The sequence below is a fragment of the Triticum urartu genome, chromosome 7A (assembly GCF_056163025.1).
Source record: "Triticum urartu cultivar PI428250 chromosome 7A, HENAU_Tu73, whole genome shotgun sequence".
Taxonomy (NCBI): domain Eukaryota; kingdom Viridiplantae; phylum Streptophyta; class Magnoliopsida; order Poales; family Poaceae; genus Triticum; species Triticum urartu.
This window is the reverse complement of record NC_141879.1, coordinates 65,238,189-65,310,277: the sequence shown is the minus strand read 5'-3', so window position 1 is coordinate 65,310,277 and position 72,089 is coordinate 65,238,189. Positions and strand designations below refer to the sequence as shown.

General features: G+C 45.2%; 2 protein-coding genes and 2 pseudogenes across 2 annotated transcripts; 3 read left to right on the top strand and 1 right to left on the bottom strand.

Moving 5' to 3' along the window:
- Nucleotides 1-4,854: 4,854 nt before the first annotated feature.
- On the bottom strand, nucleotides 4,855-5,762 carry LOC147957832 (uncharacterized). Its single transcript, XM_087535805.1, has 3 exons — nucleotides 5,509-5,762; nucleotides 5,234-5,450; nucleotides 4,855-5,133 (listed from the first exon to the last, which is right to left on the bottom strand). Exons 1-3 carry the CDS (start codon nucleotides 5,760-5,762, stop codon nucleotides 4,855-4,857), a joined length of 750 nt encoding a protein of 249 aa, XP_087391931.1.
- A 34,661-nt stretch (nucleotides 5,763-40,423) lies between these two features.
- On the top strand, nucleotides 40,424-42,027 carry LOC147957831 (uncharacterized; annotated as a pseudogene).
- Nucleotides 42,028-42,522: 495 nt separating this feature from the next.
- On the top strand, nucleotides 42,523-43,260 carry LOC147957830 (uncharacterized). Its single transcript, XM_087531865.1, has one exon. It carries the CDS (start codon nucleotides 42,523-42,525, stop codon nucleotides 43,258-43,260), a length of 738 nt encoding a protein of 245 aa, XP_087387991.1.
- Nucleotides 43,261-46,731: 3,471 nt separating this feature from the next.
- LOC125526725 (aspartyl protease family protein At5g10770-like) lies at nucleotides 46,732-48,249 on the top strand (annotated as a pseudogene).
- Nucleotides 48,250-72,089: the final 23,840 nt, after the last annotated feature.

Sequence of the window (72,089 nt, the reverse complement as noted above, 5' to 3'; positions counted from 1 at the left end):
CATCTGCACCCGTTTTGCTACGGCAAATAAATTGAACAAATATGTTATGGCTGCATGCACTAGCTAGGTGGCTACATATTTGTGGCTTGTGTAAAAAAGAAGGGTTACTAACAAAGCGAGCTCTATAAGAAAACAATCAACAAACATGTAGTTAGGGCCAACAAGCCCATAGCACGATCACATAGTTGAAACTAGGATGAACTTCATAATAGAATAGATAGAAAGCTTAATAATAGAACTTGATAAAAGGGCCAACAAGCCCATAGCATCTCCAACATAGTTCAATTACAATTTAACATAACATAGACTCAAAAAAAATAGATAGAGGGTTTAGAACCCTAGACGCCGCCTTCACCACCTCGCTCCTCCTCCGGGCGCCCTTCACAGCTCCTCTGGGGTGTTGTCGATGGGGTATGGAAGAGTGTGCATGCGCGATGCGGTGGGGAAGTTGTTGGTGTACTCCGTGAAAATGTTGTGGGTGGTGAAAGCGATGAACTCGAAGCCACACCAAAACACCTGGCCGAGGAGGTAGAAGGCGCCAAATCTGTTGGTGAAGTGGGCAAGGAGAGCAACTGCCAGCCCGTTTTGCATGACGTCCTCGACATGGAACATCCTTGGAGATCCCCGCGGGAGGTGGTGATAGCCGGACGTGAGGAAGAACTAGGTGAAGTTCCTTGCGGTCCTCCACCTTGATATCGCCCACACACATAGTGTGCGCTCAACGTACACGCCAGGAGGGTAGAGCCTCTCCGGCACGGTGGGTGGAAAGTGGTAGGTTGGTCCGGTGTACTGCATAGCTGAGGATGTGCTAGAAGAAGGAGAAGTGGTGGAAGAGCAAGAAGGGCAGATGGCAGAGAGTATGGGAGATGGATGAGGGATGGCAGAGGCAGAAGGTGGCTTAAATAGTCATAGTGCTACGTGTTATTTGGCCGAGGCAATAACGGGGTTAAATATGAAGTAGCCCATTTTCAAACCCACCGCAGCATCGGGAGTGCACACGCATGGGAAACGGTGGTTTGAAAAAGAAGAAGAAAAAAAAGCTAATTGCATGCATGGGAATCCGTGGTCATATATATTATATGAAAAAAGGAGACAATTTTTGAATAGTTTGTGGCCATTTTGCATGATAAAATTAAATTTGGCCCTTAAAATGTGGTCATTTTGCATTTGTATAGAACAAAAAGAACTAAATTTTGCTACGCAATGTCAATTGATTTCAAACGATGCAAAAAAAATACAGAGCCAACACGTTCACAAAAAACAGAGCAAACGATGCAAAAAAACGACGCAATTCGACGGCCCAGCCAGAGCTTGGTTTCCTTTTGGGCCCAATAACAATGTTTTTTTTTCATGGAGTCGGTGGTGGGCGAGCAGCCGAGCACAACCAAGAGGATCGCCTCTCGGGCATCACCCCACGATCCAACGATGCGGAGCCGTCCTTGTGATCCAACGGTGCGGAGCCTGCACGCAGCCAGCCCACCTAATTCCTTCTAGAAGACCAAATCTAAGGGATGTCGCTTGGCGTGAGGGTATGATCAGACGGCTGACATTGGGAGCTAGGGTTAGGTCAAACCCCGCGGGGTTTTGAGCTGGTCAACGGGGTTTCGAAGGCTTTGACTGAGCATAACTAATTTAAAAAAATCTAACAAAAAATATGAAACCTTCGTCGTTCGTCGTTTTATAAGACAAACTAACGAGGAAAAATACTAAACTTGGTCTATGGCAATTTCATGAAAAAACCCTAGCTGGCACGATCGAGGTCAAATGAGCACCATTAATTTAAAAAAAATCAAAAAATATAAAACCTGCGCACAATGTTGTCTTATGTGACATGTTACCAACAAAAAATCATATACTTGGCTATGGTCATTTTCCTGAGAAAACCTTCACACATATGAGCTATCATGTACATGATTTCATAGAGTTCAAGGAGAGGAGGTAGGGTTACCTTCTGTTTTTGTAAAAATTTAAAAAATCAAAAGAATCACCAAAGCTTTATTTCAAAGTGAATAAGAAGGATCTGAAGTTAGTTTTCCATTTTCATATTTCAAACGTGTTTTAATAGTTTTTATATTGAAGCATATGTTTTCAAAAGAAAATGTAAAAATATGAAGATTAATTCAAAAAATAGCGAGACTTCAAATCTACACTATGAAAAGTGAATATGTGTTAATAAAAAACATTTGGCTCATTTAGAGTATGTCGAAAAAACTTGATTACAAATGGGCTATTTACCCTAGTCTGGGAGCTCATTTTGAGCACATTTCTCAAATGCAAATTTATTTGACCTCCTCTAAATCACTTCAAATTTTGTACACATGATTTCCTACACAAACATAGATAGTTTGCCAAGGTTTTACTTGTTTTTGCATTTTCTTAAATTTATACTGTCGAGGTTTGCCAAGGTTTACATGATCTCATTTGGAGCATGCATTTGATTTCCTACACAACATGTGTGATCATTGCAGCACCTAAAATCATAGTTCACAACATCTAAACATAACTAACCATAGATTCAGGACAGACAAATATACCACATGCAAATTTAAAGACAGACAAATATAGATAGCAACCAGATTACTAGCATCAACATAGCCAACCATAACCAAATTCATGAAAACTAAATTGAGTTCAACAAACCATAACCAACGAGAATCAGTTCAACAAAGCAAAAGTAACCCAACAGATAAGCTTAAAGATTCGGTTCACAGCACCACATCATTGATGACATCATGCCGGAGTCAGGGCCTTCGCGAGGGCGGCATGCTGCCCCCTGATCATGTAGTCCTCCCCGCGAATCGCTACATCCTTCGCATGAGACAGAAGGTGATCGAAGCAGCCATCCCTTGGCTTGGGCTTGGTGGTGAAGTAGGGACTAGACTTGCTTGCTCCCCCGCGTGTGCCCATCCGTGCTCCCGCATACGTGGCATGATTTGATTGAAAAAAAATAAGACCTGGCCCCACCCCCCTTAAAATCAGGGGGGAGATGATTAGATTAGAAAGAAAAAAGATAAAAAGACAGCCATAGGATGGAGTGGGTGCACGGATGGGAGCATGGGGAGGGAGCAGGCAAGCCGGATCCGAGAAGTAGGGGCTGTGACACTTCTTGGTCTTGCGTTTGGAGAAGGAAGCAACTCCCTTGGCCTTGATCTTCACCACCTCCTTGGCTGTGAAGGATGCCACGTCGCCCTTGGACACTTCATCTTCAGAATCATACTGCACACATGAATTAGTTACATTAATACATTATAGATTCATGGATACACTATGTTAAAGGAACTAAATGAACAATCTAAATTTCAGGTAGGCTTACCTCATATTCTTCATCATCACTTTCCTCTGGATCATACGGGTCGTACTGGGCCAGCTTCCTCTTTCTACCCCCCCAACCATCATCCTCCTGAACATACAATTACATCCATCACTAGTAAATACGGAAGCCAATTGAAAATTTAGATATGCACACATGACACATTGATCATAGGGCTAATATACTCCCAATATACTATGATCATTGTTTTGCATTTTCCATTGTCATGCACACAAATTGAACAACAGAGCTAATATAACTACATATTGTGGACAAATTTATATAGAAATGAATCAAGGGTTACTTTTGATTATGACATTCAAATTTATATTGTGATTCATACGGTAGGATTATGATTCTAAACATAACTAACTTCTTAATCAATGGAATCCATTTGGGCATATGACATTCAAAACCCCAATTTGAGTAGCATTCAAAAACAAATCTAATAGGGACCCAATCTAAGGCAACGAATCTGAGTAACATTAAAAAACCCAATGTGTGAGCACTAAAAACAAATCTAATAAGCATGCATCTATTCACAACATCTAGCATTTTTGCAATGAATTTATCCAAATCTAAAAACCCCAATCATTGCAGCACCTAACATCATAGTTCACAACATCTATCATTTTTGCAACTAATTTATCCAACAAACCCTAGTCCAGAAACCCCCATCCCCCAACCCATACAAAAAACCTAGGCCCATCCGTCAAAGCAATTACTCTAACCATCTGAACTACCGTATGAATCACAATCTAACCAATGCAACTAGGGAGAAACTAACTCTACAAGCTAAGCAACTGCAAATACCTGCTGCTCCACGGCAGGTGGCGCATCGGGGCACTAGTAGAAAAAGGGCCATTTGTCCCGGTTCATAAGGCCCATCTGTCCCGGTTGGGGAACCGAGACTGAAGGGTCGTTACTAATGCCCTAGGCCTTTAGTCCCGGTTCTTATACTAACCGGGACAGATGGGCCTCCACGTGGCCGCTCCGACGAGCCCAGGCACGAGGACCTTTGGTCCCAGTTGGTAGCACCAACCGGGACCAATAAGCTTCCACGCGTTAGCATTTCACGGGCTATTTTTTGAAAGGAGGTGGTTTAGGGGTTTTGGGGGTTAATTTAGGTTGGTATAGGTAGCTAACAGGGAGATATGTCCTCTCTTATCTCCGTGCTACTGCTACTGCTATGCCTAAACATGACTTAGATTGAAGTGAGGCAACATGTGGTGCATGTCGAAAGTAATTCTAATCCTAACTTGATCAAGTTTGGATTGTACTACTTTCTACATGCACCACATGTATGTTGCCTTCACTTCAATCCAATCCATATTCATTTCACCCGCTGATATATAATAACTCTTCATGCTCGCATCATGCATCATCATATATATAATAACAAGTCTACTAATCATCATCATACAACTTCTATTCGTTATTAATAACAAGTCATACGATCAGCATCCTCGTAGTCATTGAACCAACCCTACTTAATTGTTCTTAGCACATGATCATCAATATTAGGTAGGACCTAAATACCCTCTTTAAGGTAAAATAGCATAAAACAATATAGACCCTGACTCTCCATTATGGAGAATGGAGATCATCATGTCTGCAATTCTTGCGCTTCGCTTCCTTTTGCTTCGAAGAACCTCCTTATGACTGTCCATATATTTTTTCCATCCTTTGATTCGCATGTCTCCATTCCTTTTAGAAATCTGGCATGGACAGTTGAGATTCGTAGGATGACCTGGCTGTATGTTCAAAACATTAATGCTACCTTTCTGATACATCAAATGAGGCACACAATTCTCTAGGATTATCTGTTGAAAAACATAGTAACAACTTCATAGTTAGCAATGTTGTACTAGTTTTAGAAGTATACAAAAGATGCACGGATGTCGTAATAGTAAAAAATCTTACCAGGGTATCTCCATGATAGTTATCGTAGTTCAACACATGCACTAGTGGCACGTATTGACCATAATGTTGAGGAGTGTGATTGTAGATATTGTAATTCTCAATGTCAGTACAAAATCCGACCAGATGATTTTTCTCCTTGTAAGTTAATTCGGAGCCATCGGTGTAGTGTGTTTTGTCTACCATCTCCTGCACATTCTTTGAAGAATGAAAATAAGCTGTCAATGGAAATAAGCTGTCAACTATTTTGAAATAAACTATGTTTGAGAAACTCAGATAGCAGTAGAATTGGAGGCGTATCAACAAGGACCCAAATGTCCATATTGTCTTGCTTGATTTCAGGATCACCAAGATCCATGGTGACAAGCATACCCTCATCAAAACCATACATCTTGCAAAGTGCTTTCCATTTTTTGCAACCAAAATGGGTTATGCCCTCAGAATTGTACAGCTTTACTTCAAAATCCACATCATGATGAGTCCTTAGGTGAATTTTCTTTGTTTCGAAACTTTCATGGTCTTCAAAACCCATCCTCTCCAAGACATAGTGCCTTGCATGGCATGGGATAAGCTACTATAATTGCAAAAGATGAAAATTACACGTTGAAATAGTTGTACTCATGCTTAATTATGAAAAAACACTTGTCGTTGTTGCGTACCGTTTCAACATTGAAGGTCTCCTCGAGCTTAATGCTGAAGCGCCGATCATCGTCCAGGTGAAGCCTGTCGCACAGACCTCGATCGTCGTGGCACCAGCTGCACTCCCCCAGGAGAGTTTCGTCGTCTAATGACGACATCTCCTACGTTCATAATTCAAAGATTAAACTTGTACAATTAAATATATGTACTACAAAAACTAAATTAGATCATTATTATTCATCACGGGTTGACTATCGGTTTGTCGAGTCTTTTCTTGAAGACTCTCAGCTCACGTGGTGTATATATCCGACTCTCGGCGATGGTCGCTCCTCACTTCGTCCCCGAGTGCATTACACCAAAATGTCTAGCACACGGGAGCGAAGGAGAAGCGACCCCCACAACAACAGTCGGGATTCTTCGTCCTCGCATATATATATGGTGGAACTCTCCCTCACTGATTCCTCTCTGGCATTTGCGACCGTCGGTGATGGTCATTACTCCTTCTTCCCCTAGTGCATAACAAAGGTCCAGCACCCGGAGAAGAAGGAGTAACGACCCCCATGACAACAGTCGGGCTTCTTCGTCCTCTCATATATGGTGGAGACTCGACAGACTTAAAGTCAACCCAAAATATCGTTTAATTATCTTTCTAAAAAAGGATTTGGCTAGTCTCACCTCGAGGTCGGAGGGGGTCGGTGACGGGGACGACGGCGGGGATGATGGAGGGGGGCTCCTAGATTTCTGCGAAAACAAAAACCCTATAAGCCATCAACTAACCATATGCATACTCCTTGCATAGTGCTCTCCAATTTTAGCATTCAAAGTAGGAGTAGTTTTCCAATTTGAGGACTCAATAAGCAAAATCAAATCGCAAAATAAAGTAGTATTCAAATTAGGATGCATTCAATTATAAGCAAAACTACATCATCTCTTGCGTCCGTACATCGTTGAATATTATCACTAATACACCTCGAATACTATCATACATATAACATCGCTAGTACAGCTAGAACCGTAGCCCCCGACAGGTATCAGCACGGGCGGTGGACACCCAAAGAGAAGGGACCATCACAGGATCGCTCCAGTGAGATCCCTGAAGAACCTGCCAGGTATTGTCGAACCTGTCCTCCAACGCAACCATGTAGCGACGGACGTGCTCGTCCTCCTCGCTGACACGGTGACGTACCACCTCCGCGGTGTCCGGAAGCCTCGGCACCATCATTGGCCCACGCGACCGCCAGCAAACAAGGATCGGGTCAACGACAGGCTGGCTCCTCACTAACCTACGCCCCCAGGAAGGTAGCACATCCCAAAACCATCCCGGCGGAGCCCAGTCCCGGACATGGCCCCTCTGATCAAGCCGGGCTCCTCCGCCGAGTCAACGACGAGGATGCGGGATAGGCATCATCGACGTCGACACGGGAATAATTGCTTTAACTAAAAAAATAAACTAGTTCTATTAATTTTTTTGCTAAAAATAAACTACTTCCGTAGTAAAATAAACTAATTTTATTAAATCAAGTAGTTCAACTACTAAGCACTTACTATAAATAGAATAAAGTAGTACTTACTAAAAATAAACTACTTCTATATATAGTAAAATAAAGTAGTTTCATTAAATAACTAGTTCAACTACTAATTAATTAAGCACTTACTATAAATAAAGTAGTTTTATTAAATCAAACTAGTTCAACTACTAATTAAGCATTTACTATAAATAAACTAGTTTAACTAGTTCAACTACTAATTAACCACCTCTGCGGTGTCCGGAAGAAGACAAAACAGAGGAGAAGAAGAAAGGATTAATAGACGAGAAGATCAAAGAAAAAAGAACAAAAAAAGAGGAGAAGAAGAAAGGAATAGAGGAGAAGAAGAAAAAATAGAATATAGGAGTATATTCTATTTTTTCTTCTTCTCCTATATTCTATTTTTTTTTTCTTCTCCTCTATTTATTCCTTCTTCTCCTCTTTTTTCCTCTTCTTCCTCTCCTCTTCTTGTCCTTCTTCTTCTCCTTCTTCCTCTCCTGCTTCTTTTTCTTCTTCTTCTTCTTCTTCTTCTTCTTCTTCTTCCTTCTTTCCTTCTTCATCTTTTCTTCCTTTTCCTTATTTTACTTTTTCCTCTACACTAACCTAAAATGCACTAAACTAAAATCAATATCTACTAACATTAATCTAAATAAAAAATTAATACATATATATATATATATGAAAAAAGGGGGGCTCACATCGGGGGCGGTCGGCGAGGGCGACGGCGGCGGCGGGGGGGGGGGGGGGGGGGGAGGGCGACGACGACGGCGACGTGGGGCGGAGGGCGACCACCGGGGCGAAGGGCGATGGCGGGGCGCGGAGGGAGACGGCCGTGGCTGTTGGGCGACGGCGGGGGCGGCGGAGGGTGACGGCGATGGCGATGGGGGCGGAGGGCGACGATGACGGCGATGGGGGGCGGCTCGGGGGCGGAGGGCGGGGGGCAACTGGTTGTGAAATTTTCACAAGCCAAGCTTATATACCGAGAGCATTAGTTCCGGTTCGTGGCATTCGTACCGGTTGGTGCCACGAACCGGTTCCAATGCCCCGGTTGGTGGCACCAACCGGGACCAAAGGCCTCGTTCTGCCTGTCCCCAAATGTTTAGTCCCACCTCGCTAGCTGAGATGGGCGCGCAGTGGTTTATAAGCCCCACTGCCGCACCCCTCTCGAGCTCCTCTCCATTGCAGGCTTTCGGGCCTAATTGTCACTGGTATGCTCGATGGGCCTACTGGGCCTTCTGCGGGCCAGAATCCTGGCCCATGGATGGGTTTCTAGTCGTATTCAAGCCCTGGAGGCCTAGTAGGTGGCATATTTTTTATTTTTCCCCTGTTTTTTTTCTTTTTTTTTGCTTTATTTATTTTATTTTGTTTCTACGTACAACAAAAAACTTATTTATTTTATTTTATTTTGTTTCTAATTACTTACTTATTATGTTATTTTGCTATTAAAGTTTCTAACAAAATTCTTTTTGCTTTTAATGATTTTGAACAGAAAATACTTTGATAATTTTAGTTGCATCAATTTTATATGTAATTTTAGTTTCAATAATACTAGAGGTTGCTTATAATGTTTTGAACACAAAATACTTTGATAATTTTAGTTTCTTAATTTTTATTTATGTTATTAAAGTTTATTTTATTTTATTTTGTTTCTACTTATATATTTTATTAAAGTTTATAATATTTTGTTTCTAATTACTTAATTAATTTATTTTATGATAATTCTTCTTGCTATTAAAGTTTGTAACAAAAAAGCTCTTTATGAAAATTCTGTGAACTCCTGACTTTTTGTATGTTCAAAATGCACCATTCAAAGCCACATCATCAATTTTTAACCCTTTCTGGCTTCATTTGTTATTTTTCATGCATTTACTGATTATTTTGAGCTATAAGACCCTGGAATTGAAAAGCATTTACTGATTATTATTGAGCTATAAGCCACATCATCAATAAAATTCTTTTTGCTTTTAATGTTTTGTACAGAAAATATTGTGATAATTTTAGTTGCATAAATTGTATATAATTTTAGTTTCAATAATACTAGAGGTTTAAAAATGCAACATTCAAAGCATTTCAACAAAACATTCAAAGCATTTCAACAAAACGGACAATCAATTTCGAGATATCAGAGTTTCATACGGAAACTCATCTGTTACAACATGCATTTCAACTGAATTAGGAAAAGGTTGAAAGTTGGCATGGTATCATCATAATAGTTGTGGAGAGAAAGTCTTCACTTTTTCTTCGCTTGTGTGCTTTGCTTATTGAGCCGTAACCATGGATAATCTTCATCGTTTATCAGGATGCTTGGGTCAGCCTTGACTTTGAACGGAGGAATGTCATGAAACTTTTCATAATCTTCGGACATGTCTGTCTTGCCCTCCACTCCCACGATGTCCCTTTTTCCTGAAAGAACTATGTGGAGCTTTGGCTCATCGTACGATGTATTCGCTTCCTTATCTTTTCTTTTTCTCGGTTTGGTAGACATGTCCTTGACATAGATAACCTGTGCCACATCATTGGCTAGGACGAACGGTTCGTCGGTGTACCAAAGATTGTTCAGATCCACTATTGTCATTCCGTACTGTGGGTCTACCTGTACCCCGCCTCCTGACAGATTGACCCATTTGCACTTAAACAAAGGGACCTTAAAATCATGTTCGTAGTCAAGTTCCCATATGTCCACTATGTAACCATAATATGTGTCCTTTCCCCTCTGAGTTGCTGCATCAAAGCGGACACCGCTGTTTTGGTTGGTGCTCTTTTGATCTTGGGTGATCGTGTAAAATGTATTCCCATTTATCTCGTATCCTTTGTAAGTCAATACAGTCGAAGATGGTCCCCTGGACAACGAGTACAACTCATCACAAACTGTGTTGTCACCTCTGAGACGTGTTTCCAACCAACTGCTGAAAGTCATGATGTGTTCACAAGTAATCTAGTCGTCACACTGCTCCGGGTGTTTGGAGCGCAGACTGTTCTTGTGTTCATCGACATACGGGGTCACCAAGGTAGAGTTCTGTAGAACTGTGTAGTGTGCTTGAGACCAATAATTCCCGTCCCTGCATATTATTGAGTTCGCTCCTAGCATGCCTTTTCCAGTCAGTCTCCCATCATACCGCGATTTAGGGAGACCTACCTTCTTAAAGCCATGAATGAAGTCAACACAAAACCCAATGACATCCTCTGTTTGATGGCCCATGGAGATGCTTCCTTCTGGCCTAGCACGGTTACGAACATATTTCTTTAGGACTCCCATGAACCTCTCAAAGGGAAACGTATTGTGTAGAAATACGGGGCCCAGAATGACAATCTCATCAACTAGATGAACTAGGACGTGCGTCATGATATTGAAGAAGGATGGTGGGAACACCAGCTCGAAACTGACAAGACATTGCGCCACATCACTCCTTAGCCTTGGTATGATTTCTGGATCGGTCACCTTCTGAGAGATTGCATTGAGGAATGCACATAGCTTCACAATGGCTAATCGGACGTTTTCCGGTAGAAGCCCCCTCAATGCAACCGGAAGCAGTTGCATCATAATCACGTGGCATTCATTAGACTTTAGGTTCTGGAAATTTTTATCTGGAATATTTATTATTCCCTTTATATTCGACGAGAAGCCAGTCGGGACCTTCATAATGAGCATGCATTCAAAAAAGATTTCCTTCTCTTCTTTGGTAAGAGCGTAGCTGGCAGGACCTTCATACTGCTTTGGAGGCATGCCGTCTTTTTCGTGCAAACGTTGCAGGTCCTCCCGTGCCTCAGGTGTATCTTTTGCCTTCCCATACACGCCCAAGAAGCCTAACAAGTTCACGCAAAGGTTCTTCGTCACGTGCATCATGTCGATTGAAGAGCGTACCTCTAGCTCTTTCCAGTAGGGTAGGTCCCAAAATATAGATTTCTTCTTCCAGATGGGTGCGCGCCCCTCAGCGTCATTCGGAACAGCTAGTCCGCCGGGACCCTTTCCAAATATTACGTGTAAATCAGAGACCATATCAAGTACGTGATCACCGGTACGCATGGCGGGTTTCTTCCGGTGATCTGCCTCGCCTTTGAAATGCTTGCCTTTCTTTCGACATTGATGGTTGGTCGGGAGAAATCGACGATGGCCCAGGTACACATTCTTCCTGCATCTGTCCAGGTATATACTTTCGGTGTCAGCTAAACAGTGCGTGCATGCGTGATATCCCTTATTTGTCTGTTCTGAAAGGTTACTGAGAGCGGGGCAATCGTTGATGGTTACAAACAGCAACGCATGCAGGTTAAATTACACCTTTTTGTGTGCTCATCCCACGCACGTACACCATTTCATTCCACAGCTGTAAAAGTTCTTCAACTAATAGCCTTAGGTACACATCAATGTCGTTGCCGGGTTGCTTAGGGCCTTGGATGAGAATTGGCATCATAATGAACTTCCGCTTCATGCACATCCAAGGAGGAAGGTTATACATACATAGAGTCACATGCCAGGTGCTGTGATTGCTACTCTGCTCCCCGAAAAGATTAATGCCATCCGCGCTTAAACCAAACCATACATTCCTTGGGTCACCTGCAAACTGAGCCCAGTACTTTCTCTCAATTTTTCTCCACTGTGACCCGTCAGCGGGTGCTCTCAACTTCCCGTCTTTCTTATGGTCCTCACTGTGCCATCGCATCAACTTGGCATGCTCTTCGTTTCTGAACAGTCGTTTCAACCGTGGTATTATAGGACCATACCACATCACCTTCGCAGGAACCCTCTTCCTGCGGGGCTCGCCCTCAACATCACCAGGGTCATCTCGTCTGATCTTATACCGCAATGCACCGCATACCGGGCATGTGTTTAAATCCTTGTACGCACCGCGGTAGAGGATGCAGTCATTAGGGCATGCATGTATCTTCTCCACCTCCAATCCTAGAGGGCATACGACCTTCTTTGTTGCGTATGTACTGCCGGGCAATTCATTATCCTTTGGAAGCTTCTTCTTCAATATCAAATCCTTTGTCAGGCACAACATTCTCTGCCTTCCACTGCAGCAATTCCACTACGGTACCGAGCTTTGTGTTGCTATCTTCGCAATTGGGGTATAAACCTTTTTTGTGATCCTTTAACATGCGATTGAACTTCAGCTTCTCCTTTTCACTTTCACACTTTTCCCTTGCATCAACAATGACCTGGCGGAGATCATCATCGGGCACATCGTCTGGTTCCTCTTGATCTTCAGCTTCCTCTTGATCTTCAGCTTCCCCCGTTTCAGCATCACTGTATTCAGGGGGCACATAGTTGTCATCGTCCTCTTCTTCTTCGATGTCTTCCATCATAACCCCTATTTCTTCGTGCTTCGTCCAAACATTATAGTGTGGCATGAAACCCTTATAAAGCAGGTGGGTGTGAAGGATTTTCTTGTCAGAGTAAGACCTCGTATTCCCACAATCAGGGCATGGACAGCACATAAAACCATTCAGCTTGTTTGCCTCAGCCACTTCGAGAAATTTACGCACGCCCTTAATGTACTCGGAGTTGTGTCTATCACCGTACATCCATTGCCGGTTCATCTGCATGCATTATATATAATTATGTGTGTCAAAAGTAAGAAAATTAGACAAGTATCTATCTAAATTAAGATTTTTTTTTTCTTTCAAAAAGAAGATAAGAACAAGAGGCTCACCACGGTGGTGCCGGCGACGAGATCAGCGCGGGCGATCGATGGCGGTGAAGACGAGGACGAGGCGTGACGGACCGCTAAACCTAGACAAATCTCCGCAAAAATGGAGTTCGGAGGTCGAGCTTCGAGAGGAGAAAGCTTAACTAGTGTGGCTCGGGCATTTCATCGAACACCTCACATGCATAAGAGGTGAGCTAGAGCACCCAAATGCCCTTCCTCGCCGGCCAGCAAAAAACAGAGCACTGTGGAGTCCTCTGCTTGCCGGCGATGGGGTATATATAGGCAACTCATTTGTCCCGGTTCGTGGCTTGAACCGGGACTAAAGCCCAGCCTTCTGTCCCGATTCGAGCCAAGAACCGGGACCTATGTTTGTGGGCCAGGAGCGAGGCCCATTAGTCCCTGTTCGTGCCAAGAACCGGGACAAATGGGCCCAGACGAACCGGGACCAATGCCCACGAGGCCCCGGCCGGCCCCCTGGGCTCACGAACCGGGACGAATGCATCCATTGGTCCCAGTTCGTGGCAGAACCGGGACTAATGGGCTAGCTAGGCCCGAACGAAAGCCCCTTTTTCTACTAGTGGCAGCATCGGGATGGACTGCGTCGCTCGACGCCGTCACCTTCTGCAGTGATGAGGCGGAGCCTGCCACATCCGCAGCGGTTGCGAGTTTCCCCGCACTGTCGTGGACGCCGCCGACATCCGCGGTCATCGCGCCCTGACCCTGCAGCTCCACCACATCTCCGGCCACTGAGCCGGCGTCGCCATGAGCGTTGGCCATCTGACAGATGAGGCGATGAAGGTGAGGAAGAGGATGCGGTGGGGGAGAGCGAGACGGTGTGGTGGAGGCAGTGGAGGAGAGCGAGATGACGCCGGTGGGGGAGAGGAAGACGATGCGGCAGGGAGGGGATTTGGGGGAAAATGGTAGGGGCGATGGAGTTGGTTGCCCCTCTTTATATGATGGGGCGTTTCGAGCATGTCCATGGACACGTGCTACCCCACGACCGCGGTCTTGCATGCGCCCACGTATACGCGGCCCCACTTGTCAGAGTTAACGGTCAAAGGCATTGACCCGACGGCAACGTCCGTTATAACCTGTTCTGAGGGTTTTGGGTAAGGGAGTGGGGAAAAGTGAGTAAAAGTTGACAGAGTGGGGATGAATTAGTAGAGCTAGGGAACCAGGGGCATAGAAATAAAAATCCCTTAGATAAGACATAGTCATCTCTATAAGAACTTTGCAAGAGAAGGGAAGTGATCAAACACTTTCTCTTCGACTATATATGGTCAACACAGAACAGGGGAATCAATAGCAGTCAGTATTGTATGCATTTCAAGTTTCATTGTTTAATTCCATTCGTTCAATAAGACATTGTACTATAGCCCTTGCAACCCAAACTATAAAAAGGCAGCATATATAGGCTGCATATGGGGTGCTTACAAAAGAAGCAAGGGAGAGAGTTGAAAGTTGGTCTTCACGTTTCTAGCATAAATTTGAATGGGGAGAAAAATGATTACATGTCGTGAGCTTGAGAGTCATCATGAACTCAGTGATCACCAGTCATATAGTAAGACCAGGGTCCGTCACAAATAACTTGTTGCCACACCTATTATGGCCCCTACTTCGGTGGCTCTGGCCTCCACCATGCTTTGCTGATGTTGGTTGCGCAAACACCAAAGATGGTATCACCTTCGGAAAATATGCAAGGATGAGTGTATCTATATCCTTTGTAGATGCAGACTCTCGCCATGTGCCGTAACGATGTTCCATAGCGATGTCAATATTTGGATTAGCTGCGTGGCTCCTGTCCATATCTGGCTTATTCTCTGACTCGGATCAGCCAAGCCAAGCTGTGAAGGAATGAACCTACACATCAGTAACACTTTGAATTCTGAAATAACTGTTGTTAATCCAGTGCCAGCGAAGGCACCCACAACTTGAACCCCAATCTTGCCTCTGCCCTATAATCCGGTGCGCCGTAACCCCGTTTCCAGATCGCTAGGGCCTCCTTGGATTCCTAGGCCCTCCTGAGAACCTGTCTGGCGCCACACCTTGTCCAGGTGCACAATGGGCACCCCCTATATCTCCGGGAGGTACACAAATACCGTCATGGCCGCCAACAACGACATGAAGAATAAGAAGAATAACTCAGCCCTTATGTGGCACAGCATGGCCTGGAACGCATGAAGAAGAAGAATAACTCAGCCCTTATATGGCACAGCATGGCCTGGAACGCATGCATGCGGCACAAACACCGTGAACACAGAGCTCATAGCCACAGTCACGTTATGAACATGATGTCGCGGCAATGACATGGCTATCCTATCTATTGTACTACTCCGCAAATATCACGTTGAAGTGGATTGAGATGCCATGTTGACTGCCTAGTTATTCTATTTTTGTTCTTATCGAATCACTACTTGATACATTTTTAGATACCATTTTTTTTAGACGAACGAACCGCGTGTCAAACCACCAGACAAGAATCTAGCCTCGAAGGCGTGGACAGCCTCGAACAGACACCTGCACCCTCGCCCTGCTCTCCAACCAGCATGTTGAACACGACACGATCAGCACCTGTCTTGGCTCCTCCCACCTGAAGTCCACCGCCTTTTTGAACATATATTGAGAATTATTTAAAGTATTCAGATTCTCTAGGTGAGAACTCGCGATTTCTCCTTCGACAAGATCAGGTGTTATCGACATGTGTGCTGTGACTTTATTGAACGTGTTAGCTCAAAGCTTGGCCTCGAGGATGAAAATCCTAAGATCAATCTTTTGTTGGACTCATAAACATGGGCGCATGTACGTGATCTCTTCTTGAAATGAAGGTTTGATCTTGGAGCAGCATACTTTTCGTTGCTCGCTTATATGATGACCTCTGGATTCTCAAATTCGATGTGGAAGGCCTTGTTTTTTTCTAACCCAGTTCATCCGTCATGAATACATTCCATTGCTTGACATTGTTAAATAACAGATATAAAGTTGTGTGCATAGCTGGAATTTATCCACGTAAATAAATGCACAGAATGATATGTATAACAGAAAACAATGAACTTCACTGAGGAGTGAAGTGATCAATCACGTGCTCTCTGGCTCACTGCCCATATATATTGGCCACCACGAGAATCAAGACGAGCTTCCACATTCAATTGCATTTAATTTTTGAAACATTGTATAGCCATGCCCAACATGTTACAAAAAGCCAGGTTAGAGCTAACATGACTGAGGGTAACATGAAATTGGTAAGGAAGCAGGAGTCCTCACAATGTTCCAAATATTGATTTGGACTAGAACTTACCTTTTCTCGCTTCATGGGCTTGAGAGGAATTGGGATCTCAGGGATCACCTCTGAGTTTATTCGCAGATGCTCTTCTAATTTTTTTTCGAAAAGGGGAGACACCTCGGCCTCTACATCAGAATAATGCATACGGCCAACTTATAAAATAAATAAATAGGTTTAATAAGGTCTTAGAGTCTCAAAACGAAAATAAAGGAGAGCTCACAAAAAGCCAAAAGGGCCAAAAACAAACTGGCCATAAAAAGCTACAACCGGCTGGCATAAGAGAGATAGGTAAACTAATTGCATATCCTATTACATGACCGTCATCCAAACTGGTTGAAGATATCCCGTACTACCATCTCCCAGCGGATAGATCCAGTAACCAAACGCTCCCTGACCACCGTTGGAGTGAGTAGCGACCACATACGGATCAACGCAGTGGCTCGGAAAGTAACCTGCAAAAAATGAATATTTGTTGTTCTGTTAAAAACCAACACTATTAGGAAAAGGCTTATTAGTGGCGCACCTGTTTTGGCCATTAATGACACACTACAGGTGCGCCACTATCATCACGCCACTAGTAACATATACTAATGGCACATCCCTGATGCGGCATTAGTATACCATACTATAGTGGCGCACCAGGCAGTGCGCCATTAGTAAGTCACACGGTGCGTCATTAGTATGCCTCCCAGGGGGCCATATTTACCTTGTGCTCTGGGTTACTAATGGCGCATTAACAGATAATGCGCCACTAGTATTTTTATAGCAGTGCGCCACTAATGTGATGTTTGATGAGCCACTAGCATGAATATTAGGAATTTTTTTTATTTTCTGATATTTGCACGGGTTACAAAATATATTACTGCACAGAATATAGACAGCACTACATATAAACAGCAAATTCATCAAATACAATAGAAGATTAGTCTCCAAATACAATTCATCATATTAGTCTCCGAATTCAAAAGACCGAACAAAGTTAGAACATTACAAGTCTCAAGACCGCGAGTAGCGAGTTTGTCAAAAGTAATACTGCATTCGAAGATAATAGAGAGATGTGCCCTCTCTTATCTCCGCGCTACTGCTACTTCTATGCCTAAACATGACTTAGATTGAATTGAGGCAACATGTGGTCCATGTCGAAAGTAATACTAATCCTAACTTGATCAAGTTTGGATTGTACTACATTCGACATGAACCACATGCATGTTGCCTTCACTTCAATCCAATCCATATTCATTTCACCCGCTGATATATAATAACTCTTCATGCTCGCATCATGGATCATCATATATAATAACAAGTCTACTAATCATCATCATACAACTTCTACTCGTTATTAATAACAAGTCATACGATCAGCATCCTCATAGTCATTGAACCAACCCTACTTAATTGTTCTTAGCACATGATCATCAATATTAGGTAGGACCTAAATACCCTCTTTAAGGTAAAATAGCATAAAACAATATAGACTCTGACTCTTCATTATGGCGAATGAAGATCATCATGTCTCCAATTCTTGCGCTTCGCTTCCTTTTGCTTCCAAGAACCTCCTTACGACTGTCCATACATTTTTTCCATCCTTTGATTTGCATGTCTTCATTTCTTTTAGAAATCTGGTATGTACAGTTGAGATTCGTAGGATGACTTGGCTGTATGTTCAAAACATTAAAGCTACCTCTCTGATACATCAAATGAGGCACACAATTCTCTGGGATTATCTGTTGAAAAACATAGTAATAACTTCATAGTTAGCAATGTTGTACTAGTTTTAGAAGTATGAAAAAGATGCACGGATGTCGTAATAGTAAAAAATCTTATCAGGGTATCTCCATGGTAGTTATCGTAGTTCAACACATGCAGTAGTGGCACGTATTGACCATAATGTTGAGGAGTTTGATTGTAGATATTGTAATTCTCAATGTCAGTACAAAATCCGACCAGATGATTTTTCTCGTTGTAAGTTAATTCGGAGCCATCGGTGTAGTGGGTTTTCTCTACCATCTCCCGCACATTGTTTGAAGAATGAAAATAAGCTGTCAATGAAAATAAGCTGTCAACTATTTTGAAATAAACAATATAAATTAGCTAATAACTATGTTTGAGAAACTCAGATAGCGGTAGAATTGGAGGCGTATCAACATGGACCCAAATGCCCATATTATCTTGCTCGACTTCAGGGTCACCAAGATCCATGGTGACAAGCATACCCTCATCAAAACCATACATCTTGCAAAGTGCTTTCCATTTTTTGCAACCAAAATGGGTTACACTCTCAGAATTGTACAGCTTTACTTCAAAATCCACGTCATGATGAGTCCTTAGGTGAATTTTCTTTGTTTCGAAACTTTCATGATTTTCAAAACTCATCCTCTCCAAGACATAGCGCCTTGCATGGCATGGGATAAGCTACTCGAATTGCAAAAGATGAAAATTACACGTTGAAATAGTTGTACTCATGCTTAATTACGAAAACACTTGTCGTCGTTGCGTACCATTTCAACATCGAATGTCTCCTCGAGCTTAATGCTGAAGCGCCGATCATCGTCTAGGTGAGGCCTATCGCACAGACCTCGATCGTCGTGGCACCAGCTGCACTCCTTCAGGAGACATTCATCGTCTAATGACGACATCTCCTACGTTCATAGTTGAAAGATTAAACTTGTACAATTAAATATATGTACTACAAAAACTAAATTAGATCATTATTATTCATCATGGGTTGACTATCGGTCTGTCGAGTCTTTTCTTGAAAACTCTCAGCTCACTAGTGTATATATTCGACTCTCGTTGATGGTCGCTCCTCACTTCATCCCCGAGTGCATTACACCAAAATGTCTAGCACACGGGAACGAAGGAGAAGCGACCCCCACGACAACAATCGGGATTCTTCGTCCTCTCACTACAAGAAATCTGTTAATACATGACAGATCTAATCCGTCACGCATAAGTGAAAAACTGTCATGGGTGTCCATACATGACGGATATGAAATCCGTCATGTATATCGCGTCATAATTTGACATAGTACCTTCCTTGACGATTTCTGACCGTCATGGATTTACACCAGGCCCGCCCAGGCCCAAACCATTGTGACGGAGCAGACCGGCATGGATTGTTGCCACATAGGATTTTCGATTGCCACATCGCTGCCTACGTGGATACTGTTCTTCGTCATAAAATTCGTCATAGATTTAGGTACAATATAGAGCCCATTAGCCCATTTATTTTGGCCTAATTTTGACCCAGTACGTATTTAGCGTAATGCATCACTAGTTTTGACCCAAGAGAGTATTTGCAATGTGTCAAACAGTACACAGTTCATCCAGTAAAAAGCCATCTGTATGTATCAACACCACAGTTTATAAAATCCTCCAAAATCCTCTATGAAATGGTAACTTACAACATAGATTAACAAAATATATCACACATCAAGGTTAGGAACCAGTACAATCCATTTTACATCAACAAAACATATAAACTATTGAGACTTATTCATTGTTCTTGTCCTCAGCTCTCTGTGGCAACTATGATGTCGTGGTTGATTGTGATAGGCAACACCGAGTAGCTCGCTACCTAGCATATTTACAAGAATATTAGATACATGTAGATATGAATAGATAGTACAAAAAAGATAATTACAGCAAAGATAAAAAAGAATTACATGTCCAAGATTATTAAATCTTTATATTAACAATACTTGCTGCCGACTTGAACATCATAGTACTATTATGTATAACAGGAAACAATAATGAAATGAAGCAGTATATATGATAACGAGATGACAGCTTGCATGAGAACTACAAATTTAGTCTATATACATGGCTTAAAAATTACTTCACTGTTATAAAGGTACAAGCCAAATCAGAACACAGGAACAAAAGGTGATGGCCACCCTAGTAGTGTATCGAAGCAAAATGCAAGGTTATTAAGGTACAAGCTGAAGTCTGCAGTTTCTTTCTTCATTGGTTCATCGTGTACAGATTGCATTTTAGATATGTTTAGACTAGGAGAACCAAAAATGTATCACCATGAAATAGAAGGCACTACTTAACTACAAAATACTAGCACATACCCTCCAACAATTTCATATTTAATATCTTCATTGCAAATTAGAAGCATTTCTATGTTTCTTGTGATCTTAATTAGTGTATGCCGGCTTGAACGCGCATATACATAATAGTAAAAAGTCACCTTAGTTTGTGCAAGCTATAATACTTCATGCACTCTCTTAATTAAGTATGACATGGGATCTCAGGGGACTTACATGTACGCCATGGAGTAGCAATCACTAAGCTATTTTGATGGAATTGCATAAGGCCGTATTTTTTATCAAACATCTCAGCAAACATGTGAAAGGCACACCTACAATATGAATATTTCAGCATCTTCACCTATGCGGCAGCATGCCGTGTAACAAGAAATCACATACAGTAGGATTGTTTTTATATCAAATCAAGGCCTACAGATGTGCATAGACATTCAGTGGTGGATGTTGTGATTTACACACATCAATATTACACCACTTTGAATTTTCTTGGAACCATTCTGAAAAAGGAGCCTCCGCTTTCTGTGTATATGCTTGCAAAAACAATATATACCAATGACCTCCACTAAACAATGGCTTTAAAAACCAAGTTAACCACATGAGAACAAATCTAGATAATAACAAAGATATATCAGCTGGGCAAAATATGGATGCTCAAGGCACGTGTAGATACAAACTATGGCTGAACTATTTTAAGAGGGTTAAGAGGGAAAATCTTCAAGCACTATACGTATCTAACTTTGCACTGATTTCCATTATAAACAAATAAAACAGAGTAAAGGACAGGAAAAGGTTTATTTTTACATCTTGTCAGATGGAGGCACTTAATACGTATTATCCTAAACTTGGTGACATGTACTTGAAACAAGGAATTCATCATCAAATTGTGATATATATTAAATTGAGCAAAGATCAGGAGCCTATTTGTATGCATCAATTATATAAGCGGATGAAGTACAAGGATGTCACCTACTTCTAGGTACGCATATAAAAACTAGCATCATCGGTTGTATAAACAGCTTGGCATTAACCAAGTAACAATCAAACGTGAGTTGTACCAGATTTTGATGTTACCAATAACTGATAATACATAGTCGTCAGCTATTTTGGCTTCCCCTTTTCCTTCAAGTAGTGTTTTTCTTCCAGAGGGACTTGTCTTTCATAACAAAACGTACAAAAATACAACACTTATATTTGCTGAAAACAAATGGGATCAAACCAAGCATTCCATGGCGACAAGCACCACCATCATCTTGGTACAATAGCATGAAATTCATGTGTCAGAAATTTCATCAACTTGATTGTGTGGAAATCAATCTGATGGCTATTTTCATCACATAACAAATAGAAAGTTTGCACATATTATATAACAGAGAAGCAGTGTAATAGCAGGCCTAGTTAACAAACAATCTACTCTTGGTCAATCAATTGAGTGAGATGAATGAATTACTTTACCTCCATAAACAAGAAAAATCGAAGGAACCAACAGGGGCATCTCATACACATTTACTTATTAAACTAGTAGTTTCTTAACTAAGTAGCAGATCTGACAAATTCTACACTACTAGTGCTCACACGGTGAGAGAAGAAAAACAAAATATCCAGCGATGCTATCCTATCGATGGCTTTAACTTGCGACTATCAGGAAACAAAGTGACCACGTTCTGCATCAGGTTCAGACAAATAAAATTCGAGAGCCCCTGGAGAACTATCCAAGAGCAGAGCAGCAAGCATTTGGAAAGGAAAGAAAATAGAGCGAGAGGGTTGACCTTCTTGTTTTGTGGGGAATCATGGTGGGCGGGGCAGATGACCTCGCTGTCGAGCTCGTCCAGCTCGTGGGGCTCGAGCGTGGGGTCCCAGTCGTCGACGTGTATGGATGTGGAGAGGGGAAGAGCCCCTGCTGATCTGAATCAAAGAAAAAAAGTCTATTGGAATGGGAGAGAGAAGGAAGGAATGAAGGAGAGAGGAATCGACGGGGAGAAGTAGGGAGGGACCCTATGCGGTGCGTCGTCGTCTCCGGCGACGTCGAGCTCGGGCCTCCCGCAGGTCACGGTTGTCGTCCTCTCCTCGTCCGGCGCTTGCTGCTGCGAATCTCCGGATGGCGAAGCAGCTTCACCACCTGGGAGATGGAGGAGGGAGGCCCCTGCCGCAGATCCATGGACCTGGTCCTTGGTTGTGAGCAGCAAAGGAGTGCCGCAGCAGCTAGGGTTAGCCACCACTTCCATCGGTCCGCTGCCGCCGCCGTCGACATGGATCTCGGGCTGCTGTCGTCGGTTGGAGGCAGGGAGTTGGAGGCAGAGGACCAGGACGAGGAGAGTAGAGATGCGGCGGCGGTGGATGGAGGAAGGAGATTGGGGCAGTAGTGTTTTAGGTTTAGCTTTTATATACACGAAACGTTTAGGGCCTTAGGCGGGCTTTTGACGGGCTTGCGGGGTTGTACTAGGCCATTCATGACGATTTCTAATACTGTCATCGGAAATCCGTCATGCATTAACAGGTTTCTTGTAGATGGTGGAACTCTCCCTCATAGATTCCTGCGTGCGCGCTCGCCGAAACCAGCCGCCGCGCGCGCCCTCACCTAAACCAGCCGCCACGCGCGCCCTCGCCGGAACCCTCGCTGCCACGAGCCCCCTGGCGCCATGCGCCCTCCCCGGACGCCCCGCCGCAGCCTGCCCTCCCCGGACCCCCACGCCGCCGTGCCAGCACCGGGATCCAATTGCCAACGAGAGCCTCTCCGCGCCCCCCCGCCCGATTGTGGTCGTCGCCAGATGCCTCGCTGCCGCCGAACGCCGTCTTCCTTCCAGCAGCCATGCACCGTCCGAGCGCCGCCGTGCCTTCTCGCACCAGCGCGTCGCCCCCGGTGACCCTTCACCCCCTGAACTTCTCTACCTTTACCTCACTTTCCATCCTCGAGCTACTCCTGATCCCTGCCTCGCCCGTGCCATGCAGGAAGCTGGTGCCGCTGCAAGAAGTTCAAATTTCACTGTAGCGGCCGGACGGATTCGACACACTGTGCCTTCACGGTGCTCCCTCCCACAAAGAGGCCATTGCTAGACGATGAATTAACCACTACTCTGATGCTCCATTTGGATGGCATGCCACACCCTTTCTTTTGGAGACTTCATATTCTAGTTTTCTTTAGGGGAAATTGATGTGTTGTGTTGCTCTGTGCTTGACGTGCTAATGACAGACGTGAGTTTGTCGCTATCTCTGAATCTCAGTGTGTTGTTTGCATCGCCTATTGCTCCCGGCGAGCTTGTCCGTCGTCGTCATCGTCAGACTTTCTTGCGCATCGCAAGAGCTATAAACACAATTTTGTTTGTTCCATTTGTACAACTGAACTTGTTGCCTCAGCTCTACTCGTTCAAGCGACAGGTAACTCTGATGTTTGTTTCTACACTATTGTTTGCAAGTCAGTATTGTTGGTCATCTTAGTATGTTAAAGAAGAATCATGAATGATTGGGTCTACATCTGCATAAAAGAGAGTCCCTTTTCGAGTTTTGATTCGTTAATTAATTTCATACGTATGTTCTTAAAAAAGAATTAACCGTGCAGAATGTGAAAAACTGATATTTGAGTTGTACTTTTTCCGCTGAATTTTTTCACCATGTTTCTTGGTTATCTAGTAAGTGTTCTTCATTATTTTCATCAATTTCCTAATGGAATGAAAAGCTTGCTGCTACTCTCTTCCAGTGTTGTGTATTGTGCTACTGCTCTCTAATGTACTAGCTGAAGCTTGTACAGCGTGCCAGAGAAAAAAATGGGAAGGCACTAATCTGAAGTTCAGATATGATAAAGAAAGAAGTCGTGTGATCTCGGATCTAGTGATTTTCCATGAGGTAAGTTCCAGCAAAAACTCTGCTTAGATTTCAAATATGTGGAGTATTAGACTAGAATAGTTCCATCGATTTTAGTGAATGAGCAGCACGTTTCTGAACATTGCTTTGTCACCCGCAGCTATGGCCCCTTTCCCTGATGCATAAACGTGGACGGCCGCCCTCCAACATATCTCTTTCTCCTGCTGCTCCAGCAAGCAAGCTCCCAGCGTCGCACCTCCAGCCTGCGACCTTCCCTTCTGCCACGTCTCCACCGGTCGTTGGTACCTCCCGGCCATATGAATGGCGTTGCCGAAGTCCACATTGTACCACACTAGCAGGACGACTCCTACACGTCGTGCCAATCGTCTTTCTTCCAGCGTCCATGGTCGCCATCGCTGTCAATAAAGTTGTACTCGATCCATGTGTAATATGTTTGCTGCACACGCTTGATGCATTCGATCGCCTCACATAGTGCTCTAGGGAAATAGTCGGAGGCAGGAGCTAGCTGGGCACTCGCTGATTTTGGCATAGCCTAGTGGTTGTTAACCAAGCTAAGCAGGTCATGTCTCTGTCAACTAGAAGTACCAGTGTTAGGCGTTACATAGAGTGATTTGCTTATGGGTCTCAGTGAGTTAGATGTACCAGGATCGGAGATGCAAATGTTCTTTACTCGTGAGTTCATTATAATTGTTGTCACCGTGTCTACAGGGACTACTACTAACACTGTACTGATACTATGATAGACTTAAAAATATATTCAGTTTATAACACTATACTAACACTATACCCAAGGATTTTCCTCGTTACTAAATGATAAACCAAAAAATTGAATAAATCTAGATATTTTCACTAAATTTCTATATCACTAAAGAATAAATCGAGAAGTTCATATTAAAAAAGAAGCTTACGTACATATTTTTAGGTAAGCTCATATACATTCAGGGAGACATTTGACATAGAGAAGTTATTACATACAAAAAAGGTGTGTATAGTGAAAAATGTCGAGAAGTTCAAGGTGTGTATAGAGACGTTATTACATACAAAAAGAGGTGTCTATAGCGAAAAATGTTGAGATGTTCAAGGTCAACCATTTAGAAAAGATTCAAAAATTGCACAAATTGGCTCTGTTTTTTTTACAAATATCGCATAAGTTCAAAAAAAACGACAGCCGAAGTTCGGAGTTGTACTCACAACACACCTTAAAAAACCTAGAAGCGGAGCGGTTCAATATTTACTAAAACCTCAAATTTCTTCAATCACTAAGGACAATCAAGAAGAGTGGTTCAAAAGTAAAAGAAACTTAGAAGCCGATATTCACCATTTCTAAAATAAAAAACAAGAAGTTCAAATTTTAAAAATAGAGAAGTTCAAAAATCATAAAAAGGGACTTTCATTGTTTCTAAAATTAAAAAAAATCTAGTATTTGAAATTGAAATAATGGACAATTCAATATTTATTACAAAACTAGGATATTGTCTTTACTGAAAGAAAATAAATCAAGAAGTCCAAACTACAAAAATAGAGAAGTTTCATATTTATGATAAAACTCAGATTTTCCTTGTTACTAAAAAATAAAATGAAGAATTTCAAATTAAAAAAAGGAGAAGTTCGATGCATATAGGAAAACTCAAATTCTTTCTGTTTCTTGGAAAAATAAATGTATAAAGTTATTTTTTAGAAAAATGTTTGATGCTTATTTATAAACATATTTTTCCTAAGAATAAGACTAAGAAGTTCAAATTAAAATAAAAGAGAAGTCCAATGATTATGAAAAACTCAGATTTTTCTCATTACTAAAGTATACAACGAAGAAGTTCAAATTAAAAAAAGGAACAACTCAAAAAAGTTCAAAAATAGATTTGCCCCATTCCTGAAAAAACTAGAAGTTCAAACGAAAACAACGAAGTGGTTCGATGTTTATTTAGAAACTAAGATTTTTACCGTTATTAAAATACTCAAATATCCCTTAGTATTGAAGAATCAACCATGAACTCAAATTGAAAAACAAAAGATTAAGAAATAAAACCAGGAAGTCCATATTAAAAAGCTGGAGATGTTCGATGATTATAGAAAACTCAGATTTTCCTTGTTATTAAAGAATGGAAACAAGAAGTTGAAAAATTAAATAATGAGAAGTTCAACTTTTAATAATAGAGCGCTTCAAAATTTCATAAAAAATATTAAGAAATAAAACAAGGAAGTCCATATTAAATAGATGGAGAAGATCGATGATTATAGAAAAACTCAGATTTTCCTCGTTATTAAAGAATGAAAACGAGAAGTTAAAAAACAAAATAACAAGAAGTTAAACTTTTTAAAAATAGAATGTTTCAAAAATTTCATAAAAAAGTTTAAGAAAAAAAACCAGGAAGTCCATACTAAAAAGATGGAGAAGTCCGATGATTATAGAAAACTAAGATTTCCCTCGTTATTAAAGATTTGGAAACAAGAAGTTCAAAAATAAAATAACAAGAAGTTCAACTTTTAAAAATAAAGCACTTCAGAATTCATGAAAAAAAGATTAAGAAAAATCAGATTAATATTTATAAAAAAACTCAGATATTTTCACGTAACCGAGAGAAGTTCAGATTGATAACTGCCATAAGTTGACGTCTACACAGTGTGTATATTGTAATAAAAAGAATAAAAAGGCAAAGACTAAAATTTTATTTTTATAAGTTCAAGTCCTCGGTCGAAGAAAATTTAAAAAATTATTTTGAGAGAGTTTTGTACAGAAGGAATATCATCTAAGCAACACTGACGAATGGATTAGAAAATTACAAACGAAAAAATGTAACAGAAGTTCAACGTGAAAACAGAACGAAGTTCAACTACTACGCTGAATGAATTTTAGATGAAAAACTTTTAAAATGATCGAGAGTATGAAAAAACGATCAACACAGGAAAGTTGTGTGCTTACAGCAGCTTTCCACCGGTATATCACTTACTCAATTCCGGTAGTGGATGGAGAGCTATGAGTAGTGGATGTAGAGCTACGGGCAAAAAAATCACGTGAAAAAACAGAGTGAAGTTCAGGTACACGCACCGAGAAGTTCAGGTTCTTCACGTGGTGCATTTTCGAATAATCTGTTTCGTGATAAAGGCAGAATGCATGATCCCGTCGTTTTCGAAATTACTTGAAAACGGCTAGGAATCAGAAAAAACCATCAACATGAAAAAGTTTCACATTTTCCGTAGCTTTTCAACGGTATATTATTTGCCCAATTCTGATAAAGTTTGTAGAAAATACGGCGAAAATACGTTTTTCGCCATTTTCGAAACTGACTTAAAACCGTAAATAATTGGGAGAAACAATACATACCAAAAAGTTTCGTATATGTTCAAGCTTTCCAACGCCATATCATTTGCTGCATTCGGACGCACGGTTCAAAAATTAGCTCGAAAATACGAACTCGGTAGGACTTGGACCATTTTCTAAATTACTCTTAAACCATTCAAAATTAGAAAAAACTTTCAAGATGAAAAATTAGCGCATTTTCATAAGCTTTCCAACGCCGTATCATATGCCTCCATTGGATTAGCCGTTTAGAAATGACATCGAAAAAACGAACTCAGCTGTTCGGTTTATGAAATTTTACGTTTTTTAAAATTACTCTTTAATCATTGGGAATTAGAGAAAACTATCAACATGTGGAAGGAGCGATTTTGCAGCAGCTTTCCAACGCCATATTATATGCCTCATTCCGATAAACAGTTTAGAAATGCGATCGAAAATACGATTCACGTTTTTTGTGCGAAGAAAAAACGGTTTTCGAAACTGCTCTTAAACCGCTTATATTTTGCCAAAAGTTTAAGTTGGGTCATGATATTGGTGTCCATAGCTTTCCAACGGTATATCGCAAGCCCCATTTGGGCAATGTTGGCGGAAGTTCAACCAAGTTTACAGGGAAGTTCAACGTACTACTAGCGGGGCAGGTCGGGTTGTGATCAGAATATTATTCTGACCCTGTGATCAGAATAGTTTTTATGTTTGTGTTTATGGTGGAACTCTCCCTCATTGATTCCTCTCTGACATTTGCGACCATCGATGATGGTCGTTACTCCTTCTTCCCCTAGTGCATAACAAAGGTCTAGCACCCGGAGAAGAAGGAGAAATGACCCCCACGACCACAGTCGGGCTTCTTCGTCCTCTCATATATGGTGGAGACTCGACAGACTTAAAGTCAACCCAAAATATCGTTTAATTATCTTTCTAAAAAACGATTTGGCTGGTCTCACCTCGAGGTCGGAGGGGGTCTATGACGGGGACGACGGCGGGGATGATGGAGGGGGGCTCCTAGATTTCTGTGAAAACAAAAACCCTATAAGCTATCAACTAATCATATGCATACACCTTGCATAGTGCTCTCCAATTTTAGCATTCAAAGTAGGAGTAGTTTTCCAATTTGAGCATTCAATAAGAAAAATCAAATCGCAAAATAAAGTAGTATTCAAATTAGGATGCATTCAATTATAAGCAAAACTACATCATCTCTTGTGTCTGTACATCGTCGAATATTATCACTAATACACCTCGAATAATATCATACATATAACATCGCTAGTACAGCTAGAACCGTAGCCCCCGACGGGTATCGGCACGGGCGGTGGACACCCAAAGAGAAGGAACCATCACAGGATCGCTCAACTGAGTTCCCTGGAGAACCTGCCAGGTATTGTGGAACCTGCCCTCCAACGCAACCATGTAGTGACGAACCTGCTCGTCCTCCTCGCTGACACGATGACGTACCACCTCCGCGGTGTCCGGAGGCCTCGGCACCATCACTGGCCCATGCGACCGCCACCAAACAAGGATCGGGTCAACAACGGGCTGGCTCCTCACCAACCTACGCCCCCAGGAAGGTAGCACATCCCAAAACCATCTCGGCGGAGCCCAGTCCCGGACATGGCCCCTCTGATCAAGCCGGGCTCCTCCGCCGAGTCAACGACGAGGATGCGGGATAGGCATCATCGACGTCGATGCGGGAATAATTGCGTTAACTAAAAAAATAAACTAGTTCTATTAATTTTGTTGCTAAAAATAAACTAGTTCCGTACTAAAATAAACTAGTTTTATTAAATCAAGTAGTTCAACTACTAAGCACTTACTATAAATAGAATAAAGTAGTACCATGGTAATGGCACACTGTACCGTGGTGCGCCATTACTAGTTTTGGAAAAAAATTGTTAGTAATGGCACATCGTGTGTGCGGTACGCCATTATTGGTTAAAACTATTAATGGCGCACTGTGCGCTGGTGCGCCATTAATAGTTTTGGTAAAAAAATAAAATTTGCTAGTAATGGCGCACCGTGTGTGTGGTGCGCCATTAGTAATGAGGACACTAATGGCGCACCTGTACATGGTGTGCCATTAATGTACATACTGGCTATAGCGCTTTTCCTAGTAGTGCAAATCATTTCTTCAGTTCCAGACTGCCCATAATAAAGCACAAACTCCTACGCGAATATGTCTCGCTGTTTCGGGCTCTATCCCGTGAAGCCACGTTCCAAATAACGTGTTGATAGACCTCGGTGGAGTAATATTAAATGCAATATGGAATGTCCGCCATAGGACTTTGGCTAACGGACAATCAAGAAAAAGATGTTTGATAGTTTCATCCCGATCACAGAAATTACACCTAGTAGGTCCTGTCCAACTACGCTTTGATTTTCAGAGGAACTTTGACATCCCAAACATGTTTGGAACTAGGAATCGAGCTTGAATTGATAACATCAACATACATTGATTTAACTGTAAGCTCTCCAGACCTAGTAAGCTTCTAGCGCAATTTATCGGGTTGTTGAGATAGCTGAACCTTCATCGGACTACTTACTAGATGGAGCCATTCTTCCCAACGATTGCCAACTAACGTCCTTCTGAACTGAATATTAAGGGGATTGGATTGAAGTACCGTTGCAACGAACACCTCACGTCGTTGAACAATACGATACAGAGACGGGTATTGAATGGCAAGGGGGGTCTCTCCGAGCCAGGTATCCTCCCAGAATCGCGTACGAGCGTCGTTGCCAATAATAAAATTTGTCCTATTAAACAAGGTTAATTTGACTTTCGTAAGCCCTTTCCAAAAAGGTGAGTCAGTCGGCCTTGCTGTCACCTGTGACCAAGTTTTGGAGTGAAGATACTTGCTACGGAGAATCTGCGCCCAAGTGGCATTAGTCTCACTCGATAGCTTCCACAACTACTTGCTGAGAAGACATCTGTTCTTGACCTCAAGATTCTCAATACCAAGACCCTCTTGGTCTTTCGGTCGACAGATGATATCCCATTTAGCGAGTCGGTATTTCCTTTTTAGTTCATCGCTCTGCCAGAAGAATCATGATCGATAGAAGTCCATTCTTTTCCTAACTCCAACTGGGACTTCGAAGAACGACAAAAGAAACATAGGCATACTCGTGAGAACCGAGTTAATCAGAATTAATCGGCCTCCGTATGACATGAGCTTGCCCTTCCAGCAACTCAGTTTCTTTTCAAAGCGGTCCTCGATGCACTTTCATTCTCTGTTTGTCAACTTACGATGGTGGATTGGTATACCTAAATACGCAAAAGGTAACGTCCCCAATTCGCACCCAAACAATTGCCTATATGCCTCTTGTTCGTCATTGGCTCTACCAAAGCAGAACAATTCGCTTTTGTGAAAGTTAATCTTTAACCCGTTCAATTGTTCAAATAAGCATAACACCAGCTTCATATTTCTCGCTTTGGCCAAGTCATGCTCCATAAAGATGATCGTATCATCAGTGTACTGAAGGATAGACACACCTCCATCAACTAGATGAGGTACCAAGACACCCACCTGACCAGCCTCCTTAGCCCTCCATATCAAAATTCCCAACGTATCAACTACAATGTTGAACAAGATAGGAGACATCGGATCCCCTTGTCTCAGGCCCTTATGTGTCTAGAAATAATGACCTATGTCGTCATTCACTTTAATTCCAGCACTCCCTTTTTGTGTGAATGATTCTACCTGGCATCTCCAGGCTTCATCAAAACCTTTCATACGCAGGGCCTGTTGAAGGAATGGCCATTTGACTTTATCGTATGCTTTCTCGAAATCCACCTTAAAAACAACTCCATCTAATTTTTTCGAGTGAATTTCGTGGAGCGTTTCATGAAGAACCACCACCCCTTGTAGGATGTTTCTGTTCGGCATGAGAGTAGTTTGAGAATGTTGCACCACAGAATGCGCAATCTGTGTGAGCCTATTAGTTCCAACCTTGGTGAAAATTTTGAAACTAACATTGAGGAGGCAGATCGGCCTGAACTGCTCAATTCTCACAGCTTCCGTTTTCTTAGGGAGCAGTGTTATTGTTCCAAAGTTTAAATGAAATAACTGAAGCTGTCCAGAGAATAGATCATGGAACATTGGTAACAAATCCCCCTTAATAATATGCCAACACTTTTTATAGAACTCCGCCGGAAACCTATCCGGCCCTGGAGCCTTATTGTTTTTCATCTGTGCAATAGCTTCAAACACCTCTTTCTCCGAGAATGGGGCAACCAAAATATCATTATCATCAGCAGTAAGTTGAGGCACATCCTCAATCATGGACTCATCCAGGGACACACAACTATCCTACGGAGATCCAAACAACTGCTTATAGTACTTGGTTATGTATAGCTTGAGGTTATCCTGTCCTAAAATAGTTCCTTCATCTTGTTCGAGCTAAAAGATTCTCTTCTTTCTGTGCTTGCCATTAGCGATCAAGTGAAAGAATTGAGTGTTCGCTTCCCCCTGGCCAATATTGCGGACCTTAGCCCGCAACGCCCACTTTAATTCCTCTTCACGGAGAAGCTCTTTCAACCTCATGTCCGCTTCTAGTTTAGCATGAAGCTCTGTGGCTTGCAATATCGTGGATTTGGATTTTAAATCTAGGGACTGAATAACTGTAAGGAGCCTTTCCTTTTCAACTTTATAAATCCCACTAAGGTGCTTAGCCCACCCACGTAAGAAACTTCACAAATGCCTGATCTTATTCTGCCAGCGCTCAACAGAAGTCCTACCTCCTGCATCCTTAGCCCATTCCCTGGCTATCAGATCCAAGAAGCGTTCACGTTCAAACCATGCCAGGTCGAATGAAACGGAATTTTTGTTTTCCATGTGGTTTGTCTCACCCGAGTCCACGAATAAAGGCGTGTGATCAGAAATTCCGCGCGAGAGAGCCTGGACCGTTACCAAAGGGAATTTCTGTTCCCACTCGACTCTCGCTAGGACTTGATCCAGCTTCTCATACGTAGGGTTTGGCAAAGCATTAGCCCAAGTAAATTTTCTACCGGAAAGCTCTATCTCTCTTAGATCCAAGCTTTCAATAAGGGTATTAAACATAAACGACCATCTGTCGTGAAAATTGTCATTATTCTTTTCCTCTCTCCTTCTAATGATATTGAAGTCACCCCCAACTAAAATTGGGAGCTGCTCAGAGCCGCAAATTCGGACAAGATCCACCAAAAACTCTGATTTAAGCTCGGGCTGTGCGGCACCATAAACCGCCAACAGAGCCTAGTTAAACCCATCAACTTTGGACCTAACCCGAAACTTAACCGCGAAGTCACCCATAACTACACTTCGGACTTCCAGCGAATCGCATTTCACTCCAAGTAAGATCCCACCCGATCTTCCTCGCGGAGGCAGGCAGTGCCAATCGAAATCGACACCGCACGATAAAGTATTGAGAAACTATGTCGCAAAACTATCTCTACCAGTTTCCGAAAGAGCAATAAAATCCAATCTATGCTCGATAGACGCATCTGCAAGAAACCTTCTTTTAGCCAAGTCCTTCAGACCTCTGCTATTCCAAAAGATTCCTTTCATATTTCATCATGAATTTTTTTAGAGGTACGGATCCTAGCGCTCCTACGTACCGCTGAAGCAGGATAAATCTTCCGCTTCCACTTGCGTTTGGGTTTGCTTTGGTCCTCCACCCGGTCCTCATAATCGGGCTCACTAGATCGAACTACTTGATCCTCTAAAGTGGCATCCTCTTCCTCGAAATCAGGAATGGATGGTGCAAGATCTGCACAAAAATTATCAAGCTCTCTGAACCCCAATGCATCAATATCTACATCATTCATGGGTTTTACCGCTTCTAAGTTTCGAATTGTTTCTAAAGCGCGTTCCGCTTCCAAATCTAGGAGATCATTAACAGAGTTGGAAATTTCACTATCATTACTACCTAGTGAAACTCCTAATTGATGTGCATTATTAGTAACCTCATTATTGGAAAAATGCAAGATAGAATTAGAAATGTTGACAGACATACCAGTAGTGACCTCAATGTCACGAGGCTTGGCCGCCCTCATGGCGCACCACTGCTGCATGTCATCAAACTCCGGGTGCTCCTGGAGACGGCTGCTCATCCGTCTCCCCGCAGAAACCGGATCCGGAATCCCTCCATACGCAATGACCTCCTCCCGAGAAACGGTCGAAACCAGAGGTGTCCTCGAGCCGTGGTCCGGGACGCAGGGGCGCCGGAGGAGGGAAGACGGGCCTCCTGCCCGTGCTCCCCTGCCGTCCCGATCCTCTGGCTGTTGGGGGTCTCGGGCGCCGCCTGAGGCGCGGCCATCCTAGCCGCCCAGGAAGAGAGGGGAGTCAAGGCCATCTGCCCCGGACTCCCTCCCCTAGGCATAGTCATCAGCAGCGGCTCCGTTGCCGCGAGAGGAGAAGAGGAAGCCAAGGCAACCTGCCCCGAACCCCCTCCTGTAGGCACTGCCGTCACTGCGGGAGGAGAAGAGGAAGCCAAGGGCACCTGCCTCAGGTCCCCTCCCCTAGGCACTGCCGTCACCGCACGAGGAGAAGAAGGGGCCAAACCCACCTGGCCCGGGCCCCCTCCTCTAGACACAGCCGTCAACACTGGCTTCATCATCGCCTGAGGAGAAGAAGGAACCGGAGCCACCTGCCCCGGACTCCCTCCCCTAGTCACAACTGCCAACATCGGCTCCGTCACCTGAGGCGAGGCAACGGTCAGAGGATGAGTAAGAGGGGTTGCCTGCCCAACCTCCTCCCCCCTCCCTCGACGAAGGTTGTAACAGGAAGAATCAACTCCGAGTCCCCGAGCACGGTACTCTCATCAACCTCAAAATCTAGTGCAGGCAGCGCATGCTCCCACACATCATCAGACTCCACCCTCTCACTCCAGAGTCGGGGGGGGGTGCATAAGCTGGCTCGAAGGACCCAAATCTCAATGTACTCATTGGCACCGTAGAAGATGGTGTTGCCCCGTCTCCAGGCGTCTGAGGAACGGGTGCCGAACCGTTAGCCACCTCTCGGCCAACCTCATCCACGGGTGCTTCCTTAGCACTCGGGTCGTCATCTCCCTTGTGCATGTCAACATCAGACCCATTAATGGCCTCAGCGAAAAGATCAGCATCCTCAAACTCACTCTCAAGATTAAAAATCTGGACCCTATATGTCCACAGTCCACTTAACCACATCAGGCACAAACTCGATATCCAGAACACTCACTAGTAATCGGGCCACTCCGTGAGCTCGGGTGAAGGCCATATCCACTCTCTCGGTTTTCCCGACCAAGATTTCCAAGCTAGAAATGACTCGAGCATCCTGCATCGGCTTCGAGGGAGCCCCGGAGAAACGCAACCAGACCTGAGTAAGAGGCTTACCCTGAGGCTCAATCCTCTTCCACTCATGGAACTCCAGGATGCACTCTGTGCCAGGCACTCTACACAACCCAAAGCACAGAACCCTCTGCCAATCTTCAACAGAAGGAAATTCCACCTTAAACATATTGTCATACTAACAAGGTCCCACTGGAAGTCACTAGGAGCTAACTCCTTGAGCCTCTGCACAATCTGATTCTTAGAGACATCACCTTTGGTGACTTACACAACCCCAGTGGTCAAGCTCTGGGTCTCCTATGGGATCTCCCTCACACTGGGAGACTCAAAGAACATCAACTCAGCGCAATACACTCCATACATAGTTATAGTCGGCATCTGATCACGAAGAATCGGGCATTCCCCCGAAGCACACGCTGGCTTGCCGCAAGTATCACATAGCTCTGCCACACACTCAGCAATAAAGTGGCCTTTCTCCCCCACATCGATAATAAAGCATCTTCTCTTTCTTACGCGCCCACTTGGACGTCCTATCAGAGTCAGACCTGTCCACAGCCTCGGCCGAGCCTGTCACCACTGTCTCAGTGTCAGGATCCTCCGCATTTGCCAGCGCAGTCACCACCTCCATCGCCTATCCAGACAGAGCGGGTGTCCGTCTAGGATCAGCCCCCCACCCCCCACCCCCCACGGAGGCCGTCGGGTCGACAACAACAAGCTGATGATGCTGACGGTTGCGGAATCAACCCCCTCTACCACCACGAGATCCACGGTATCCACCTCGCTGCCGATGGTTAAGGCCAGACGCCCCCTCAACAAAACCACCCGAAGGACCGTAAAAAGGCCTCTCAACTGAGCCATCGCTCTGCCAAGCAAACCCACGGCCACCACCCATCAACAAGGAGCCACGGTGCTAGCCATCACCATACGCATCATATCCATCGTCACCCCATTGTCCCCGGGACGGTCCACCGTCACCTCCGGCACCCCCGTTTTGAGACGTTAGAACCTGAGTTTGCACCGGACCGGGTCACTTTTGCGACGGCCTGGCGACGTAATGAGGCAGCGCCGCCCGGGGTTGAAGACCGGACGCTGGGGGCTGCGGCCTCGATCCTTGGGCCGTACCGCCCCTGCCCGCCGCAGCAACCGTAGCCGTGTTCTGCACCAGTGGACGAGGAGCGTAGTTCACACCACCCCGACCCGCCGCCGGCTGCGCAACCGGGACCTGGACCGGAGGCCGAGCGGCCGGGTAACCAGCGCCGCGCCCCATGGGACCATGCGGCGCCCCGTCACCCACCGGCAGTCTAGGGCCAGTCACAGCCGGAGCAGCACGCCCGGCGCCAGCAGTCGGCGGCGGAGCAGTCTCGCCACGACCAGCTCCACCCGACGCGGGTCTCCCGGCAGCACCCGGCGGCGGAGCAGTTCCGCCACGCCCAGCTCCACCCGAGGCTGGTTTTTGGCCTGGCGGCGCAGCAACCCCGCGGCCAGCCATGGCCACGAGGGGAGGGATTCGCTTGGCTCTTCCAGAACCACACACTCGGAACCCCGGCTTCCTGCGTCGTGGAACCCTAGTTTGAGGCGACGGCGAGCGCACAGGAGAACGAGCGATCGGAGTCGTGCATGGGGTGGCACAGCGGAGGGGTATAGGATCCGGTTTGGCCTGGGCCACATACCCTGCTAACACCGGCCCATCCACTCGTAGGCCCAGCTCACTCAGAGCCTGCCCATCATGGCCCAAGAGGCATTTCAAACGGAGCGCTCGCACTGCCGAGATCCCGATCTCCTGCGCAGCCGGCAAGGACGCTGCGGCCACCGCCGGCGGCGGACGGACGCTTGCCCGGCGCGCATTTTTTTTCCTCTTAACAGAAATCCATGATTCCGGCTTAATCATATCGAAAAGTGTAAGATTTGGAAGACTTACCTTAGGGAGGGGACCCTTCCATGGTCCGATTGCCGTCGCCGCCGTTCTCCGATGAACTACGCGACGGACCATCTCTTTCTTCTCTCTAGCGTGAAGTCTAATTTGTGCCGGATCATCAGGAGGCAAAACACTATTGATCGTCGTTGCCACTTCATCTTCGTCATACCCTGAATTAAAAAACTCACAGATGAGATCTGATGATGTCGGTGACGGTGGAGAAACCGTCGTGCTCTCATCCCCATCGTCGTCCGCCTCATCCTCGTCGGAATTGGCAAGGGCCCAAAACCGGCCTCCGACGCGCCGTCGATCACCGGAGGCTAGGGACGGCGCCGCATCTTTTGTAAGCACCGGATTCCCCTGTTCTGTGTTGACCATATATAGTCGAAGAGAAAGTGTTTGATCACTTCCCTTCTCTTGCAAAGTTCTTATAGAGATGACTATGTCTTATCTAAGGGCTCTTCTAATTTTGTAGTGATACTGCACGTAGAACTGCATCAGATAAGACTAACTGATAGACTTAGGCTGAATTCTGTGGTTCGGTGAAAATCAAGGGAATGTGCCCACCCAGTTAAATTCGGGGGATGGAGAGATTAATGTGGAAGGTTCCGTATTGAGTATGTAGATTACCCGTATGTGTAGAAGCAGGCTGTGGTGGACCATATAACTAATAGATGTGAAGTTTCCAGACAGGTAGTTCGATTTAGTCGTAGGCTAGCCTTTAGGCATAACTAAAAGGTCAATATTCTGAAGGTTGTTCTCAATGCTTTGGGGCAACTTATGGGGCTAATGATCAAATTTCCTGGATGTGAGCTATTATGATTAGGCGAGGCACAAGGATCTTTAGTGTACGTAGAATTGTTTGGGTTGTTTTGGACAATTGACCATTCGGCTACGTAGGCAACTTGGCATTCCAATAAAGTTACGGAATGAAAAAAAAACTCAAGAAGATATTGTTTATGTCAAAATGTAAGAAATCACGCATATATAATTGTTTCCTTGAAATCCTGCACCATCCAGAAAGGCAGCAATGTTGAGGAGCATGGACCGGTGGCAGGCGGCGGCTGTGTTAGAATGTACGTGATGTCGGACGCAATGAAGATGGTGAACTGATCAGGTACATAGTCTAAGTATCTATACTTTTTAGTCTGTATATAAATTTTGTCCAAAGTCTAAGTATCTCTACTTTACAATATAGAAAAAAAAATTCTCAACATTCACAATGCCCAATCAATATTTTAGATTCGTTATGAAATGTAGTTTCATAGTATATGCTATATTTGGTATTGTATATGTCGATATTTTTTAATATAAATTTGGACAAAGTTTGTAATGTTGGATCCGACATAAATCTAAAACTTAGAGTCAAAAGGATGTTAGCATGCCGTTGGCTATCAAACCTGCAGTAGTTGTTGGCAATTAATTTAGATTCAATACCCCGGTGGCGTTAGGTGCTTGATTCTTTGGACCCACCGCAATGCATGTGTATTTGACGGAGCAGCTCCAAGCATGGCAAGAGCGCTGGACACTTCTGGTGATGAGCAGCGTCTTTGGGAGATTGCAGGTGCGCTGGGCCTCACTTCCTTGACTGCCTCGGCCCTTGAAGCTTAGTTGTTTTGCTGTAGTCCGGTGTGGTCGTTTTTTCCTTTGTTTTTCGGACGAGAATACGAACTAAGAACATTAGTGTGGCATGCGTGGTGTGTTTAGTGGGCACTGTATGGGTTCTTGTTCCATTTCTTCTTCTTAATATAATGAGTCTCCTGTGTGTTCGAGAAAAAATATTTTCTTTCTTCTTGCTGATTCGGTCTCTTTCTCACTGGACCTACGCAAAAGGAAGAAAAGCATGGTTTTAAATAAGGCGCTATAGCATGCTATATCGTTTACATGTGGTCCGGCACTAAGCCACTTTGATCCAAACACATGAATAAACATTTTAAATACCGCGTTATTACTCTACTATAGTACGCTACAACGTTTAGAAGAGAACCGCCACTAGGAGGCTTAGTGTGTTATTTAAAACTATGAAGAAAAGAGTACTCGTATACGAGAATATCTTCTCCCCTCACTCGTAGTTCAGAAGGCCAAGCTGGGACACCCATCTCCACTGCGACCCTCTATGGCTCATGACGCAACTCACCGGCGTGCTGCTGTTATTTAGCTTGGCCAGGACCTCCCTGAACGGCACGGCCCTATGCTTGGTGGCGGACACAGATCACAGCAATGTCCGGTGTGACATCGTCTCTTTGGCTATCAGATGGCGGCAGGGCGTCCGAGATGGCCTCGAAGCGGAAGCCGCCGCCGGCATCCAGCAAGCCCAGGCCGCGGGACCGGAGCAGGCGGCGGCAGTTGCACTCGGAGTAGACGAAGTTGACGCGGAAGCCCTTTGTGTGCAGCTCCTTGGTGAGTTGCAGCATTGGCGCTACGTGGCCTTATGCCGGCTGGGGTATGAGCACAGCCTTCGGCAGCCGCCAGTGCGGCTCGGAGCTCATTGTGGCGTACTCGATCTCCATCCTGGGCACGCAGTGTCAAATGGACGCAGACGACGGTATGCCAGCAGTCACTGATCCGGGCGCGCTGTTCCTGGAAAGCTGGCTTTGGTAGTGTTGGAAGAGGGCTGAGATCTCACCGGAGAAGGAAACCATCACAGCGGCGCTCCATCGGTCTAAAAAAATATCCCGATTTTGAGCGCTTTGGCTCAATTCCTTTGTCCGCGAGGTGTCAACTGATCGGGCAAATCTAAAACATGCAAGGTCTTCTAGTCGGGCGGTTAACCGCTAAGGCCTATTTAGCTTGCAATTTAGAGCATGTTCGGTAATATTATTTTTCTTTCTATCTTTTTATTTGTCCTCTAGAATACACATCATGAATTTTTTAAGTTTTACAGAATAACATCCGTAGCAACGTACGGGGCATTGCCCCGGCCGGGACGGGCCTCAGCGGATCTGGGCGCGTCCCCTGGTTTTGGGCAAGGGCGCCTTAAATTCATGGTTGTTGCTCCATCCCACGTTGTCGAGATTTCTTCTTCAGGCGGTGACGATGGCTGGACGGAGGTCAGATTCAGGAAGGGGAAGCGCGCTCGCTTCGAGCCTGCGGTCCATTCACGTCATCGCCGGGAGCGCCGCTCGGACCGCCAACAGGGCTTCAATGCGGCCGCCGGCCGCGACGCCTTCTTAAGCAAGTTCAAAGGGAAGTGCTTCCGGTGCCTCGGTAAGCTCCACCTCCGCAAGGATTGCAGAGATCCGCTCCGCTGCGTCCTCTGCAAGCGCCAATGCCACTTCGCCCGCGAGTGCCCACAGAATCCGAGGAACGGGGGTCCAGGAGGGACTGCCCGGGATCGGCTGAACCCGCCTCCGCCCAGAGCTCCGGTGCACGAGCGTCTTCGCTTCCCTACGCCCGCCGCCTCCGCCTCCCTGGCCATGGATCGCTTCCCCCGCTGTGACCACTCCCGGCGCCCGCGCGTTAGCAACAAGGTGGTGGTCGCTTCGCCCGCGCTCGAGCGCGAGGAGCTCGTTCTGCGCCTGCACGCCGTCACCCTCACCACTGCCGACGGGGTCCACTCCACCAATCCCATGGCGGTGGGCAAGGCCATTGAGGCGTAGCTGGGACCCCCCCCCCTTCCAGCTGTGTGTCACCTCCCACCACCCAGAGGCTTCCTGGTGCACTTCGACATCCCGGCGCACCGTGACGACGTTGTGAGGCGCGGTGTGCTGCGGGAGGATGGCGCCAAATTCTTCGTCCGCGCCTGGCACGAGGACGACCACGCCGCCTTCATGAAGCTGCCCCTGCACGTCCGCATCGTCGTCGAGGATCTCCCAATGCAGTTCTGGTCGCTTGAGGGCGCGGAGGAGGCGTTCGGCGACTTCGGCCGCATCGACCGCCTCGACAGCAAAACCCTGGAGCGGGGCCACACGAAAACCTTTGCGTGCTGGCTCTGGACCTGGGATGTCGCGCACATTCCGACAAAGCGAGCTCTCTGGGTGCTCAAGAGGGGAGCTAGCCGCGTCGACAAGATCCTAGGCTACTCCCCGCCGGACCGCCGCGTTCCCCCACCGCTGGGCGTGCGCCGCTATGATCTGCTGATCCATGTAGATCGAGTTGAAGACTGGACCCCGCTCTCGCCGCGCTCTTCGCACTCCGGCCAGAGCGGGATCCCCTCCTCCGATGACGACGACAACCGCCCCTACCCCCGCGTCGTCGAGCCCGGCTCCTGGACGGGTGGTGTCGAAGATGGCCAGGCGCAAGCTCGTCGCCCAGAGGCTTGGCTGGCCACTGCTGCTTGCCGGTTGGCTCCCCGGCCGATCCGACGCGACCGCGACGACGATGACTCCGGCGAGCAGCGGCGCTCGTGGCGTGACACGCTCCTGGGCACCTCATGCCATGCTAGGGGCAAATCCTCGAGGCGGCGCCAAGGCGGCGCAGCAGGACTCCGGCGGGCAGGAGGCACGGCGATCAGGAGCGGGGTCACGCCAAAAGCAAGGCGGCGAACGTGGCGCCGCCACTTCGGGCCCCCCGCCGCTTCCCCTCCTCCAGAAGCCGGTGGCCACACGTGGAGAAGCCCTAGAGACGGACCCCGTGGCCGCCTTCTTTTCCTTCCCTGTGGTCGCGCGCTCTCCCCCCCCCCCCCCCCCCGCCGCGCACGGATGTCATGCAGCTCGAGATCGAGAACGCCACGCTCGACGCCCTCAACTCCCCGCTGGCCTTTGAAGATGGTGGACGTTCGCCCCCGCATGCTCGCACGCGCTCTGGTGTGATAGAGGAGTTCCACGAAGACGACGACATCCTCCCGTGCATCGCCGAACTTTCGGTCCCGCTATCCAGCCCCTGCATCTGCTCGCCGACAGCGGCTGCGGTGGGATTCCACGTCGACGCGATCACCCACAAGGTTGACAGTCTGCAGCTTGGAGGGGCGCCTGACCACGGCCCTCCGGGGCCTGCGGACGGCGGCAACCGTGGTGCGCTGGAGCTCTTCGCTCTGGTGCCCCAGGCTGTGCTGCCCAGCCCTCCGGTGCGGCCACGGCCCTCTGCTCCACCCAAGGTGTGGGCCACCTCGGTCCCTACACGTCGCAGTGCTAGGTAGGCGGCAGCGGCCTCCCCTGTCCCGGTTGCATAGAGGGCGGCGTTGCGCCTCGTCCAGGAGCTTGCCGGGCTCGGGCCTAAAGACCAGATGACGCCCAAGGCTGCTGCTGATCTCCTCAGGCGTTTCCAGGAGCCCCTCTCTACAAATGACATCGCTGTCATTGCCAAGCTCACAGGCCTGGACTGCAAAGCCCTGAAGATTGCTGCGGGCATGGCTGGAGCAAGCGGCGAGGATGCATCAGTGTTGTGATCATGCTAGTTCTTCATCGTAGTCTTTGTCGACGGCTAGTCTTAAACCAGTTAGAGGTAGGTCTTATTCCAGTGTGTCGTGCCCAGTGTAAGGTGGGAGTAGTTAGGCGACGCCGGAGTTTGGGGTCTATTGGTGGCTGGCGTCGTCCCCAGCAGGATTGTAAGGTTTGTGCGCTCGTTTTTACCTTCAGTAGCTATGTCAGTCGACGAAGAGAAATCGCCTGCCCCCATGATTGATACGAACTTCAGAACCATGTCCTGGAACGTGCGGGGCCTAAACTCCATTGCAAAGCGCTCGGCCGTCTGCGAAGTGGCTCACGTAAACAAAATCACGATCCTAAATTTACAGGAAACAAAGATCGAATCCTGGTCTACACAACTAGCAGTAGAATTAGGGGGGCCTTCGCTTCAGGGCTGTGTCGTGCTGCCCACGACAGGCACTAGAGGCGGAGCCGCAATTTTATGGGATAAGCAGGTAGCTGACATAGTCTCGCACATGATCGCTAGTTTCTCCATCACGGTTAGGGTCCAGTTCGTCGGTAGCAGCGAGTTCTTTTGGATGACAACCGTCTACAGGCCGACAGAGGTTGATCAGAAAGAAAACTTCCTTTCTGAACTTGCCAGCGCGGCCCCTCCCCCATTTGAACCATGGATGCTTAATGGTGACTTCAACATGATTTACCAGGCCAGCGACAAAAGCAATGACTTGATCAATAGAAGGATGATGGGTCATTTTCGCCGGGCAATCGACTATGCAGGGGTCAGAGAAGTCAAGTGCAAGAACAGGCGATTCACCTGGAGTAATGAGCGAGACGAACCTACTTTATGCAGCATTGACAAGGTTTTTTGCAACTTGGCATGGGAAGACATGTTCCCCGATGTGTTGCTTACGGCAGCTTCCACGTCCTTCTCCGACCACTGCCCCCTGCTGCTGGCCAACGGTACGCCTCCAATTAGGAAAGCCAAGTTCAGGTTTGAAAGCTTTTGGCCGCAATTCCCACACTTCCATGAGACAGTGCAGCACGCCTGGGATCGGCCAGTCAATCACGACTGCCCGTTCATACACATCGGCAGGAAACTACAGAGGACAGGGGCCGACGTGAAAATCTGGAGCAGATCGCTCTTTGGAGGCGCCAAGATGCAGTTCCACATCGCAAACACGGTGATATTGCGGTTGGACCCGGCGCAAGAGACCAGACATCTGACGGAGCAAGAGCGCGTGCTGCGTAAATAGCTTAAACTCAAGGTGATTGGGCTGGCCGCAATCGAGAGAGCCAGAAAGCGACAGGCATCCAGGATCATGCGGCTTAGGGCTGGCGACGCAAACTCAAAGTTTTTCCACGCAAAACTCAGAGCAAGAAGGAGGAAGAACTACATTCATTCGATCAGGGTGGGCAACACTGTCATTACTGAACATCAGGAGAAGGCATCGGCCGTGCGTGACCACTTTACAAAGGCTTTGGGAAGGAGCCGGCAGCGCAACTGCACCCTAAACTGGGATGAAATGCACTTGCCGGTAGTCGACATGACGGGGCTCGACCTACCTTTCACCGAGCATGAGGTATGGGCGGCAATTCAGGCCTCACCGGCGGAAAAAGCGCCTGGACCTAACGGCTTCACCGGGCGTTTCTCCAGGGCTTGTTGGAACACCATCAAGCACGACATTATGGCAGTTTTCCAGAAATTCTATGATCTAGCAGGAGCAAACTTCGATGATTGAAACAGAGCGTTCATAGCACTGCTGCTGAAAAAGGATGGAGCAACGGAGATGTGCCACTTCAGGCCTATCAGTCTCATACACTCCGTGTCAAAACTGATAGCTAAGGTTCTATCTATGCGGCTGGCCCCAAAACTCAGGGACCTCATCTCACCGGCGCAATCTGCTTTCCAAAAGGGCAAGTGCATCCATGATAGCTATCAGTATGTGCAGGGCTGTGTAAGAGCGCTTCATAGGGACAAGAAATCAGCCCTTCTTTTCAAACTGGACATTGCCAAGGCCTTCGATTCAGTTTCTTGGGAATACCTACTGGAACTGCTTCAGAGAATGGGTTTTAGCACACGATGGAGGGACTGGACCGCCATGCTGCTATCCTCCGCCTCCTCCTCCATCCTGATGAACGGCGACTCGGGTAAGAAGTTCTGGCACCGACAAGGCCTGCGTCAGGGAGATCCTTTCTCCCCGCTCCTCTTCATCATCGCCATTGATCCACTTCATCGTCTGCTAGCAGCGGCTACGGAAAGAGGGACGCTGGCCCAGTTGCCGGGTCAAGGTGCGAGCATGCGGGTCTGCCTTTACGCAGACGACGCGGTCATATTCGCCAACCCATCCAAGGCGGAGGTTGACACGCTTCTTGATTTGCTGACAAAATTCGGAGAAGCAACAGGGCTGCAACTCAACCAAAGTAAATCTCCAGTGGCAGCCATTAGGTGCGAAGACATTGATTTGTCGGAAGTGCTACAGGGTTTCGGCGGCACTCTCACTGGTTTCCCCCTGACTTACCTCGGCTTGCCAATCTCGTCGACCAGGATGAGGCTGAGCCACTTCCAGTTCTTGATAGACAAAATTAAAGCGCGTCTGGCGGGTTGGAAAGGAAAACTGCTCAACTTGGCAGGTAGGAGGGTTCTGGTACGTAGTGTCCTCTCCGCCCTGCCAACTTTCGCCATGACTGTCCTGAAAGTGCCAAAGAAGATCATTCGAGAGATAGACAAGGCCTGCAGGAGATTCCTATGGTGCCAAGATGACCAGCTCGTCGGGGGTAAGTGCAAGGTGGCCTGGTCGAAGGTTTGCTCCCCGGTGCGTAAAGGAGGGTTGGGCATCCTGGATCTAAACAAGTTTAGCATTGCCCTTCGCCTTAGATGGCAGTGGCTAACATGGGATCAACCAGCAAGGTCGTGGGTGCAGCTAAAGCCCCCGGTGTCGGAGAAGGACCGAGAGATTTTCAGTTTGGCAACAAAAGTTCAGATTGGGAACGGCCGCAAAGCAGACTTCTGGAAAGACAATTGGTTACCCGACTCCCCACTGGCAATCTCATACCCAACAGTCTACAATCACGCCCGCAGAAAAAGTAGAAGCGTTGAAGCATCCCTCCGGAATGATCAGTGGATCAAAGATTTGCAACATGCTGACACCATGGCCATTGCACCTGATTTTCTGTCCATGTGGCGTATGTTACAGGCCGCAAACACAGTGTTGTGCCCACAAGAAGACGACTGCATACGATGGAGGCACACCAACAATGGCTGCTACTCTGCAAATTCAGCATACAACATACAGTTTGAGGCCCCGGATCAGCCCATGTTCAACAACCTAATCTGGAAGGTCTGGGCTCCAAACAAGCACAAGATGTTCATGTGGCTATTTCTTCAGGATAGGCTTTGGTGCAACGATCGACTCCAGAGCAGGGGTTGGCCGAACAATTACTTCTGCCAACTGTGCCTTCGCAATCTGGAAACGTCCACACATTTGTTTTGGGATTGCAGTTTTGCGCGGGAAATTTGGCTGCACACGGCAAGGCGTTCTGGATGCTCCTCCCTATCATCATCGACCAGGGGCCTCACCTCATCAGCTCAGGTATGCCAGCAGGCCATCGACCAGACTTTACCCACAAAACAGAAGAGCAATCAGATCAATGACCATTATGGTTCTGTGGGAGATCTGGAACGAGACGAATGAATGCACCTTCAGGGGGGCGACTCCAAGTCATCAGCGGATATGTGCAAAGATCAGTAGTAACTTAGAGCAATGGAGATTGGCAGGAGCAAAGAAACTAGAGGCCCCGTTCGAGGAAATGTTGGGAGAAGATTGATTTCAGTGTTTTCTGCATAAGATGACGGTCGCTTGACCGTCTCTTCTTATTTTCTCTTCTTGATCGCTCCGATCAACCTTTGTACTCACCTTCCTGCTAAATCAATGAAGCCAGCAATGCTGGATCTTTCAAAAAAAAAAAACGCACGGGGCATTTATCTAGTTGTACTAGTGTTAGATGCCCTGTTTGCTCATTTTAGCAAATAAGCATAGGGTCCAAAATAAACGGCATTATAAAAGTAGAAGGCCGGGAGATTTGGAAGGAACGAAATGCATATGTGTTCAGGACCAAGGTGGCTCTTGTGGCGGTGATCGTGCAAATTGTTAAAGAGGAGGCGTATATCTGTGCTCTGCCGGGCGCTAGCAATTGTGTAATTTGATGCCGTGAGAGTAGGCCTTTGTCCCTTTTTCACTTTGGCGGGGCTGTGTTGTCGAAAAACCGTACTCTTCTCTACAGCACAATGGAATGGTAAAATTTTTGCCTCATTTCAGGAAAAAGAAACCCCAAGGGGTTAGAAGTTGGATAGTCAGAGACCGAGATTAAATATCATGGTTTTAAATCGACACATTTCTTTCATGATATTCATTAATTTGGTACGTCGAGAGACTGGGACATTATATTTTACTCAAACAATATATTGCACGCTAGTTACAAGGTAGGAAGCGGGCAGTGAACGTACATGACAAAGGAGTGCGGGTTAACTCGATGACAGAAACTATCCTTGTTTTGTCTACTCACTGCTAATAAGACTAAACATATCCACGGCTCCACCCATGCTTGGTATAATCTTCCCATTTTCATTTCCCGTGATTGTTCAGTCCCGCATAGATTCCTGCGCTGTGTAGTTAGTGTATAAATTAGGGCGTCCTAGACTGAGCCCTGGTGTAAACTAACTTCAAATGGCTTCTCCCGTGTTCTTGTCCATCCTCCTTGTCATATTTGGCAGTTACCTTTCCATTTCTGCTGCAGGCGACGGTAAGCAAAGCTTCGTTGTGGTGTCAACAAGATCATTTCAGACAGAAGATGTCTGCTCCACATCGACAGGTACGTACAGCGGTACATGAATTGGATGGCATAATTTTCGATCTGCATGTTAGGAAAAGTATGACACTCAGATGTTTCAGTGACGCCGCGGCCAAACCGCGCCGCTGCGCCGCTGGTGCACAGGCACGGACCCTGCGCCAAGTCGCAGTCCACCGACAAGCCATCTTTCGCTGAGGCGCTTCACAGAAGCCGCGTCCGCGCAGACTACTACATCATGAGCAGAGCGCTGAGGGGCACCACGATGCAGGACCAGGACGAGGACAAGGTGAGCATCCCGGCGTACCTGGGCACTTCCGTCGACTCGCAGGAGTACGTGGTCACGTTGGGCCTGGGCACGCCAGCCGTGGAGCAGGTCCTCCTCCTCGACGCCGGCAACGACCTGTCGTGGGTGCAGTGCGCGCCATGCAACTCCAGCGACTGCTACCCTCAGAAGCATCCCTTGTTCGACCCGCGCAAGTCCTCCACCTACGCTCCCATCTCCTGCGGCTCCGACGTCTGCAAGACCCTCCAGTCCGACCACAACCTGAAGAATGGCTGCAGCATGAACGGCAATGGCAGCCAGTCCCAGTGTGAGTATCGAGTCGAGTACACAGGAGGGTTAAAGACCAGCGGCGTGTACAGCAACGAGGCGCTCACGCTGGCGCCCGGCGTCGTCATCAAGGACTTCCATTTCGGCTGCGGATACAAGCAGGGTGGCCCGAGCGACAAGTTTGACGGCCTGCTCGCACTCGGCGGATCGCCCGAGTCGCTCCCAGTTCAGACCTCCGCAGTATACGGCGGCTCTTTCTCCTACTGCCTCCCGCCGGTGAGCAGCGGCACCGGGTTCCTTGCTCTTGGCGCGCCCAGCAACACCTCGGCCTTCTCATTCACGCCCATGACCCCCTTCATGGATTACATCACATTCTACGTGGTGAAGCTCACCGGTATCAGCGTCGGCGGGAAGCAGCTCCGCATCCCACGGAAGGCGCTCATGGGGGGGCATGATCGTAGACTGCGGCAGTATCATCACAATGCTACCAACGACGCCCCGCGCGAAACTGAAGTCCGCGTTCCGGGCGGCCATGGCGGCTTATCCGCTCGTCCCAAGCGACCCGGACGAGACATGCTACAACTTCACCGGATACAGCAACGTCACCGTGCCCAAGGTCGCTCTCACGTTCAGCGGTGGCATCACGATTGACCTCGATGTCCCCAACGGGGTTCTGTTGGACGGCTGTCTAGCCTTCGGCGAGTCCGGGCCAGACGGTTACGTCGGGACCATCAGCAACGTCCAAATGAGAACGTTGGAGATGTTGTACGACGTTAGGGGTGGTAGACTTCCGGCCAGGTGCCTGTTGACTCCTCAAGCTATGCCTCAATCCATCGGGAGCTAGCTTACAAAAAAAAATAAAGATCGGTTTGGTGTTAACTGCTCGAATCCTCCAGAGTGGATGGCCCATCCCACTGGTAGAAAAAGGGCCTATAGTTCCGGTTCGTAAGGGCCTTTAGTCCCGGTTCCTGAACCGGGACTAAAGTGTCGGTACTAATGCCCTGTAGTTTTAGTCCCGGTTCAATCCAGAACCGGGACTGATGGGCCTCCATGTGGGCAGTGCGCAGAGCCCAGGCAGGAGACCCTTTGGTCCCGGTTGATGGCACCAACCGGGATCAATAGGCATCCACGCGTCAGCATTTCTGTGGCTGGGGTTTTGTTTTTTTTGAAAGGGGGGGGGGGGGGTTGGGGGTTTTGGGGGGGTAAATTTAGGTGTTTCATATATTGTGTTAGCTAGCTATAATTAATAGAGAGAAGTGTCCCCTCTTACGTCCGTGCTTGGTCGACGCTACGTACTATACATACGTATAGAGAGGACTAGACACGCTAGTTAGCTAGTAAGCAAACGAAGGAAACAGAAGATCGTCATAAACATATATGCATACAGAGAGAAGTGATATCGACCACCTCTCCTTCTCCGAGAGATTGGTTGAACAACAAGTTCTCGTATATCTATCCGACACTACCGGCTACATATATATACAATAATTATCTCTTACAAATATAATCATACAGACTCATGGTCCACATAGTATTCTCCGTCTTCAGCGATCATTTGGTCAAGAAAGAATGCCGCCAATTCCTCTTGAATTGCTCGCATGCGAGCTGGTGCTAGGAGTTCATCCCGCTTTCGAAACATCTAATTTGAAGAAGGGGGTCAATACATATATATATGAATGAATGAAACTCAATACAAATGATGGTAATAAAATAAAATTGTGAATGTTGTTATTTACGTACTTCATATTGTTCGTCAGAGTACCCGCCCCGCTCACAGGTCGTGTGGCGGATGGACTCGCAGACGTAGTATCCACAGAAATCATTCCCTTTTTCCTGCCACCACCACTTTACAAGAAATAGAGGTCAATCAAACTGATAAGCAAGAATGCTAAATGGTATTGATGAAACTAGCGCTTGAATCACTAGGAGATGCGCGGAACATGCTACTATAGTACTTACTTTCGGGTGTCTAAATTCCAGCTCCTTCGGCAGTCCCGGAACTGTTTTGGTGAATTTTCTCCAAACCCTGCCGGACAAAGAAAACAATTACTTGATATCAGGAAATGAACAAAGTTGCTGATATGGTGGATAATGATCGATTTAACTTACTTTTTGAGGATTTCAGTCATGTTCGCATACTCCTGGGGATCTTTTCGTTTAGAGTCCAAGACGGTTACTACTCCCTGCTCAAGCCTAATCTCTAGGAGAATATAGTGGAAACTGCACACGCATGCATAACTCATCAATTACATTACTATAACCTGGACTATTATATAAGGGAAACCGAATATGCACAAGACAGTAACACTCACTTGAAGTTGTAAGGAAAGAGTATTATATCTTTGTTTTCATTTTTTTGAATGATCGTAGCAAGTTGGCCTCGATATCTCCGGGACGATGTTGAATCTCAGTTGCATCTATGAAATATGTGTTAATGAACCCAATATCACCGATTTGTCTTTTCTTCAATTCGGCGATCTTCATTCTGCATAATATAGTGAGGATAATTATAAATACATGCAATGAAAGAGATGAGCTATATAGAGAGACTTAATGACAGAAGTAGTAGTACTTACAGACAGTAGCAGGTGATCGTTGTTTTATCGAGGGCCAATTGATTGAAAAACTGGTAGAACTCCTCAAATGGAATAGGCAACAGTTCAATTCCAACGAGGTCATGCTCTGGTTTAACTCTCGCATACAAAGTACTCCTCCCCCCAGACTCTCTGCAGATTTTCAAGTACCAATCATGTAATCTTCGCATCATCGTTGTTAAAGATTTTTCATCTTTCACGAGAGGCTTCCCGTACTCGTATCTGTGTATCTGCACCTCCATGGTATCATAATGTACATCGTCGGGCAGGTAATCGTCAACATTGCCATAACCGGGCACCATCCTCGGATCGACGATGTCGCTAGGCACCTTGAGGGGGGGGGGGGCACGATTGCTTCGCTTGTTCGCCGAGCTGGGCAATTTGTTTCCCAGCTCCTCGTCGTTCTTTCAGCCTTTGATCACTGACTGTACTTCCCGACCGCTCCGCTTCAGCCCATGTCTTTGCAATAATGCGCTCATAGTTGCCTTTCGGCGGAGACTTGGGTGGTTTTGCCAGGGCAGCCAGAGTGCGCTTCACTTTCACCGGATCTACCTTCTCCTCCGGAGGTGGATGTCTCTTTGCTCTCAACCCTTGAAACCAGTCATCCACTTCTCCGGAGGCGGGCCAGTGATCTCTGATCTTCTCATATCTGCCCTTGAATTCTGGTGTCTCATTATTTTCGACAAACTTATTCAGCTCTTTCTTCCACCTCCTGAATAGTTCTGCCATCCTCTTAAGAGCAAAAGACTTGATTAACTTCTCTTTAACTGGGTTCTCTGGATTATCCTCTGGCGGTAGGGTGAAATTTGACTTCAGCTCAGTCCAAAGATCATTTTTCTGCATATCATTGACATAAGACACCTCAGGGTCTTCTGTGTCCGGCTTAAACCATTGCTGGATGCTTATCGGAATCTTGTCCCTAACCAGAACCCTGCACTGAGCAACAAATGCGCTCTTTGTCCGGAGGGGTTCAATCGGTTGGCCGTCGGGCGCGATTGCTATGATCTCAAACTTTTCATCCGAGCTCAACTTTTTCTTCGGGCCTCGTCTCTTTACTGAAGTTGTGCTCGATCCGGAGGGCTAGAAAAAAGAACAAAGACTTAATTAATATGTGTACATACCAAAACAATGAATGCATCAATCAGCTAGTCAGCACAGGCTTAACTAATATATATACCTGGCCGGACTCGGTTCGGTCACCGGAGCCGTCATCACAGTCTCCTTCTTGCACCGGCATTGGGTCACCGGAGCTGTCCTCATGTTCTTCTTCTTGCACCGGCATTAGGTCACCGTAGCCAGCTTGTTCACCCTCTCCTTCCAGACCATCGGTTTCGTTGAGAAACAATGAGACGGCATCACTTCCTTCTGCGATTATGTCCCTCAACAACGCTTCTTTTGCTTCGTCTAGGGCGGTGTCCATAGTTTCTACAAATATTTACAACATGGGAATTATTATTCAAACATGACAGATGGATATATTAGTGCCAAACGTAGAACTAGCTACCTAATCATAGTAAGCTATCGGGAGGGGGTATATATCGACAACGACGACACTACATCTATGTCCCTCGACGACCCTCGTTCCCGATAAAAAAAGAGGAAGAAGAAGAACAAAAGAGGAGAAGAAAGAATAGAGGAGAAGAACTCCTCTATTCTTTCTTCTCTTTTTTTTTCTTCTTCCTCTTCTTTTTTTATCCTCTTCTTCCTCTCATGTTCGAGAGCATCGCCGAGGGGTCGGGAGGTTGCCTAGTGTCAAAGGATTCAACAAAACCATGTCTTCATCATTAGGCGAAAATAACATGTGCATGATGGTACGAAGCTCTCCAAAGTTATTTTGGAACGGAGTCCTAGATAGAATAATTCGCTTTTTGGTACAAAGTTCAGCAAGAACCTTCCAAATATCGTTATTTGGAAGGCCTTTGCTGAAATTCATACAAGAAGGCAAATTATGCTATCTGGGACACCATTCCAAAATAATTTTGGAGGACTTCGTCATGCCCTGGTTACTTCTGGCTAATGATGAAGCCATGAATTTCTTCAACACTTTGACACTAGGAAACCTCTCTCGACCCCTTGGCGATCCTCGACCCCTCGAACCCTCGACGACCCTGGAACCCTCGACCCCTCGGCGATCCTCTTCTTCCTCTCATGTTCGAGAGGATCGCCGAGGGGTCGGGAGGTTGCGTAGTGTCAAAGGATTCAACAAAACCATGTCTTCATCATTAGGCGAAAATAACATGTGCATGATGGTATGAAGCTCTCCAAAGTTATTTTGGAACGGAGTCCTAGATAGGATAATTCGCTTTTTGATACAAAGTTCAGCAAGAACCTTCCAAATATCGTTATTTGGAAGGCCTTTGCTGAAATTCATACAAAAAGGCAAATTATCCTATCCGGGACACCATTCCAAAATAATTTTGGAGGACTTCGTCATGCCCTGGTTACTTCCGGCTAATGATGAAGTCATGGATTTCTTCAATACTTTGACACTAGCAAACCTCTCTCGACCCCTCGGCGATCCTCGACCCCTCGAACCCTCGACGACCCTGGAACCCTCGACCCCTAGACGACCCTGGAACCCTCGACCCTCGACCCTATAGAACCCTCGAACCCTCGACCCTGAAACCCTCGACCCTTGACCCCTTAACGACCCTCGACCCTCTACCCTAGTTCCCGACCCTCGACCCCTCGGCGATCCTCGACACCCTCGTTCCCAATAAAAATTAAGAAGAAGAAGAAAAAAAAGAGGAGAAAAAAAAGGAGAAGAAGCTCCTCTATTCCTTCTTCTTCTCCTCTTTTTTTCTTCTTCTTCCTCTTCTTCCTCTCCTCGTCTTCTCCTTCTTCTTCTCCTTCTTTCTCTACTTATTTTCCTTTTCCTTATTTTACGTTTTCCTCTCCACTAACATAAAATGCACTAACCTAAAATGCAACAAACATAAAATGCACTAAATCGATCAACTAACCTAAAATCAGTGATAAAATGCACTAACCTAAAATCGATATCTACTAACAACTTAAAAAAATTAATACATATATGAAAAAATGCATATATTAAAAAAAACATCATCATATCATCAACAGAAAAAATAGTATTTTTTCTAAAAATCTATCTTTTGCATATATCACTACAACAAAAACACCATGTATGGACGCTTTTTCTGAGACGCTATTTTATTCGTCTCTACGCCTATGAACACCGGCGACCTAAAGACGCTTCTTAAGACGTTAATAAAGCGCCACAGAATTTTCTTTATAATTAGACTTTTCAGAAAAAAGTATATAATTTTAATTAACTTAGAGACGAATTGTGAGACGTTTTAGTGTGCGGCTCTATTCTTATCTTAGAATGAAGCAAAGTTTGAATAATATATTTTATAAATTTGGATAATCGTACTTCCTTGATTTTATTGTAACCTTAATTATCCCGTGTGTAACATTCTCCTATGTAATGTACTCCATATTATATTACCTCTGTGATATTCTCCTACTATGTTAAAAAAAATCACCCCGGATATACGCAGCTCCCTAAAAAAAGCAGTCGCCCATAGCACGACTGGGCCGGCCCATGGACGCGAAATCCGTTTCTGTTTTCTGTATCGCGCACGACCTAAAAAAACCCCGGAAAAACGAGAAGACACCAGGTTTCGGTCCCACAATCTCGCTCATAACAGAGTACTGATCACGACCAGCTTGCCAATACACCACACAGCTGCTTCTAAGAATTAAGGCGCTAAATTCTACAAGAACGGACAGCAGGGTTCTGATTTTGGAAAAACAATTTAGAAACATTTCTTGAAATTTTCTACCGACTCGAAATGCCGCATATTTTTTGATATTCCAAGTATTTTTTCTGAAAAAAATGTAAACAATTTTTCTAATCCAAATTCAGAAAAAACCACGAAATGTTTTCAAAATGCCGCATATATTATTCAAAAATTGTTCGCATTTGTCAAAAGATTTGAACAAAATTTCAAAATTGGAACAATTTCTAAAATCATGAACATATTTTGAATATTTTGAACAAATTTCGAAATGGAGAATAATTTTGAAAATCGCAAACAAATTAGAAATGCGAACAATTTTTTAATACATAAACAAAAATTAGAAAAATAGAACATTTTTTGAAATTTGTACACAACTTTTGAAAACAGGAACATTTTTTGAAATCCTAGTTATTACTTAAAATTTAGAAAACTGAACAAAAATATTCTGAACATTTTTTGAAAAAGGAAACATTTTGTGAAATTTGCGAACATTTTTTAATATGAACAAATTTTCGAAAACACGAACATTTTCTAAAAGTTGAACTTTTTTAAAAGCACAAAGGTTTTTAGGTTTCCAAACACTTTTTGAAACATTAACACTAAAAAAGAAACTAAAATATTGAAATATAAAAATGAAATGGAAAAGGAAAAAAAGAAAGAGAAAAGTGAAAGAAAAGAAAAAAGAACGAAGAAAAATAAACAAAAAAACAAAAACAAAAAACAAAAAAAAACCAGAAAACCGGTTCAGGGAACCTGCTAGAAGGTTCCTAAAACCAGGAAAAACCGGCTGGGAAATTCTAGAACTTTCCCAAAACCCGGAAACGATTTTCGCGAAAAGCTGCTTCGCGCTATAAATGGGACGGCCCGGTCGATCGCTCGCTCGCACCTCCCCGTGCGAAGCGTCGACGGTTTAACGCAGTAAGCGGCGTATAGGATTTTCCCTCGTATAACGCGTGAACCTGCATAATTCCGGCGAGGCCAGAACAGAACCCGTATACTCGTCCGGCCCGTAAACCTTACCCCTGACGCCGTATAACTACGGGTTTGCCGGGCAGATACGGGTCGAAACCCTATCCCCTCGCCGCCGCCCACTTTTCCCCGTGATTCCCCACTCCCTTCGCCGGTGAGCCCAGTTTTGCCTCCAGCCGCCGCCATGTGAGGAGGTATGTGGAGCTCTGGCCGCAGCTTCGGCGGGGGCGACGACCCCGAGCGCGAGCGGTGTGTCCGCGCGGACGGCTCGTGGAAGCACACGGCCAGGAAGTGGACCAACCAAGGCCTCCAGCCGCTGGCAAGGCTCCTCCGTCGCGAGACGGAGGAGTACGACTGCCGACACGGGAGGACGCCCTCCTTGGCCGCGGGCTCTTCCTCTGCAGCATGGCTTACCTCCAGCGCGGGGTGGGGGGGGGGGGGGCTTCCGGCGCAGTACTTCTCCCTGTGAAGAGGGAGCCGGAGGAGGGCGAGCTCGTCGCTGTCAAGCGGGAAACCGGAGGAGATCCCGCGCCGAGGTGTCATCGGTCCCAAAGATTACGTCAGTGGCGATGTAGAGAAGGTCGCGGCCGCGATTATCGCACGAAGCTTGCAAAGAGGAGGAGGAGTGCCGCCACCACGACGAGGAGATCCAAGAGCTCCTTTTTAAGCAGGCGGTTGTGGCCAACCTCGCCGTGAAGGACAAGGACGATGAGTGGCGGCGCGTCCGCGAGGAGCAGAAGAACATGTACATCGACCTCGTCAACTCCGATGAGGAAGACTGACCGACGACTGAGCTCCTCCACCACGTCGGCGTCGCCGCCGCGAGCTCGTCCATTTTGGTAGCCGCCGCGAGCCCGCAGACCCCCCTCCTAGTGGTAGAATGTAGTATGTATGTAGTATGTATGATCTATGTAGTATGTTGTGATTAACTATGAATGATCAGTGTGGTTGCAATTTTTTCCGTGAAAGTTTTTTTAAAAAATTATACAGTTTCATATACAAGGTCTATTCTGCGGCGCATGATTTTGCCTCGCACAACAGATCTCCTCGAACTGTAAACGCGTTATGCGGGTCGGCATTATACGGGGTCTGCTAGAGATGCTCTTACTGTTTGAAACAATGACTCCACCCCTTGACCTATCACTGCATCAACTTTATACGTTTTTATTAAAATAGAAATGTGTGGATATCACATTGAATATGTGTATTATTGAATGAAGTTTGATCCATTTTAAAAAAGAAAATGAATACAGATTGATCCGGTAAAACAAAACCTTGAAACTACTATTTATTCATAAATGGTTAATTTCGGCTTCTGAATTATTTTTGTTAATCAAATTTGGCATTCCTACACAATTTTATCTTAACAAATTTGGCGCTCCAAATTATTTTCTTTACCGCCTAATACTTCCCGCGTCAGATTTTTTATGCGCTCCAATATATGCCCGGATAATTTGCCCACGCTGCCATCCCCCACCTCCCCACCTCCCCGTTTCTCCAACCTCTTGATTCCAATCTACGGTGGCATCGCCCACCGCGCGCCGCCCATTCACGCACCCCACGCGGTGGCTGTCTCAGCTAGAAGCGGTGCCCTCCGCCGTTAGCTCCGTCGGCCGCTGACTTCTGTTCTCCTCCATCATCAATCTCAGTAGTTGGAGCCCCGTCGGCGTCCATTGTCCTCACTCCTCACCGTCGCCAACAACAACGTGCTCCTCCCCACGTCGTTATCACCGTCACCAAGACACATCCAGGCCGATTACATCCTTCACTCGAAGCTCCGCGGCGTGTTCCGTCGCTACACCTCCCTGCATCTCGCCTCCATCCAGCATCGTCAGCCTTCGGCACGTCAGCAGGTAATCCCTTGAATCCCATATCCTGTATGTTTTGTACCATTAAATCATTCAAAGTGGCCTCCTTAATTAATTCATCTCAAGCCTATATTCCTATTGGTTCTCTTTCCTAAGTTCAATACTGTAAGTGGCCACCTCCGTCTCCTTACTTCCGCTGGTAGTCGCAATGCACTGTAAGTGTTTGGTGAATTGTTTGCTTGCCTTGAAATCAGTCCTGACATGGTAAAATATGTCATCAACTGTTTGGTCTAATAAAATTAAATATAGTAAAACTGAAAGTAGTACAAGTGGTGTATGTTACCCTCACAGACACAACAACAAGTTTTTACCATGATTTTTCTGAATTTTCATTACTGACAGTCAAGAAAAGACATGAATTAAAATCCATCATCCAGAAAGGGGTTACATCTGGAGATAATCCTTTACATAAGAATTTTGAATTTACAACAACTGGACTGATGTTTAAATGAATTACATTTCTTTATTCGCAATGGTCTATAGTTCACATGCTTATTGCTCGGACAAATTGAAAATTGTGATTAGAAGTAATTTTCATCAGGTCGATCCATATGGTTAACCGTTGATGAATCAGAAATCATCTCCACAAGTTTGATCCATTTGGTCCCATAATCTTTCCATTTGAGAATATAAATGACTCAGTGATTCCTTTTCAAAGTAAGCTACATGATACTGCTTCCTCGGTGGGCTTATGATAGAGGTGTAAGCTGTAAATTTATGAAAACAATCTGTAGTTACCTGGCATGAACATCCAAATAGTGTTTTGTACTGGCTAAACTATATTTTGTAGACTATTTACAAAACATTTTGTGGACTTTCAAAATGCTGTAACAAAGTGCTAATGCTCTTAAGTTATTTGCTGTCCCAAGACATTCTTTGTGATGAAAATGACACCTGCCAGTGTAGTACTAAATAACCCAAGCCATCTAAAGATTTCTTGTTTCATTATTGACCAAACACAGCACCTAGTCACCTCCCTACAGGTGTCCGGAAATCACTTAATACAGATCACAATCAGCCTTGCAAAAGAAATAACGGGAAACAAGCCAAAAGTACAGATCACAATAGTTCTCCAAGTCAGTTTGCCATCAGTCTCCACACCCATGGCATTGAATACCTAAACTGCAATGTGCTTCAGTAGCTTTGCTCTGACTCCAAGAATTTCCATTGTCCTCCTTTTCGCTTGTTAAGAACTTGAGTTAATACCGTCAGTCTCCACACGGATGCCATTGAAGATCTAAACTGCAATGTGCTTCAGTAGCTTTGCTCTGACTCTAGGAATTTCCATTGTCCTCCATTGGGTTGTTAAGAACTTAAGTTAATCCAGTAACAAATAGAACTTCACTTAAGTATTTGGACATAGAAACGCACTACTAGTCCATGAAATTGTGGTGTCTGTAGTTTTCCATTGGTCGTTTATTGTCAGTCAAGTTCTCAAGTTTTTATGCACCGCCGCCATTCCGGATCAATGCTCACAACATGGCTTCTTCGTTTCACTTGCTATCTCGAGTCGCTCCAAACCAGGCAAAACTCCTGCAGCAGCTCCTCCACCTCTGGCAGTAGCAAGCTTATCTTCTCATCCTAATATAGTGTGCAAAGTCTATACAAAAATTAATAGTAATGAGTACGCGTAGCTCTTGTATTTTCAACACTTATCTGCAGCAGAAATGAGGCTATAGCTAAAATTCATGTACCAAAGTAAAGTGAACAGTGAACTGCTAATTCTGGTAGAATTAAAACAAAAATCAACAAATTAGGAGATGCAGTCCGCAACAACAAAACCTAATTAGCAATGATAATACACATATGTGGAGTTTCTAGTGTTTTAGAATTTTTTCTGCATGGAAGCACAACAGTACCAGGATTCATGCCATTCTGTTTGGAAACTTTGGGAGGAAAAAAAATCATATGTTCTGCTTGTTGTACGAATGCCAAAATCTGAGTTGTTTATGAGATGATGTAGTGCAATGTGTGACCTTGACATGCATTTCTATGGACACATTACCTGTCATTAGCTTGTTGATTAACATATGATTTTATCATTCTTGTGGAAAAGATTTTATGTCAAGGGTACCGAGATGGCTTCGAAGCCTGAACATCCCAGTGCAGGCTGTTGATAGTGTACAAGCAGATGAAGAAAATTTACAAGGCCCTCCAGAAAATTAATGATTTCTTACGAAGAAAGTGATGGTATACTTCTACTTGTGATTAAAGTAAAGGTTTTAATTTAATACTTAGTATAATGAGATGTTTATATTTATTTCAACAGCAGGAGAAACTGGAAGAAAGAAAACAAAAGATAACAATGGGAGCCTTTCATGGGAAGATAATAGAGAAGTATTTAAAAGTGTGCATGGGGAAGAAGTGAAAAACTTTGAGGGTATTATGGTGATAAGTATTGGAGCAAAATAAAGTCTCTCAGGGACTGACTTTTGTTCGGCATTCTTATAAAGGAGAAAATGTTTAGTTTGCACTGCGGGCACTAGGTGATAATGTAGAAAACATGACATATGAGATGGCTATGATGAGTTCGTTCCTGAAGCAAAAATTCCCTGGAGAGGATTGGAGAAATGACTTTGTAACTGAGGGAAGCGATGAAATTGGTATCTTGGCCACATCTCTTTCTACAAAGATAAAAGTATGAGAATTAATATATTATTATCATATTCTTGTTTTAGGTTGATCTGAATGGAAGAGTAGTTGGCAGTGACCTCCCACATGAATCAGACAACAAAGTTGAAGAATCACCTGGCAGTTCAACATTTCTTCTTACACTAGACTGAAAGCTTATGTTCTGAAAGTTTCTATGTTATCTTTCTTTTTTCAGGGTAGCTGAAGATTTAGAAAAGGAGTGCATTCCAGGAGCCAGGAGGAACTACAGACAGAAGATCTAGTCTTTAAGTGAACAAATATTATAGATTATGTATAGATTTTAGCTTCATAGGAAAACTTAGTTCTAGTTTTCAGTATAATTTCTTAATTATTTGCATCTTTCATATGAATGTCTAATTTGATTCAGTTGTGAACTCAAGATGTTTGTTCCTACTAACTAGTACACTGGATTTGTTACTAAGTATGCTAATTGTACGAATGGGATACTTGTGAATGCAATTGGTGATATGGGTGGATGCCTTTATATGATGATATTTGTTGCTTGTGAATGCAAATGCTGATATGGGCGGATGCCATTATGTAATTATATTTGATGATCATTCTGCACATGCATATGTGGCGTGATAGTAACTGAATTTGAAATTATGAAATACAAATTCAAAATAAATCAAACACTATTCAAAGTAAAATATTCCATAGTTACAAAGAAGCTTATGTATATTTAGAGACGAATATAGCGTCTCTATGTAGCGCGTATAAGCATTGGGCCCATAACGAATGAAATGTCTGTATGTGAGTAGAGACGTGATATGAGCACATCTAATATAACGTCTTTATATATGTAGAGACGATTTTGAACGTCCCAATATAGCGTCTCATGCCATGTACAGACGCTTTGCCGGCGTCTCTAGATGTTTTGAGACGGTCCGTGAGAAGACGCTTCAAAGACGCTTTACTATGTCGACTCTATGGTTGCCTAGAGATGAAATAACACGTCTCTAGCTATGGAATTGAACGTCTCTACACGTAGATTTTCTTGTAGTGTATACATCAACATATATATACACTAACCTAAAATGCACAAAAAAGCTATCGGAGAGGGGGTATATCGACCCCCTCATGTATCCACATACATACATCTATACATACATACATTTCTCATATATAAGTTTTTCTTCTTCTTCCTTTCTTCCTTCTTCCTAGCTAGATATATAAATTTTTGCATATATAAAATACATATATACTTGCATATATGTATAAATTTTTGCGTATATAAACTTTTGCATATATAAAGTTTTTCTAAAATCTAACTTTTGCATATATGAACATATATACACAGAGAACATATACATATATGCACATTTTTATAATAATGAAAAAAAATAAGAGGAAAGGGCGCCGGCGGCCGGACCGAAGGTGGCGGCGTGTGGTCGGGGCGACGGCGACGGGGTTGGGGAAGGGGCAGCGCGCGCGGCGACGGCGACGGGGTCGGGGAAGGGGCGGCGCGCGCGGCGACGACGACGGGGTCAGGGAACGGGTGGCGCGCGCGGCGACGACGAAGGGGTCGGGGCAGGGGCGGCGCGCGCGGCGGCGACGATGGTGTCGGGGCCGACAGGGGCGGCGGGCGCGGCGGGCGCGGCGACGGTGTCGGGGCAGTGGCTCGGCGGCGGCGACGGCGAGGTGGACCAGCCTGACGGCGTCGGGGCAGGGCTCGGCGGCAACGGCGACGAGGAGCAGAAGGCGTCGGGGCGAGAAGAAACAGATGGATTTTGGCGAAAACTCCAAGTGCTGTATATATAGCAAGAGGATTGGTCCCGGTTGGTGCTACGACCCGGGACTAATGCCCCCCTTTAGTCCCGGTTGGTGCCATCAACCGAGACCAAAGGCCTCTAATGCCCCCCTTTAGTCCCGGTTGGTGCCATCAACCGGGACCAAAGGCCTCAGAACTAATGCCCCCCTTTAGTCCCGGTTGGTGCCACCAACCGGGACCGAAGGCCTGTGCTGTCCCGAACCCAAATATTTAGTCCCACCTCGCTAGTTGAGAGGGAGGCGCACCTGTTTATAAGGTGCGGTGCGCCTTCCCTCTCGAGCTCCTCTCTAAAGCAGGCTTTCGGGCCTAACACTACAATCTGTGCATGTGGGCCTACTGGGCCTCCCGCGGGCCTGAATCCTGGCCCATGGTAGGGTTTCTAGTCGTATTCAGGCCGTGGGGGCCCAGTAGGTGGCATTTTTTTTGTTTTTTTCTTTTTTTGTTTCTACTTAGAACTAAATACTTATAGTTTTGTAGTGATTTCTTTTTTATTTTAGGTCACAAAAATTATAAACTTTCTGTTAGTGCCATTAGTTTTAAAATTTGAATAGTTTAAATTTGATTTTTTTAAAATTTGTGTGAATCACTAGTTATGAATAACTTTACTATAAAAATTGATTTTTGAGTCAATCTTTTTCCTGCTATTTAATATTACTGTGTTTTATCATTATACTCAATTTGGTAATTTTAGTTAGTCGTATCAAATATTATAGGGGTGAGCCCTATTTTTTCCAGTTTTTTGTTTTGTTTTCTGCATTATTTATTTCCTTTTGTTTTTTGCTTTATTTTTTAATTCTTTTTGCTTTTAGTTTTAGAAAAATTATAAACTTTCTGTTAATGCCATTAGTTTTCAAATTTGAAAACACTTTTTTAGTTTTTTTGTTTTCTTTGTTGCTTTATTTATTTTATTTTGTTTCTACTTACAACAAAATAATTATTGTTGCTATTTTTATTTTTTTCCCAGTTTTTTTGTTTTGTTTTCTGTATTATTTTTTTTCTTTTGTTTTTTGCTTTATTTTTTAATTCTTTTTGCTTTTAGGTCAGCAAAATTATAAACTTTCTGTTAGTGCCATTAGTTTTAGAAAAAATATAAACTTTCTGTTAGTACCATTAGTTGTCAAATTTGAATAGTTAAAATTTGAACATAGATGCACCTATAGAGAAAATTCGACCTAAATTCATAGTTTTCAAATGAACTCTGAAAAAGTTGGCATAGCATACTCGTCTGTTACAAATTTGGCATGGTATCATCATAATAGTTGCGGGAGAAAGTCTTCACTTTTTCTTCGCTTGTGTCATTTGCTTATTGCGCCGTAACCATGGATAATCTTCATTGTTTATCAGGATGCTTGGGTCAGCCTTGACATTGAAGGGAGGAATTTCATGAAACTTTTCATAATCTTCAGACATGTCTGTCTTGCCGTCCACTCCCAGGATGTCCCTTTTTCCTGAAAGAACTATGTGGCGCTTTGGCTCATCGTATGATGTATTTGCTTCCTTATCTTTTCTTTTTCTCGGTTTGGTAGACATGTCCTTCACATAGATAACCTATGCCACATCATTGGCTAGGACGAACGGTTCGTCAGTGTACCCAAGATTTTTCAGATCCACTGTTGTCATTCCGTACTGTGGGTCTACCTGTACCCCGCCGCCTAACAGATTGACCCATTTGCACTTAAACAAAGGGACCTTAAAATCAGGTCCGTAGTCAAGTTCCCATATGTCCACTATGTAACCATAATATGTATCCTTTCCGCTGTCGGTTGCTACATCAAAGCGGACACCGCTGTTTTGGTTGGTGCTCTTTTGATCTTGGGCGATCGTGTAAAATGTATTCCCATTTATCTCGTATCCTTTGTAAGTCAATACAGTCAAAGATGGTCCCATGGACAACAAGTACAACTCATCACAAACAGTGTTGTCACCTCTGAGACGTGTTTCCAACCAACTGCTGAAAGTCCTGATGTGTTCACATGTAATCCAGTCGTCGCACTGCTCCGGGTGTTTGGAGCACAGACTGTTCTTGTGTTCATCGACATACGGGGTCACCAAGGTAGAGTTCTGTAGAACTGTGTAGTGTGCTTGAGACCAAGAATATCCGTCCCTGCATATTATTGAGTCTCTTCCAAGAGTGCCTTTTCCAGTCAGTCTCCCCTCATACCGCGATTTAGGGAGACCTATCTTGTTAAGGCCAGGAATGAAGTCAACACAAAACCCGATAACATCCTCTGTTTGATGGCCCATGGAGATGCTTCCTTCTGGCCTAGCGCGATTACGGACATATTTCTTTAGGACTCCCATGAACCTCTCAAAGGGGAACATATTGTGTAGAAATACGGGCCCCAGGATGACAATCTCGTCGACTAGATGAACTAGGACGTGCGTCATGATATTGAAGAAGGATGGTGGGAACACCAGCTCGAAACTGACAAGACATTGCGCCACATCACTCCTTAGCCTTGGTACGATTTCTGGATCGATCACCTTCTGAGAGATTGCATTGAGGAATGCACATAGCTTCACAATGGCTAATCGGACGTTTTCCAGTAGAAGCCCCCTCAATGCAACCGGAAGCAGTTGCGTCATAATCACGTGGCTGTCATGAGACTTTAGGTTCTGAAACTTTTTCTCTGGCATATTTATTATTCCCTTTATATTCGACGAGAAGCCAGTCGTGACCTTCATACTGAGCAGGCATTCAAAGAAGATTTCTTTCTCTTCTTTCGTAAGAGCGTAGCTGGCAGGACCTTTATACTGCTTCGGAGGCATGCCGTCTTTTTCGTGCAAACGTTGCAGGTCCTCCCGTGCCTCAGGTGTATCTTTTGTCTTCCCATACACGCCCAAGAAGCCTAGCAGGTTCACGCAAAGGTTCTTCATCACGTGCATCACGTCGATTGAGGAGCGGACCTCTAGGTCTTTCCAGTAGGGTAGGTCCCAAAATATAGATTTCTTCTTCCACATGGGTGCGTGTCCCTCAGCGTCATTCGGAACAGCTAGTCCACCAGGACCCTTTCCAAAGATTAGTAGTGTAAATCATTGACCATAGCAACCACGTGATCACCGGTGCGCATGGCGGGCTTCTTCCGGTGATCTGCCTCGCCTTTGAAATGCTTGCCTTTCTTTCGACATTGATGGTTGGTCGGAAGAAATCGACGATGGCCCAGGTACACATTCTTCCTGCATTTGTCCAGGTATATACTTTCAGTGTCATCTAAATAGTGCGTGCATGCGTGGTATCCTTTGTTTGTCTGTCCTGAAAGGTTACTGAGAGCGGGCCAATCGTTGATGGTCACGAACAGCAACGCCTTAAGGTTAAATTCCTCCTGTCTGTGCTCATCCCACGTATGTACACCGTTTTCATTCCACAGTTGTAAAAGTTCTTCAACTAATGGCCTTAGGTACACATCAATTTCGTTGCCGGGTTGCTTAGGGCCTTGGATGAGAACTGGCATCATAATGAACTTCCGCTTCATGCACATCCAAGGAGGAAGGTTATACATACATAGAGTCACGGGCCAGGTGCTGTGATTGCTGCTCTGCTCCCCGAAAGGATTAATGCCATCCGCGCTTAAAGAAAACCATACATTCCTTGGGTCCTTTGCAAACTCATCCCAGTACTTTCTCTCGATTTTTCTCCACTGCGACCCGTCAGCGGGTGCTCTCAACTTCCCATCTTTCTTTCGGTTCTCACTGTGCCATCGCATCAACTTGGCATGCTCTTCGTTTTTGAATAGACGTTTCAACCGTGGTATTGTAGGAGCATACCACATCACCCTCGCAGGAACCCTCTTCCTGGGAGGCTCGCTGTCAACATCACCAGGGTCATCTCGTCTGATCTTATACCGCAATGCACCGCATACCGGGCATGCGTTCAGATCCTTGTATGCACCGCGGTAGAGGATGCAGTCATTAGGGCATGCATGTATCTTCTCCACCTCCAATCCTAGAGGGCATACGACCTTCTTTGCTGCGTATGTACTGTCGGGCAATTCGTTATCCTTTGGAAGCTTCTTCTTCAATATTTTCAGTAGCTTCTCAAATCCTTTGTCAGCCACAGCATTCTCTGCCTTCCACTGCAGCAATTCCAGTACGGTACCGAGCTTTGTGTTGCCATCTTCGCAATTGGGGTATAACCCTTTTTTGTGATCCTCTAACATGCAATCGAACTTCAGCTTCTCCTTTTGACTAATGCGTTGCGTCCTTGCATCGACAATGACCCGGTGGAGATCATCATCATAGGGCACATAATCTGGTTCCTCTTGATCTTCAGCAGCTTCACCCGTTGCAGCATCATTGGGCACATCGTCTGGTTCCTCTTGATCTTCACCAGCTCCCCCGTTGCAGCATTATCGTATTCAGGGGGCACATAGTTGTCATCGTAGTCTTCTTCTTTGCCGTCTTCCATCATAACCCCTATTTCTCCGTGCCTCGTCCAAACATTATAGTGTGGCATGAAACCCTTGTAAAGCAGGTGGGAGTGAAGGATTTTCCGGTTAGAGTAGGACCTCGTATTCCCACATTCAGTGCATGGACAACACATAAAACCATTCTGCTTGTTTGCCTCAGCCGCATCGAGAAACTCATGCACGCCCTTAATGTACTCGCGGGTGTGTCTGTCACCGTACATCCATTGCCGGTTCATCTGGGTGCATTATATATAATTAAGTGTCCAAATTAATACAAGTTCATCATCACATTAAAACCAAAGTGCATACATAGTTCTCATCTAACAACATATAGCTCTCCAGAGCATCCAATTAATTAAACCATACATTGAAACTATGTAAAACATTTCAATGCGAAAACAAATGCGATCATAATCGCAACCAAGGTAACAATTGATCCAACGGCATAATGATACCAAGCCTCGGTATGAATGGCATATTTTCTAATCTTTCTAATCTTCAAGCGCATTGCATCCATCTTGATCTTGTGATCATCGATGACATCCGCAACATGCAACTCCAATATCATCTTCTTCTCCTCAATTTTTTTTATTTTTTCCTTCAACAAATTATTTTTTTCTTCAACTAAATTTAACCTCTCGACAATAGGGTCGGTTGGCATTTTCGATTCACATACATCCTAGATAAATAAAATCTATGTCACGTTGGTCGGCATAATTTTCATAAACAATAAATGAACCAATAGTTATAAAGATAATATACATACCACATCCGAATCATAGACAGGACGAGGGCCGACCGGGGGCGGATACCAAAACCATCGCACTATATAAGATGCAATAATAAATGTAAGAAAATGATACAAGTATCTATCTAAACATACAAGTAAGAATATTTTTCCTTTCAGAAAGAAGATAAGAACAAGAGGCTCACCACGGTGGTGTCGGTGATGAGATCGGCGCGGGTGATCGACGATGGTGAAGACGGGGACGGGGCGTGACGGACCGCTAAATCTAGACAAATCTCGAGGAAAATGGAGCTTGGAGGTCGAGCTTCGAGAGGAGAAAGCTTAAGTAGTGTGGCTCGGGCATTCCATCGAACACCTCATGTGCATAGGAGGTGAGCTAGAGCACCACAAAGCCCTCTCCCCCTCGGCCAGAAAAAATAGAGCACTGTGCTCTGCTCTTGCGCGAGGGGGTATATATAGGCACCTCATTGGTCCCGGTTGGTGACATGAGCCGGGACTAAAGGAAAGCCTTTGGTCCCGGTTCAAGCCACCAACCGGGACCAATGGTGGTGGGCCAGGAGCGAGGCCCATTGGTCCCGGTTCGTCCCACCAACCGGGACCAAAAGATTCAGATGAACCGGAACCAATGGCCCACGTGGCCCGGCCGGCCCCCTGGGCTCACGAACCGGGACCAATGCCCACATTGGTCCCGGTTCTAAACTGAACCGGAACTAATGGGCTGACCCGGCCTAGACCAAAGCCCTGTTTTCTACTAGTGTCCGATCATCCCGTCGTTGTAGGAAATAAGCTCAACTTTGAATAATGTAGTGCATGTCGATGTGATGTTGCCATGCACATGCACGTAGATAGGTTAGTATAGTGCTGCATGCACGAACTTTTTCCTTTGCATTTTTCTTATACTCTCCGGCTAGCAAGGCACGCAGGAAGCAGCCATGGGATGGCGTGGCATTACGTGAGTCCTGGGGCAGCTAGACCGGAGTTTGTTAGCAGTTTGGTGAGATCCTTTGTAATCGACGTATACAGAGGAAAGAATATTATATAAGAAAAGGTCGCGAAGTTAGGCGAGGCAAAGCATTGTCTCTCTCCCGTTAGTCCCTCTCTCTCTCTCTCTAACCTTCTCGGCGATTCTGGCAACAAGAATTGGCATCAGAGTCATGGGTATTCGACCTTAAGCCTGGTAGATCAAGTGGTGTCTCAACTACTACTGTCATGTTGGACTCGAGCTGGAGAAGGAGAAGACGAAAGGAGATCAAACCACTATCGCACCGGTTGCATGACTCACTGCGCGGCAGTGGAGAAATCCGCGTGGTGGAGAGGGTGGTGCGCGAGACGGAGTCATCGGCGTCCATGAGGGCATCTACAACAGTCTAGACAGGTTTCGTCTGTAGCCCCTGTCCATGTCAGATATAGTCTCTGTAATTATTTACTGTAGACAGCTTTTACAATGGATCGTCTATTTAGTTGTCTGTATCGTCGCTAAAATCATGAGGTGGTTGGACGGATTCTGGAAGGAGAAACTGCTCGATGCAGACACCCCTTCGTACAACGGGAGGATGGACGTCGCTAAGCAGCGAATTTTGTGCGATTAGACGATCGGTAATTGTACAGATGGGTAGTTTCTCTCTCCTCTTTCTCTTTCCACCACGTAATCAAATGTCCTACGTGTGCTTGCTTACAGACAGCCGAGTCAACCCCATTGTACATGCCCTGATGCTCACCCACACCAACTACATGGAGTAGTTCTTGTTCCTGCAAGTCAAGCTGCAGGTGGGCGGGCACTGGGCTGCGATCAAGGCTTGGACCGACGATGAGCACGAGGATCTCCATGCTCGCCGACATCCTCACCACCGTGCCGCTGGAGCTGATGCGCATGTTGGCAGCAAGGACACCACCAAGACCGCGTGGGAGACGATCAAGTCCCTGTGAATGGGCAGTGAGCACGTCCATGAAGCCAAGGCGCACGTGCGCCGCCGCTATTTGAGGAATTCTGGTTCATGGATGACAAGTCTATTAAGGACTTCAAACTGCGCCTGACGGGGGTTGTCACCGACCTAGAGTTGTATGGCGACCCTGTCAATGAGCAGAAGGTTGTGCAAAAGTTCGTTCGGGCTGTGCGGCGCAAGTATTGTTAGATGGTTGTGGCGATCGAATCGCTCCTGGATCTGAAGACCAGGACGATAGAGCAGCTCGCCGAGCATCTCTCGGCGTGCTATGAACATTATGACCTTGACGAGCTAAGCCACTCCACCAGACGTCTTCTTCTCACGAAGGACGAGTGGACTGACAGTCAACAGCAACACACCTGTGGATCCTCTTCGAGTGGAGGCAGCAAAAGTAATCCTCAGGGCACACCCAAACCGGGCGCCGGTGAAAGACCTACAATGGGGAATGGAGGTGTGGGCGGCTCTAGCTAGAAGATAAAGGGAAATGCCACTATTAAGGTAAACCAGGGCATTGGATAAAGGATTGTCTCACCAGGATCAAGCATCGGGAAGAGCAGGCCAAATAGGGCCAAGCACATCTTTTCCGCGAAGGGGATGAGCACCACGAAGGGCACTATCATGTTTGGAGATGGGTCACATGTCACGATCCAAGGAAGGGGATAAGTCATCCTCAGAGGATAGAGCGGCAATCAACATGCACTGTCAGAATTTTACTTCATCCCAAGCCTCCGCAACAACATTATCTCTATTGGTCAACTAGATGAAGGGGGTGAAAGATCGAGATCCACGAGGGACTGATGACGATTCACGATCCTGTTCGGCGCATGTCCATTCGTTCTCTTAATCGAGATGCACACCAGTAGTACAAAGTAACACTCTGAGATCGGAAGCAGCTGTTGTTAACTTGATTTACACCGTATTTTAATTTAACACAGTCGCCATGTCAGACCTTGAAGAAGGAATATGAACCATCTGGGTGCTGCAAAATGGTTTTTATGAAAATAAACATCACGTGGAATTTTAGGTGAGAAGAGAAGTGATCAACCATGTGCTCTCTCCTTGTGGCCACAACAAAACAAGATAATCAGTATGAGTCTTTATTTTCTAAACTACCTTCAAACTTCAGCAACATTTAATTTTTGAATCATTTATACACTGCCCAACCAGACAATGGTATAACATGAGGCTTTGCGCAAACATGAGCTGAGGCTAATGCAAAAGAAGAAGCAAAGAAGCAAGACAAATTGAAGTTCATCACCATATTTCGAACATTGATTTTGACTGGAACCAAAATATGTTACCCTAGTCCGAGATTGAGAGGCATCGGGAACACGGTGAACACAGTTCATAGGTATGCAAATTTTATACCTCCAAAACGGTTTCAAGTCTGACCCTTCAATTCTATGTCTTTATAGAACTCCACCGCTTCAACATTATTGCAACCTTCGAGATTTATTTGAAACATGTAAACACGTTTTGTAAGTTGTTTTCATCGGTTTCCACTAGAAGGAAGCCAGAATAGATCGTGGAGGTGAAGGTTGTGAGCATATGGCTGCCATCTGTTGAAGCCATTTTTAGTGCAATCTGTTGAAGCACTTCAAAGTGTACTTCGGTGGCAACAAATCAGCTTTACCACTAAAGCGAATCTACAAGTGATTCGAATCCAATCCTTGACCATTTTGAAAATTCAGGAAGAGGGTTTTTATGCTATGGTAAAGATATTAACAAGCATGGTTAGTGCCTTGTGAAATGGGATGTTGTTTGCCTTCCCAAAAAAGCTGGTGGTATGAGTGTGCTCGATCTAGGAGTGCAAAACAGGGCACTACTAACCAAATTCATATATAAATTCTTTAACCAGCATGATATTCCTTTTGTCCAATTGATCTGGAACACCTACTACATTAATGGTGAGTTGCCAAGTTATCCCGGGAGAATTGGATCGTTATGGTGGGGAGATTGATGTTCTATCTTGGAGGATTTAAAAAATGCGACCACCCGTTCACCATCATCTGGAAGCACAGTGAAGTTATGGCATGACAGATAGAACAAGGAAACTATGCAGTCCCAATTTCGTCATCTATACTCATATGTTACAAATACCAACATCACCATGGATTCTGCTCTAAGCTACACATCTTATGGATTTTATGACATATTACATGCCTATGTCCTCCATTGTTAGCCAAACAAGCATCACAATGCAGAATTTACTGTTTGACAGAAATGATTACAATAACAAAGAAAGATGGAGCTTAATATGGAACAGTAGTAAGGATTTCAACAAGAGATTATATCTTCAGCTGATTGGTAATCCACGGGAGGCCCCAAACAATTCCAATGGACATGGATCTCTTGTGGACTACCTAAACAGAAATTCTTCTGCTAGTTGCTTTTAAATAACAGGTTAAACACCAGAGTCCTTTTAACTAGGAAGAAGTTCTACACTGAGACAAGTAAATGTGTATTATATGATGATGAGCCATCTGAGCACTTCATGCATCTTTTCTTTGGTTGTGATTTCAGCTAGAATTTCTAGATGACTATTGGCTTTGAATGGAACACTGACCATGATATAATTGATATGTTGATCGAAGTGAAAATAGATGTATCCCATTAGTTGTTTCAAAGAATGTTTGATTGTTGGCTGCTAGAGCATTTGGAAACACAGAAACAACATTACCTTTGAGAACATGATATGATGTCTGGAATACTACATATCTTGCTTCCCGGAGAACTTTGGCACTATTACCAAAAAGGCTAGGTTTAACACTGATGTAACATCACCTAATCTTGGCTAGACTACTTTTGAACCATTGTCACTTGTAACACTGATAATACATCACCAGATCACCTTGTATATGGTCCATCTTTATTAATGAAAAGACTTACAGTAGGGGTCTGCCCTACTGTTTTTGCTCAGAAAAAGCTACAATGCTATCTAAAATAAATCCACCTTTCATAAAGCAATTTGATTTGGAGAGATTAGTTCATTACATATCTCTCCAAATATATTAATACAACATTTATTTAATATTTTGAAACTACAATTGGTTAGAGATATACGTCTAAATTTATCAATCCTAACAACACCACCTTTTTTAGAATTAGAGTAAGAAAGGATAAATTCAATCTATATAGATCTAATTCTCCTTTCTCCGAGTCCTTGAACATGGCAAGGATTTCTGGTTTAATCATATCGCAAAATTGTTGATAAAATAAGAAAGGGAGTCCATCTAGCCAGAAGCACCTTCAACATGAGAGCCAAATTCAGCATCCTTAGATTCCTATTTAGAAAAATGGGCCTCTAATTTGGAGTTATGCAATTAGAGACTTTATATTTTTCCTCCCAGATATCATCTTTTAACTCTATATTTAACTTAGGTTCACAACTAAATAGATTCTTATAATATTAGCCAACTGTTGGGGAACACAGTAATTTAAAAAATTTCCTACGCACACGCAAGATCATGGTGATGTATAGCAACGAGAGGGGAGAGTATCGTCTACGTACCCTCGTAGACCGTAAGTGGAAGCGTTATGACAATGCGGTTGATGTAGTCGTACGTCTTCACGATCGACCGATCCTAGTACCGAACGTACGGCACATCCGCAATCTGCACACGTTCAGCTCGGTGATGTCCCACGAACTCACAATCCAGTAGAGCTTCGAGGGAGAGTTCTGTCAGCACGACTGCGTGATGATGGTGATGATGATGCTACCGACGTAGGGCTTCGCCTAAGCACCGCTACGATATGACTGAGGTGGATTATGGTGGAGGGTGTACTGCACACGGCTAAAAGATCAATGATCAACTTGTGTGTCCATGGGGTACCCCCTCCCCTGTATATAAAGGAGTGGAGTAGCGGGAGGGCCGACCCTCTACTATGGAGCGCCCTGGGGAGTCCTACTCCCACCGGGAGTAGGATTCCCCCCTTCCATGTAGTAGGAGTAGGAGACAAGGAAAGGGA

What these genes read in the sequence shown, in the direction of transcription:
- LOC147957830 (XM_087531865.1), top strand. Translation starts at nt 42,523, where the DNA reads ATGATCGCTAGTTTCTCCATCACGGTTAGGGTCCAGTTCGTCGGTAGC.
- LOC147957832 (XM_087535805.1), bottom strand. Translation starts at nt 5,762, where the DNA reads ATGGGTTTTGAAGACCATGAAAGTTTCGAAACAAAGAAAATTCACCTA. An exon ending in ACGCCTCCAATTCTACTGCT is followed by an intron (nt 5,451 to 5,508) that starts ATCTGAGTTTCT and finishes ATTTCCATTGAC; the next exon opens with AGCTTATTTTCATTCTTCAA. An exon ending in ACTATCATGGAGATACCCTG is followed by an intron (nt 5,134 to 5,233) that starts GTAAGATTTTTT and finishes GTTTTTCAACAG; the next exon opens with ATAATCCTAGAGAATTGTGT.